Source organism: Chlamydotis macqueenii, chromosome 4 (genome assembly GCF_036417535.1).
Source record: "Chlamydotis macqueenii isolate bChlMac1 chromosome 4, bChlMac1.mat, whole genome shotgun sequence".
Classification (NCBI taxonomy): Eukaryota; Metazoa; Chordata; class Aves; order Otidiformes; family Otididae; genus Chlamydotis; species Chlamydotis macqueenii.
In genome coordinates, this window is record NC_141559.1 from 51,460,398 (window position 1) to 51,532,486 (window position 72,089).

At 37.2% G+C, this 72,089-nt stretch overlaps 3 protein-coding genes across 21 annotated transcripts in view; 2 read left to right on the plus strand and 1 right to left on the minus strand.

Moving 5' to 3' along the window:
- Window positions 1-6,641: 6,641 nt before the first annotated feature.
- LOC104482492 (general transcription factor IIE subunit 1) lies at window positions 6,642-10,233 on the plus strand. The gene is made up of 4 exons (XM_086747253.1): window positions 6,642-7,110; window positions 8,497-8,698; window positions 9,210-9,436; window positions 9,839-10,233. Exons 1-4 carry the CDS (start codon window positions 6,663-6,665, stop codon window positions 10,231-10,233), a joined length of 1,272 nt encoding a protein of 423 aa, XP_086603379.1. The 5' UTR covers window positions 6,642-6,662.
- Window positions 10,234-11,819: 1,586 nt separating this feature from the next.
- Window positions 11,820-55,291, minus strand: PCM1 (pericentriolar material 1). 18 transcript variants are annotated; one of them, XM_086746043.1, is made up of 40 exons: window positions 55,076-55,291; window positions 50,840-50,925; window positions 49,990-50,235; window positions 48,603-48,875; window positions 47,867-48,037; window positions 47,576-47,692; window positions 43,990-44,167; window positions 42,564-42,673; window positions 41,503-41,719; window positions 40,039-40,237; window positions 39,560-39,739; window positions 38,670-38,827; window positions 38,242-38,456; window positions 36,479-36,633; window positions 36,270-36,399; window positions 35,401-35,535; window positions 34,521-34,693; window positions 33,714-33,908; window positions 32,561-32,783; window positions 32,294-32,439; window positions 31,265-31,458; window positions 29,894-30,077; window positions 28,875-29,230; window positions 28,165-28,323; window positions 27,318-27,374; window positions 26,213-26,385; window positions 26,001-26,129; window positions 25,303-25,423; window positions 24,850-24,987; window positions 24,476-24,609; window positions 23,253-23,387; window positions 22,479-22,676; window positions 19,940-19,999; window positions 18,024-18,162; window positions 17,123-17,271; window positions 16,091-16,166; window positions 14,793-15,043; window positions 14,485-14,577; window positions 14,243-14,366; window positions 11,820-13,057 (listed from the first exon to the last, which is right to left on the minus strand). In XM_086746043.1, exons 2-40 carry the CDS (start codon window positions 50,900-50,902, stop codon window positions 13,032-13,034), a joined length of 6,180 nt encoding a protein of 2,059 aa, XP_086602169.1. In that variant the 5' UTR covers window positions 50,903-50,925; window positions 55,076-55,291; the 3' UTR covers window positions 11,820-13,031. The 18 variants fall into 18 exon arrangements, with proteins under 18 accessions (XP_086602169.1, XP_086602168.1, XP_086602166.1 ...); XM_086746042.1 differs by having other exon boundaries at window positions 28,875-29,227; window positions 39,563-39,739; window positions 50,840-50,958; XM_086746040.1 differs by having other exon boundaries at window positions 28,875-29,227; window positions 50,840-50,958.
- Window positions 55,292-64,936: 9,645 nt separating this feature from the next.
- Window positions 64,937-72,089, plus strand: part of FGL1 (fibrinogen like 1) — a 22,931-nt gene continuing 15,778 nt past the window's right edge. The window contains exons 1-2 of one of the 2 annotated variants that reach the window (XM_010126414.2): window positions 64,937-64,990; window positions 70,706-70,781. In XM_010126414.2, the coding sequence (XP_010124716.1) occupies window positions 70,716-70,781 (66 nt within the window). In that variant the 5' untranslated portion in view covers window positions 64,937-64,990; window positions 70,706-70,715. Of the gene's footprint in view, window positions 64,991-66,772; window positions 66,841-70,705; window positions 70,782-72,089 lie in introns of those variants that run through there. The other variant, XM_086747063.1, reaches the window with a different exon arrangement.

Here is a 72,089-nt window from a genome sequence, read left to right on the forward strand (position 1 = left end):
CAGAGACTTTGTGAAAAGGCCAGCATGGGGGAAAAAAGAAGAGAGATGTGATTGTGCAATTCAGAGTCTTGCATGTACAAGGGAGCAGGTTACACACAGGCACTTACGATGATCCTGGTGTTTTCTTATTTTGCAGTGCTTGAATGTGTGAGCTAGACAGCTAGAGACTGTATTTTTTAAACTGAGGGCTAGGTATCAGTTGGTGTGGAGAATAGGATACAGCAGAACATAGCTTCCATATGCTTGTTCGGAGAAAGGAAGCACAGCAGCTATTGGGCCTAAAGAGGATAATAAAGCAACCTAAAACACCTCCCATCTGCCCAAGATGCACATGACAACCTTCCATCAAGCCATCTACACCAACCTCTGCTCTGCCAACAGGTAGAAGATATTGCATTTGCTCTGTGAGGAACCTGATTATACCTTTGCCTCCTAAAGTGGTGAGCCACTAATTTTCTCCTTCAACCTCTGATCAGACTGTATATTTATTTGACCCACCTGAGACTGCTCAGCAGATTATCTGCCTCCTTTTCATCAAGTAGCCTGCGGATGGTGTGCATGCCCATACCATTCAAGATAAATCATAAAATCATAGAATGGTTAGGGTTGGAAGGGACCTTCAAAGGTCATCTATTCCAACCCCCCTGCAAGGAGCAGGGACATCTCCAACCAGATCAGGCTGCTCAGAGCCCTGTCCAACCTGGCCTGCAATGTTTGAAACGAAGCCAGGCCACTTTGCCCGTCCCCATTTCAAGCTCCTACTTTCAGTAATGTCTCTGTTACACAACATTGCAAAAACACACCAACATGAATCCTGCTTCCCACAGCCTTCGGTGCCAGGGCCACCCGCAGTCAGAAATACCTGCTCAAACCACTTTTTTGGTTTTTTTCTTCGTTTTTTTTTTTTTTTTTGCTTGCGATTTTCACTCCTGCTCTGAGTGTGCAGGTCAAAGGCAGCACAGCATGAGCCTGTGCAGAATTGCCTCCCAGCAGCCAAACAGGGAGACATCTGGCTGAGCAGTGTCTTTGCTACACGGAGATTTACATCTGCTACGTGGAGGTTTACTGTCCTTGACAAACAACCCTGGTGTTGTCAGCTGCAGCTTGCACCGATGGTTGTGATTTCCTGTTTCTGAAAGCAGTGTCACCAGCCAGACCATCACTCTCCTTAATTTAGGAAGCTGTTTCATGTTTTCATGTGATCTGGTTCCACACCTCCAGACGCGAGCTGAGGACTGCCACATGAATAACAGTGCTGAGGTTACACGACACTTTCCATGTTCAAAACACTCTGTGAAGAAACCCACAGGTATTATGCATTGTAAACATTTTCCACAGACTAAATCCAGCAGGTACCAGCAAGCAGTCTTGCTCTTTTGCATTTTCTAGTGTAACATGACGACAAAGGAGCATACTCAAGGACCACTATATGGAATGAGGTAACAAAATCACAACACACGCTGCAACATGTACCAAAAAGACGTAAGTCGCAACACTACAAAACACCAGCCTCCACTGTGCACATATAAAAAAAACACATGAAAGACACATAGATTTGAGATGGAATACGATGATTGCAAGCCTAATAGAATTCTGCATTTTAACCCTGGACTGTACAGTGTCTGGCAACCTTATTTCAACATTGATTTAAACACACATGTCTAACCCATAAAAGTAAATAATAGTATCCATAACTTTATCTTCTAGAGAAATATGCTGGAAAATTGCCTTTTTTTTTCTTTTTGAAGACATAAGCTACCTAAAAAGATTCATAAGTAAAACTGCAAAAACTAGTAAACATATAAATTCCATCTTTTTTCATTGCAAGATATTCAAGTTTCCAGGTTTGATTGGTCATGAAAGCTTCTAAACACAAATTATATAAATTACCTATACTAAATATTTGTGTTGCAACAACAAAAAAAAAAGTTAATTACTATGTTACTTTTAGTCTTCCAAAGTCATGCTAATTAAAACATTAATGAAAGACTGCAATCACTTAGCTGTTGTAGGTGGATTTCATTGAGCAATAAGATCTACAACTTTATCATGATGCAATGTATGTAAGGCCGAATTCATTCAGTTACTAATGAAATGTGATTTGGGCACTCGGTTGCTCCAGCTGGGTGATAATTAGGGCTTATCACAGATAGGTCTAGGAAAAGGCTGGGAAATACTTAAGCTTGTTTTGCAGTTACTTTGAGCCCTTAGGAAAGGAGTGATTCTTCTACACGTCAGTCTGCTGTTTTCTGCCTGTACAAGAGAGGTAATGATAAGGTTTTTAATTTATTTGCAAATGATATGGTAATAATAAAGTCTGACAAAAGACTGCTTTAATAAATCTTTCAGGTTTAGTGTGTTTTAAAGCATGAGTTAGGTAGTTTGCCTTCTCACGCAGCTCAAGTAAAATGTTAGTTAAGCAACTGTCTTCAGAGAAACCTTGCAGAACTTGCTCTATATCATGCCTGTTAGCTTGAAATTCTGCTTTTGACAGTTGCCTGCCAACACAACAAACAACTCTATGTAGGTTTCCCAAAGCAAAAAGAGGATCCTAAATGTACTTCCTGCTTATGGGGAAAACAAAGCGCTGCATTCCTCTCTCCTTGATGAGGATTATAATGGCTCCATGTCAACTATAAGTAAAAGGGCCTCTCAGGCATCCAAGTTACTGAATAATCTTTAAAATAATCAATGTAATAAGAAGATAGCTACCCTCTCTTAAAAATAAGTATTTTAAAAGCAGCTAAAGGTAGAAGCTAGACTGTGACTTCTAAGGTATCTTGTCCACACGTGCTATCAGCTAGAAAAAAAAAAATCTACATGAGTAGCAAAATACCTGTCCCCTTAACACAGACTGTAGCTCAGCTGCAAAGCAGATTTCTCTTTAAAGCCCTTCTCTCTCTGCAAGGAGTGGCTCCTTTTCTTCCTCCTTTTCTTGATAAGGGTGGTCTAAAGCTCCTCGTAAAGCAGAACTTCTGCCTATGAACTGAAAACCACACAACAGCTTTTAAAAATCAGCAGTTTTCCTGAATTGCAAGACTTCAGATTTTGCGGTTATAAGATGGAGGCTTTTTTCAAAATGGACTGGAGAAATACAACCTCAAACACGCCAAAGCACTGTAGAGAAGGCTTCCCCTCAATTTTGATTTTATGTAGCTTTTGCTATAAAATACATACAGTTTTGTTTCTTTCATAGCTTAAAGGAACACTTCTCCAGGGGTTTGTATTTTCCGTGAGTGTTCTTTATTCAGGGCAAATTCAGTCATTTTTGTAAAAGAAAGCCATTTTGTTTTACATTGAATCAAAGGTTTGCATATCTAATTTTCCACTGCAAAAGGACAGTGGGTCCTATGGATTTGTTGTTGAAAAAAGCTTGTCACTCTCTCCCGGGATATACTAATGATACTTACATTGTATCTGTATGCATGGTGTGGTTCTGTTCTGTGAGTGTGGTGGGTTTTTTGTGGGTGGTTTTTGGTTGTGGGTTTTTGGTTTGTTGCTTTTGGGTTTGTTTTTTTCTTTCTCGGAATAGTTTACAGGACTCTGGACCTGAAGAGCTTTTAACATCAAGGTGCTCAGAAGAGCTTCACTGCAGTCCAGACTTCCTAGCACTTCAGACTGCTGCCTGCTTTAGAGATGTAAGTACGCAATGCAAGTCTAGGATAAGGAGTCATCCAGAGAACTGATAGGTCAGCAAATCTCAAGCTTACACTTCAGGTCCTACTTCTTGCTTAATGATGTTATCTACTTATCATGCTCCCTTTGAAGTGATTTCCTTCTGCATTTGATTTAGCGTAAGAAAAAAACAGTCATGAGACCTAATGCAAGTCCTTCAAGTGCCAGAGTTCTGCTTCCATTAGCCAAGGAGCAGATGCAGAAGTGTTTGTGTTCTTCTAATAGTGCCACAATCCAACTGGTGTTCATATAAAAATAATCCACACAGAGGGCACCTCAGCCCTTTCTGGGATGCTGTCCCAGACTAATGCCTGTGACTGGTACCATATCCCATACGGATGCTGGGCCTGCACTTAGCATTCCTCAGTGGGGCTGGACCAGGTTACAGAAATACAGATTGGCTGCTTTCCTTTGGGCCGGTAGTGGAAGTTACAGTGCCTCTGTTCTGTGGGCTACTTGCCCACCATGTAGAAGGATAAGGCTTGGTGAGGAGACTAAAGCCATGCTCCTGATCTCTGGAGCTGGCTGAGGACACTGTCCTTCCTTCCTTCCTTCTGAGTATAAGCCACTGCATGGAAACAAATTCCAAATTTGAGAGGCCAGGAAGAGGAAGAAAGAGAAGTCTTTAGCATGTTAGCATATTTTTCTGTGGAAGAAGTCTGATGTTTGTGCTCCAGAAATCTTGTTTTATGCTCAATTTCCTCTGGATGTAGTAGCATGTCTACTAGAGGAGAGTAGACATGGGATTCCAGCCCATAGCCCGGGGTCTAGAGCAGTAAATCTAAGCTGTCCTGCACACTGGTAGCTTCTCTGCTGTCTGAAGCTTCTTGCCTATTCTCAATATAAAGATCATCTCCTCTGCATACCCTTATCCTGACTTCAAAGGAAAGCCTGCTCAGCTGTAAGAGCAAAGAGCCCTTGCTGTGGATGAGGAAAGGAAAGCTGCCTGCTGAGCACAGCTGGGGCATGAACATGGTTGAATGGCTGGAGGACAGCCACCGTGCTCACTAACTTGTTATCCAATAGGTCTGCGTATGGTTTTATCTGGCAGAAAATGCATGGCAACTTTGGGTAGCTCATCTATCAAGATGGAGATGGGGTTGCAGTCAAAAAGACTTTATTAAACTTCTATTCTCTCTTCAGCAGATAGAGTTCCTTACTCTTGACTAGACTACATTCCTGTCCCACCACAGACAGATCCGCACATGTGTACATAGACTGTCATACCCTTGTGAGGGCTTGATGGGAAGCAAGAACTGGATTTAGCTTCTGAGAGACTTGGTTGAACGCAAGGTCCTGTGCTTTCCCACCTGGGGAAGCGAATATTATGTCTAGTCATGCCACCAGCTATGCTGCCCTGCTAACCTGTGACAGTCAGGTGCAGTGTAGTTAAGCTTCTCTTGGGGATGAGGGCAAAGGAGAAGTGAAAGACTAATAATAACTTTTAAAATTGCTTCTTCCTCAAGGCTTCTGGGAAAAGGAAAGAAATGCTGTTATAGTCTGAGGAGGACTGTCAGGGAACTGACTGACATTCCCAAAGCTTTTCTCCTTACTATAGTTTAAATTTAACTCTCTTGGAACAGAACAGAAGAATTTTAGGTTGGACAGGACCTCTGGAGGCTGTCTGGTGCAACCCTCGCTTATGGCACAACTAATCTCAAAGCGAGGTCAGTTTGCTCAGGCTCTTGTCCAGTTGCAGTATGGAGACTCAACCTCCTCCCTGGGCAGCCTGTTCCCATGTTCCCCCGCTCTTCCTGTGGGAAATTTAGGTTGGTGTGGTGCTATTGCCTTTGGAGTTTTGAGCCTCAGACCAGCAAGTTTACATTTGGTTTAGGTTAACCAAAAGGTAGTGCTTCCCCTGTGAAATGGAAATTTAATTATGGCTCAACTACTAGGCTCCTGCAAATAAGTTCTGTTCATTTAATTAGATGAAGGTCACCTGGAAGCTCTGTGTAGCAACACACAACTACCTGGGCTTAAGCAAGCTGCCCCTCAGCCGTGGGTGCCAGTGCTGGCAATGTACCATGCCATAACATGCCATCCCATTACCTGCCGGCCTTCTGATCCACTGGCTACACCAGCACTATTTGGCTGCACATTGCGTTGTTTTTTTTTTTTTCTTATTTTTCCTTTTTTCTTCTTCTTCTTCTCCCTCCACTTCTTACAAAGAAGAAACAGTTAGGACAGTTGGACTGATTAAAACTAGGGATTCCTGGGGTTAGGAACTGGTTATTGCCTGGAGCCCTATTTCTCCAGGAGAGAAGAGTACTAAGGAGGAAAATGTTCTTCTACAAATATTTCCCTGTGACTTAGTGTGGTGGGACAAGCAGGCACAGCCCCAGACACCCTGTGCTGAGTGAGGACAGTGCCAGACAAGATGGAACATCCTGTGCACCAGCTTTCCTAGGCCTTTGGCCAGCAGAAAAATTACAAAGAGCAAGCTCAAAGGTGCTCAAACATCTCTTGTGGTTTTGCCACAAAGGGAAATATAGTCTTATGTATTTCACATATTTTTATGAATTAAGCTAAAGATTTCTTGCCCAGCTTGTGTCTTGAGCTTTACTTTTGGAGGCGTATAGTGTTCACTTCAGATCTTACCTGGCTGGCTGTGAATGAAAACAGATACTTCAGGCAGACCTAGACGTGCACGCTAACTGTGCTGTCCTCTGTAAAAAGAATTGTTACGAACTTTCTGTAACCTGTTTTCCTAGATATCTTCTGTGGGTTTTTACACAAGAGGACATGAATATTTCAGGTGTAATCACTGTACCTGAAGATTAGGTAATCTTTGATATCTATCGATACCTTCCTCAGGTGCAGGTTAAAGATTTTACATTAATCTAGTCAGTGAAGACTCGTGCAGAAATGCAGCACAGCAAATGACCTGCTTTACATCAGCCTGTGAGCTCTAAGAAAGGTTCACTACAGCTCATCTCTCTTCTGCTTGTTGTACAGCATTTCTGTTTTTGACGGTGGTTCAGGTCCTGATGGAAGAGCAAAACGTTATCACAGAGGTCCCGGCAGCCCTAAAGCGCCTGGCCAAATACATAGTGCGTGGTTTCTACGGAGTAGAGTACTCCCTGGCCCTCGATATACTGATCCGCTACCCCTGTGTGAAAGAGGATGACTTGTTACAGCTGCTCAAGTACGAACGTAAACAACTGCGTACTATCCTCAACACGCTCAAGGCAGACAAGTTGGTGAAGCTGCGTATGCGAGTTGAAACAGGGCCTAATGGGAAGAGCACAAGGCACAATTACTATTACATCAATTACAAGGTGCTGGTGGATGTGGTGAAATACAAACTGGATCATGTACGCCGGAAGATAGAAGCGGATGAGCGGGATTCAACTACCAGGTCTTCTTTTAAATGTCCATCTTGCTCCAGCACTTACACAGACCTGGAAGTCAATCAGCTCTTTGACATATTTACAGGTGTGTTGCTTACATATTGCTTGTTTGCTCTTATCTTAAAGAATAACTCTGATTGATAGCACAGAATTGGTTCCTGGGCGAACTTTGCAATAAAATCATGTTTGTTAGGATATACTTCCTGTTTTCTGATGGACAAGGGCCTGGAACAGGAGAAGCTGGGAGGTGAGGGTAAGAGAAAAAGCTGGCTCTGTAGAACAGGCCAAGCAAGAGGAAGAATAATCTTTGATATAAGAGCTGAGGCTGGGAATCAGATTTCAGGCCTCGTCTCTGCTATGAACGAGACACTTAGGCTGGGTTGAGCTTACTTATCCAAATCTTGTGAGTCTCACTTCCTCATACAGAAATGACTTATGACAGTACTTATTTTGCTCCATTTTGAATTTGTTAGTTAATCCATTTGCGTGATCAATTCTTCTGATGGCAGAGTTGGACAAGATGGATAAAGCAGTTTGCAGTCACCTACTGTAATAAGCGTACTACAAGTCAGCAGCAGAGGAGAGGCGTTCTGTCAGTCCTGTGCTGGAAACAGGGAAGGTCAGGCTCCTCCTAGGGCAGTGTGACACATCCATCGCAGAACCGGCATCAGAGCTTGCGAGTTTCTCTTCTCTAAAGTAAAAATAACTAATTAGAGAGTAATCTTTCAAAATGCCTTAAAATGGCACCATATTGGAACACATTAACCGCAGCTACTGTGTTAACATCTGGGTCATGGTACCTGGAAAGGATGCCAGAGCCAGGGAGAATGAACTTTACGTAATTAACTTGAAATATCAATGGTGAAGTTAGCATACTGTTAGTTATGACCCCTTTGCTCTAAATGGAGGGCACTTTGGCAAGTCACTGAAATGCAAACATTGAGGCTGGTGATATACTGTGATACAATATGCTCTATTTTTTTTTTTTTTTTGCTTGAGACATAAATATAGGTTTGTAGCATATGCTTTGACTCATTCAGAATTATGCTTTTTGAACTTCAGAGCTCTGAACAACTAAAACATGCTATTTACGCTTGCAAATGTCTCTTTTTTTTCTTAGATTATGAACTGAGAAAAAGACAGGATCAGAGAACAAAAAAAATAAAGCTTAATATTTGATGATACTCCCTGTCTAGCCAACTTAACTTCCCCCCCTAGTACAGACATTTCCGACTTGCATAGCAAGCATGTGAATACCAGTCCTTCTCAAAAGAAAAAAAAAGAAAGAGAGAGAGAGAAATCTGGCTTACCTTTATAATCTGAGTTCCCCTAGTTAACATGAACAAATGGATAAAGTTTAGTGAATTCAGAACATTTGGGTAATTGTCCAGGCTGTGGATTTATTAACGAGGTACTGCTCATCTTTTGCATCCTATGACCACAAGAATTTCCGATTTGGATAATGTTGCAGAGACTTTCCGCTGCACTTACTGCAACACCGAAGTAGAGGAAGATGCCTCAGCACTTCCTAAGCGCGATGCTCGAACTTTGCTAGCAAAATTTAATGAGCAGATTGAACCTATCTTTGTGCTACTACGTGAGACTGAAGATACTGTTCTGCCATACGACTTGCTGGAGCCTCAGCCAACAGAAATACCAGAATTATCAGAAAGGTATAAACATAACTCTAGAATTTCTGATCAATATGACCTCCCCCCCAATAACTTTCCTGTTGTAAAACCTTTGAAATACTGAACTTGCAGCCTATGTTCTACTCCATTCTGCTTTGTTCAGTACTGTCAGCTGCTTAAAGCCTGTGATATCTAAAGCATTCTAAATTATTGTTCTGCATTTATAGTTTTATTTTTGCTACCTTAAGTAATTAATTTTCCAGACTTCTCCTTCAGCTAATGTTCATAGCCCTTTCTGTGAGAAAGCAACATTTCTCTACCAGTGTGCTTCATCCAGAGATGCACTACTGAAGAAACCATGCAAAAGTCAATGGTTTAGATTCACTTGCCTCTGAGATGGGGTAATGGGGAACGGAAATTGTTTTAATTAGAGCACTTGCTAAAGCTAGCTTGCTGGCAAAACATGTTTTTTGTCGGTTTTCTTTTTAATGGGAACTGGGGGTGGGTTCTTGCCCAAATGTAACCTGTCCAAAATGGTTGACATTTCATTCAGCTTTGATCAGAAGGTGGGTTCAAGTGTGTTGGAATCCTCCAGCCGACCTGAAAAATGGGCCAACAGAAGTTCCTCTTTTGGCAATATGTACACTCAAAACTTAGTTATTGAGGTCCAAGACTCTGAGCCCAAGAAGAAAAGAAGAGAAAAAACAACTAAAGAGCAACCTGTCTGGATGTCACAGAGCACCGTGGAAGGAGAAGCAACAGCCACCAACAACAGTGTTGGTAAGTTTTAAGCATTGTCAAATATTTAAATTCAGCAGCCTCGCTGCATTTAAAAACAGCTTTCCTATTGAAAATGTAGTGATCTTGGTTTACAATATAGAGTAATGCTTCAGTTCTGCACTAGTGTCTATCAAATCTTGCTTTCTAAAAACTAGTCTTTAGACTGATTTAGATGGTATTCCTGAAGCCAGAGGTCAGGTACCATGTCCACAAATTTTTGGCTCTAATCATGCAGTAATATTAGTGGTAATCTTTGAAGTGGGAAGCTCTTGGAAATGCCTGCATTTTCAAGAGAATTCTAAAGTGTGGGTAAAAAAGATCCAGAGCAGAAAAAAAAAACATTCATGTAGGATACCTGTGGTAATGGTATAGATAACTCTAACACTTAACATCATATATTAGGAGTAAATGCTTCTGAAAAAAATGAAGAAAGTGTTAAAGAAACTGTCACTGATAATGAAATCATCAAGACTCTTCTGATCCATGAATCCAAGCCATCATCTAGCAGAGACCAGGCTCCTGCTGTCAAAAGCAAACTACCTGCATCAGGCAGTGATACCAGCGAGTCTGAAGAAGATGCCAAGTACTCAAGAAGAGCAGGAATGAAAGTAGCAGGCAGCAACTTTGAACAAGAGGAGGAACAGGAAACACAAGGTCCTGTCTTAATGGTTGCTGGTCAGCCTCGTTCATATGGTGAAATTAGTGAAAATCCAGAGCTTGTCTCTCTCATGACAAATGAAGAGAGAGAAGCTTATATAAAAGTAGGACAAGAAGTATTCCAGTCTGTCTTTGAATAAATACTACTGTATGAATATGCAAACTTCTCTAGAATGAGTGAAGGCTTCTCTTGAATTAAGATGGTTTATTAGTTTACCTTATGTTCTTCAAAGTTCACTGCTGAAGCGTTAAGTTTTTTTAGTATTCCCTGCTGTTATGCAAGACAGTAATCCTGTAGGAGGTAACTACACTTCAAAATACTAGCCTTGCCAACAAAAGCAACCCAAAATTACTAGGGAGGTTCTACTGTCTTAATACTTAGACTTTGTGAATGCTGTAATTAGTTTTGGAGTATGAATCATTTCAGGTTACAATGGGTAGAATGATCTGAGTAAAATAAGTGTTCTGATCTATTGTAAGAAATCAACCCTCCTACTTTCCTCCCAGAAGTAGCTTATGAAAGTGAGTCAAACTCTACTCCATATCACTGTGTTCCACTGTTTTGTTGGGTCATTCACTATACAACAGTAAACAGGCACATCTTACATAGCAACCTCCTTCTATAGGAAGAGCTGTTACTACATTGTGTTACAGAGGAGAACCACCTATGGCTGCTTAATTATTTTTAAGATGAAAGTTATCTTAATTCTTTGTACTCACTGCTCTACAGAACTGTCTCTCAAGTGATGAATGGTGCAAGGATAGTGGATAGTAAAACACAAAATTTATTTTGGTCCAGAGTGGTAGGAAAGCAAGCAATGCATCAAGCAGAAGACTCTGCTTCTTACATCTCGTTCACAAGCCCCCCTGTGACCATTTTAAGCAAGATCTTCTCTATCATCATTGAAAAACACATTCTGCTTGAACTGAACTATGGATGAGCAGGACAGGCATCAGAATATAAGATAAAGCTTAACTTCTTCAGCAATTCTACTACTTGAGCAACAGATAATCAAAGCAGCCACGAAGAGTACAAATTGAAACACAGAGGCTCCCCTCTGAACATTAGGAAACACTTTTTTTTTTTTTTACTGTAAGGGTGACTGAGCATGGGCACAGACTGCTCAGAGAGGTTGTAGAGCCTCCCATGTTGGAGATTATCAAAAGTGTCCTGGACAACCAGCTCTGTGTGATCCTGCTTGGGCCTTTGGATAAGACAGTTTGTTCTAAGCTGAAGCATTCTGTGATTCTCTGAAGAAAGTATGACTAAAGAAACACCATTCCACTGCATTGTTCATAAATACCTTTCCAGGGCAATAATTCAGGAATGGTGCGTGCTCATGCTATTTCTCAAGCTTAGAGTTTAATGACTTAAAATATAAACTATATTTGTTTCCACTATGCACAAATCTTCTTGTTCTACTTTACTTTATGAAAATGTCCTCTTTTAGGTCTACTGAATAATTCTTATGTCAGGTTAGCAATTAGAAACTTTTATTTAGTTACATTGTAATGGCCAACCTCTAAAAATTAATTTCCTCTGTCCTCAAAACTGTGAAGGTTTTCTGCATGCAGTATGAAAGCCTGCACAGTAACTGAAGTGTCTTTAAACCTTTTAATATAATTTTGCCTTTACAATCATACCTCTCATCTCCAATCTGACCTTTCAAAATTCACTCATGAAACCTGGAGAGACTCCAACTAGGGGAAAAAAAAAAAATCACAGTAGAATCACACTCATTTTATTGAAGCTTCACTGTCACCAGAATGTTTCCCACAGCATACAGCCATATTATTACACTAACCTCAAATTCAGGCTTGTCTTCCTTTGAAGATGACCATTGCTTTTTAACTACTTTGAGAAAAGCCTTTAAGTCTCTATAATGCAGCAGATGTGCTGAATAAGCTATTTCTTAGCTCAATTTTATGACTTACTGTTATTAGCAACTTTGACATGAAAAAGTAAAGAAAATCTCTGTTCTGGTTCAAGTTTTCTAATCTACTTTTCTACAATTCTAATTCCACCTTTGCCATGAGACTTCATTAGGTGCTGACTTTAACTGTTTTGTTTTTTTTTTTTAAACATCAACTTTAATTTTCTAAATTTCTTCCTTTCTACATGAAAACTCTTCACAAAGTCAAATACTTCAGGAACAAATTCTACAGGCTTTCAATTGCAGCAATTTTAAGTAAGTGTTACATGTGAAAAGGTACTAAAATTTTCAGACATGTTTTTCACTTTACACATTGATAGTGCAAAACAGGAAATGCAGAAAAACACAAATGGTTTCTGCAGTTAAATATTAACCAGTGTATTCCCTTCACCTCAGATAAATGTGCTGATAGAAATGAATTCCACAGGTCATGAACAGGAACTTTTTAACGGACCAGCTATACTGAGGCTATAAAGGCAACACATAGGTAGGTATGTACTATGTCTACCCCTTGTATTTGTAGAAGATGGCGAAATGTAGTGGGAGAAGAGTTTCTCATCCCAGGGAAGTTAGCAGTGCTTCACTAAAGAGGAGTAACAAACTGTTACAAGCATGCCAACACTTAAAGTCAGTTAACTTCCAACAATAAACTCATACCATTTTATAAGCCAGAGGAAAATTTTTCAAAAGACAAATTTACAGACAAGTCCAAAGTTTATTTAAAACTACTATTTTGAACAATTTTAAAATGACTAAACAAGTCACAACAAAGAATAAAAAAATATTAAGACAGAAAAAGAATAGTGCAGCAAAACTGAATAAAGAGGATTCAGCTCCAGCTGTTCAAACTGCCACAGGCAGAAGTTAGCATACCTATCCTAAGAGGCAGCATGTCAGAAATTTTACAGTTTTATACACTTCCAGAATTCTGGGAAATTAGTGCTGATCTTCCATACGCATTTGTATACATAGAGTTTATAAATGCAGATATCTTCAGGTTATTCTCATGCATTTTGAGCTCCAAAAGTTTCTGTAAAATAAGAGTATACTCATTATTGTCTAATAGCTACAAGGCATCAAACACAGCTCTTGACCACTTTTCAGCTCCTTATAAGTATCCACCTTGATGAAATATTTCATCCTTACTTTTTCTCCGCTAGCATTTTGAGCCATGGCTTACTTGAACAGCTTCAGTAACCCCCCACAGACAGATGAATAATTGGCTTAGTTGCTAGCCATTAGTTTTGTGTGGCATGGCATTCTTAGCCAGAACCAAAGTGACACAACAGACTTCTGCTAGTATAGCTATGGCAAGCAGAATGGAGATGGGCAGTGAACGGAATTTCTATTCTAGAAAAATCCTATGCTGCCACTGCAGCTGCATTAAAAACAACAAAAAAACAACAAAAAAACCCCAAACATTTTCATCATCTTCTACTGTTTGAGGAATTTGAACTAGCTAAACTAGCAAAAAGCTACTACCATCAGATTACCCAGTTCACATATTTATATATGCCATTATCATACTCTCCACTGGAGAACTACAAGCCTAACAACAGAACAGAAACCTCTAATATCGTAACTTATGTCACAATATGAACATTATATTTAAAAAGTTTCTTTGACCTGCATGACCATGAAGTTTTTGTAGCTGCATAAATACTGTTTCATGAAAGTGAAATATCTTTATTATTGTCATACACAAAGTTTTCTCTACCTCATGGTATGCTTCATATAAAAAATAATTTTATTTTCTCTGAAGAGATATTTTACTATTCTGAAAAGTGTCTTGAACTCTTCTACTACAAAACCACTGAGCAATCTGTCAACAAATTATATTGAGCATTATAAAATCAGGTAATAGAAATGAGAAAATACAATATTATTAAACCCAAGCTTGTGTAACAAGAAACAAAAACACTATTGCCTTTTATATAAGTTTCAAAACCATTAAGTTATAACATGCCTTTTAAATATGTTAATTTTTATGACTTTATTAGCCACAGAATCTAAACAGAAGCATATAGAAGGGACATGGAAGGCAAAATCCCTTCACATCAATACATAATTTTTAAGTGCATGATAACAAAAAAGGATATTATTTTAGCACCACAATAACTGCTTACTTCAATCAGTTGTAACAAGATATTTAAATTCTAGGACATTTCAGAGTGTTTTCCCAATAGGTGTAGAGGACTTAATAAATAATCTTTACCAGGTTCTTTCAAAGTTTGGGCATCTCCTACTAATTCTTGATCTTGAGCTCCACCTCCCTCCAGTAGTTCATCAGACAAACTGTTGGTTTGGGCCTCTGTTGCCATTTTCTTCGTTAAATCTGCCTTTGTAATAGATAAAGCAAAACTCAAAATTCTGGATATTTCTTATTGTTGTCTAGATAATTAAGACATTTGGGGTGTGCACTTCTAAACAACATCACCACAGTCAATAGCAAAATACCTCTGAATATACTGCAAGTTTAAGGGGCAAGTCTTCAACTTTCACAAAGTCATCTTCATCTGATTTTTGACTTACATTTCCAGAACCAGCTTCCTGTTAATACAAATAGTGACATTTTAGAGTATAGTGCTACTTTGTTTTATTTTCACTCCAAAACTAGATTTTGTATTATAATAAAGTACATCAAAAACAATGCCCATATCAAATTTGCAGATGAAAATTGAACAAGACTGGAAACTAGAAATAACACTGAAATAATAAAAAGCTTCTCATTTCTCTTGGACGTATCTTAACTGAAATATACATACATCTTCATTCACTAGCACAGGTGACTCCGTATCAGGGCTGCCAGCCATGGAGCTTTCAGAACTTGCAGCAGATTTGTTTCCTATACACGTTGTATCTAGAGTTTGCGTTTCATTTACTGGTAAAGATGAGCTTGTTTCTTCTGTTTTCATACTGGCTTTTAGAAAGGATTCTGCGGTATTGACTGTTAGAGGTGGTGTATCCTCCATGACATTGAGGTAATGTGGCAAAATTGTAGCCACATCTTGTTCACCTAAAATCACAAAACCACATTTTAACTAGGTAGAGATAGTAAAAGATTCTGAGCATACAAAAAAATGAGATTTTTTTTTTAACAGATTATGATCCAAAGCTACAAATGAGCAATGAAAGTGAATTATAGTTTCTCAGATCGACACAAAGCCGAGAGAAAAAAAAAAAACTTCAGTTATTTGTACTCTCATACACTTAAATATCAGCAACTACCATAAGACAGCATTTGACTTAAAAATTTCTGACTTGATACAGGTTTTTTTTTTGTTTTGTTCTGTTTGGGTTTTTTTGTTTGTTTGTTTGTTTGTTTTTTTAAAAAAACCTTCCAGAACATATTGACCTACAGTAAAATATTAATTCTAGGTATAAGGAGATAAAATACAGAACAATAAATTCCTTAGCATTTTGCCATATTCTTGTGGCAGCACAGGATCTACTCAAATACTGCTTTTAGTCTACGAAAAAAAAGACCAAGAACAAAACCAGTATTTGCAACAGAAAAACACAGGAAAAGAAGGTGGTAACAAAGATCAGAAGTAACATTCATACTATCTAACAGTGTTTCTGTCTTTTGACAGAAAATTATTTCTCAGTTCTTAATCAGTTACAACACAGCATTACTCACAGAAACAAATCTTTAAAATATAAAGTGACTTCAATTGCTAGTAAATGGTAATAGCAGAAAAAGCAAGTACTAGAGAAATCTAAACATCAAAATACTATAACAGACAAATTAACTCTGCTACATTTATGTCCCAAGCGCTGCAGCAATCAACTGGAATTCATGTTATTGTCAAGCATCAAAACCACATCTATATACGTAAGCCTATTTCAGGTTTCCTCTTTAAAAGGTCTGCTGTGTCGATATCAACACAGATATATCTAGTCAACTGATATGCTTCCATGAGAAAACCAGCCCAGTAATCTCTCACAAATTTTATCATCTTCCTCTCATTATATATACCACAGGCACTACCCAAGATAATTTTCACAGTATGCAAAATCATATAGAAGTGTTAATCTCTGAGTTACCGCACATAAGGCTTACCTTTAATGTTAACAGATTCTTGTTCCGATGACAAAATCTCACTGCTTTTCGTCTTACTCAATTCTTGGTTTGAATTCTATTAGGGAAGGTAAAAAAAATATTAAAAGAAATTCTACTAAACAGCTTCATAGTTTATTGGCTAATTTATTCTTCCTTGCTAACTAGAAACACATTGTACATTTGCTCCACGTTTTTGTCTTTTCACTGGTTTGAAATAAAAACAGCAAGTTCTACTCTCTATTCATCAGCTAGTCAACAACAATTTAAGAAACTATTAACACTGATATGTGTTTTATCCGAACATTTAATTTTCTTTTCCCTATAGTAGTTCCCAGGTAAGCTCTCTGGTTCCACTGAAAAGTTTAGCCTTTAAAGTAAAATGTTCCAATTACATCCTTGCCTAAGGTTAATAGCTGCTAAGTAAACCAGAGTTTCAAAAAATACAGAAGGCAATGTTATTTACCAAAACGTAAAGAACTGACAAGTTTCCAGAACCAGGTCACACATTCCAAATGTTTTTAAGGAAACCAACAGTGAAGTGACACCAGCAGCCAATAACATTTCACATTGTTCTAGAAATAAATTATTGTATGATAACAAGGAAACATAAATCAAAGACATGCTAGAATACAAGAGTCAATGGCTCCTGCAAAGGAAAGCCTAATTAGAACTTGATGTCAGCACAGAGGAAGAAACAGTTAACAGTTTAAAACGTTATGCTTTTTTGAAAGTTCATCTTTTCTACTGCAGCTTAATATTTCTCTCTCTCTGACAGTAGTTTTAAACATTAAGTTTTGTCTGTGTCCATTCATCCATTCTGGCATCAGCTATACCAATAATAAATTCAGGTGGGAAATGCTACATTTTGTATACATGAAAGCAATAGCTGCTGTAATTTCTGGTATCATTCTTCTGTGTTCATTAGTATGAAAAAAGTTTAACAAGAAAAACTTGTTGCACTGTACCTACAAACATGTACTGAAAAGCTGTGCACTGGCTTAGGTTGTTCTGCATTTACAATTTCGGCGATACCTGTTCGTTTTCAGTTGCTGTTTCACTGCTAGCTTGTAGTGATGTTTGCACATCAACAGGTCCTTCCTCAAATTCTATTTCTTCATCTTCATTCTCATCTTCTCCACTGCCATAGTTAGTCAGAGCTTGGGTTTCTGCTTTTGATAAACCTGAAGGCAAATCAATGTAAAACAACCTTCATATTTGATTTACATATTGACAGAGTAAGACTCAGGTTGCAAAATCCAAATCCCTTTTGGAAATTTACTGCAATGATCAGTTATAACTCTTATTTCATAACATTATTTGAAATTAAGATACAGTGACGACTTAACTTTCAAAGATCCATATGCTCCACATAAACTATATTACAAGCAACCACCAGTGTGTTGGTGTGAAATACCTAAGTTATTAAACAAGCTGGTGTGAAGAACATAAATACAGGGGAAACCAAGCCATGACTAGTTGGTGTAAGATAACAAATAGGACAAAAAAAAATGTATTAAAAAAATACGCTAGCTTAAGTAGAAGCATATTTTTTTTTAAATCATCATTTAAGTGAAAAACTGCATAGAATTTCAGCAGCTTTCACATCATTCATGTTAAATGTTGAGAAACTTCAAGTCTAGCTGAGACAGGATATGTAACAAACAATGAATCTGATTCTAACGTGTTTTTACAGATCTACTGATTACAAAGAGAAAAAGCTCCTGTAATTGGAATGTTTAACTCTTGACACAGTACTAGTAAATACAATACTGGAAAACTTGAACTGGAAAAGACCTGACTAGGAAATCTGTGAGAGAAGGTGTTACAGAGCAGTACCTCATGCAAGTCCTGTTGTAAAATTAGTTGGTCAAAAGTACAGTGAAAGCACTGAAGAATGAGCTGTATTAAAAAAAAAAAAAAAAAAATCACTCACTTATTGCCACTGGACTGCTTTCACTTTCCTCATCTTCCTCTTGATCAGATGCATCAGACCTAATACTTCTAGGAACTCCATTACCATCATACATTTCTGAGTCCTGTACTTGTTTAACAGTTTCAGTCTCATCCTTATCCTAGAAAAAACAAGGAATACTGTGCAATTTCATGTTTATGTAAGATTAAGTTACGGTTTCTGCATCAGGGAGACACCTTTGCTTCTTAAAAATAAAAAAAATCTACAGACTAAAAATGAATGTTTAAGTAGTCCTTAAGGCCTTGAAATGAATACTGTAAAGCTACTCCTGAAACAGAGCATCTATAAGAGATTATGCATTGTTAAGACATGAAGGACTTCGTAACTGAGTATCTCATTATCTGAAAGGGTTCACGCTGATCAGCATCCTAGCTTTAAAAAAAAATTTCTTTTATATTAGATTTGTCATTATGAAGACGATGACAGACAGATCTGCATTATTACCTCCTAGTGACTTTCCTGTTCCTCCTAAACAATCTCTAGTAAAAATTAGGAATATTCCTAACTGCAGCTTCTCATTTCTTTATCAATAGCTACTCAGCAGTTCCTCTGCTGAATGATTTACTAAATACCTTGAGTGAGAAAATTCTGCTCAGCCTGTATGAACCCAAAGTAAAGCCCTGAGTTTGGCTCCAAATCTTGAAAGGACTCTTCTACACTACAGCAACCATAACAAGTGATATACAACTTCCTGCTTTTACTTCCAAAGCATTTGTGACAGAAGCTCTAAAGCCTAGAGTAAAGTACTCACTCTATGCTCGTATATGCCGACACACACGTCTATGCCCGTTTAGGAAAGCATTCAACATTCTACTTAGTACATTACCTATATCTTTCCCTTGGTTGGAAAAAGCTGAAGATTCCAGCAGAAAATACAAAACTTTTATATATAACTCCTCTCCCAAAATACAATTATTTTACAAGTTTTTTTAAAAACTTAGAGAAAAGGGAGAAATTTTGGGCACTAACATTTAATACTCACACACAGACTTTGACTCTGAGGACCTCAAGTACCATGTGTCCCAAATCAGAATATCTGCCTTCTCCTTAAGATGAAAACAACTTATTCCATACCATTAAAAAAAAAGTTAATTGCTAAAAATAGTTAAACTTTCCTTGTTATTTAATTCTTCAATGAATGACTACATTCTCAATGCTCTAAGCTGAGAATACAGGCATCAGCCCCCAGACAAAACCCCACCATAAACACCTTCCAAACAGGTCTTCTATTTTTTCTTTAAATTACAGAAAATTAACACTAAAAGGAAAAGCAATATCTTACCCTAAGGCTGCTCAGCATGTATCACAGACTATTCAATTTCAGTTCACAGCATTCAACAAACTTTGCTCTTTTAGACTTTCAAACTGTCATCCTAAAGCAAAGCTCATTCTATATAAAGGTCACCAACAATAAACATAAAAGCATCTTTAATAATATATTTGTTGATCTGAATGTACTTTTTGAAAGTTAGTAACATAATGTTTTATAAGAAATGCATCAAACAGTATTTATGCTGGTAACAGCTCTGCAGTAGAAATAGGAATAAAAACAAGAGCATCCAAAGAACTGATATCCAAGTGATCTTTACTGAATGCATATAATACCAGACTTACTCAGGAAAGCAGATTTTTTGGTACTCATTTCCCAGACTATCAACTCAAATTAAAAAGGGAAATTATAAGTTACTTTGTTACTTAGATAAAGTAAACCACCAAAAGTAACAAAAAGGAGATAAACCCCATGATATTTAATAAATTTACAAACACTAGGAAATGGGCGGTATACAGATTCTGGATTTATATGACAGAAAACAGTAAGACTAAGTGATCCGTGAAATTATCTGAGGAATAAAGACAGTTGAGAAGCATAAACATACTTTGTCCTCATCGACATCTTCAGCAGATGAACAAACATCCACCTGGAGACCTTTTTTTGCCTAGAAGAAACACAAACTGTCTTCAATTCTGAACTGAAGCGATTTTGAAACACTGAACCAAACTAGGGCTTCGTGAAAGTCTGGCTGAAACGCCGCTCTTACCAAGAGCTGCTATCTCAAAAGGGCAGTAAGCCTCAGGGACTTCTATACTATGAGAGATTTTACACAGTTGTCTTCAATATTTTAGAGTTGCAAGACATTAAATAACAAGGGCTAGTGCAGTTTTTTTTTGTAAACAATTAGGTTTAGATGGGCTAATTCTCTAATTTGTAGCTGAATCATATTTAACACCTAGAATTAGATATACCAGCTCTGGTGAAAACAGAGTGCTGTGTTTTTCAGTGTGGAATCTAAAACCAGTTAGCTTACTGGCTCAAGACAGCCACAAAATCCAGCAAGATCAGATGTGTCTGCATTAGGCTTCCTGAGTTGAAAACTGTGAGAAGATCTAGATACTTGTGTGAGCCTGTACAAAGCAACCAGGACCTACCAGTTCTGGCTCATCTCTGTCTCTGTTGAATCTGAAATGCTGCCACACCAACAAGGCAAATATTGACCTTAACCCTAATTCTTTGTCTTCCAGGAAAAGAGAAGAAATGCCAGATCTAAGTTAGCTCCATGCATTCTCACAGCAGTGTATAAACCAATCCTTTAAGTAACAAAGACCCAATGAGCAACTTCAGACAAATAGGAAGTCATGTCCAAAACCTTCTGGATTCAGAATGTTTCTCTGGTCTCTTTACAAGGCACTCTGCAGTCTCTCTCATGCTGGCCATATTACTGGTATATTTAAGTTGAACTATCTTGAAATACAGCTGGTGATAGACTTAGAACTATTTACAGGACTTTATAGTTTATGACAGATTCCCAGGATATCTTCTGTTGACATTTTAAAATAAAAATGAATTAAGGCCTTGCTTTGGTATTTGTGTTTCTAAGAGACAGCTGAAAGGACACTGAAATAATGACAAAGCTATACAAGAAGAAATATTGAGGTAGATACCCAACCAATTTAAGTATATGAAAATGAACTGTTTTAGTGTTTGTTTTGTAAACAGTTCATAGAACTAAGAGCAGCTATGTTCCTAAAAACTGCAATAATAAATTAAAAGTAGAGATGCAACATGTTTAATAATGCAAATGGTGTGAAAAAACCACCCAAACTTGCTTTGTTAGAGCAGAATATGTACTACAGTCTCAAATACCTGAGTGAAACACTGGAACAGGTTGCCCAGAGAGGTGGTGGATGCCCCATCCCTGGAAACATTCAAGGCCAGGTTGGACGGGGCTCTGAGCAACCTGATCTGGTTGAAGATGTCCCTGTTCCTTGCAGGGGGAGTTGGACTAGATGACCTTTACAGGTCCCTTCCAACCCAAACTATTCTATGATTCTATTTCTGAAAAGTTTATATACATTTTACACTCCAAGTCTAGAAAGTGATACTTTCTACATATGCCAACAAGCCAACTATTTGATGACTTCATAGAACTATTCAAGTTGGGTAAAGATGGTGCTTAACTAAGCTACTGCAAGGAAGGCTGTAGGCATAAGTGAAGAGATGATGAACTGGGACACCCATATGTCAAAATATTTAGCTGGGATAGAATTAATTTTCTTCATAGTATCTAGTATGGGCTATGTTTTGGATTGGTGCTGTAAACAGTGTTGATAATACAGGAATGTTTTTGTTAACACAGTGCTTACACTGAGTCAAGTGTAAACACCGACTTTTTTGCTTCTCACACCACCCCAGCGAGTAGGCTGGGGGTGCACCAGAAGCTGGGAGGGGACACAGTTGCAACAGCTGACCCCAACCAACCAAAAGGATATCCCATAACACGACCTCATGCTCAGCACATAAAGCTGGGGGAAGAAGGAGGAAGTAGGCCACGTTTGGAGTTATGGTCTTCCCACGTAACTGTTACACATGATGGAACCCTGCTTTCCTGGAGATGATTAAACATCTTCCTGCCAGTGGGAAGTAGTGAATTAATTCCTTGTTTTGCTTTGTGTGCACACAGCTTTTGCTTTACCTGTTCAATGGTCTTTATCTCAACGTTTTCTCACTTTTACCCTTGCAATTCTCTCCCTCATCCCACTGGTGGGGAGTGAGCAAGTGGCTGTGTGGTGCCTAGCTGCCTACTGGGGTTAAACCACAACAACTCATCAATGGCTTCAGATGTTTATACTATATTCCTTCCTATGTGCACATATACCCATTAAAATACATTTCCTATGAATTACTAACAGAGTCTACACAATTAGATATCTGTAACAGACACTTATCTACAATACATCTCCCTTACTGAGGAGAACTAGTTCACGCCTTTACACAAGCAACACTGTGACTACACAGCCCTAATTTGCAAAAAAGTCACATATACAACATACAAACTAAGCTAATCAAAATAGTTTAGGAAATATAGGTATTTAGGAAACTCAGAAAACCTACATGTTTCAAAAATATAATAAACAAACCTCTTTAGCACAAGACTGAATCACTTCGGTAGTTTCTATTTTTCTTTTACATCTCTGCTTTACAGATATACTGTTGTTGTCCAAGTCTTGCATGAGTTTAAAAAAGGCTAATTCATTAAATAGCACTTCAGAGATCTCCACAAGAAGATCCTCCCCACAGTCTTTTAATTTTCTGCCAGCAAATTTTGCCAGGGAATCCTGTGAAGAGAAATAATTCTTCAGTTTTCGAAACAGGCTTTCAAACTTCAAAGACTAGGTATTTGTCATATCGCTAACAACTCAAAATTAGTTAGGTATGTAATAGCTCACACTTTTTACAAAAATACAGCTCAGCATCTTAAATGGATTTTAAGTAGAATCTCTAGTCACATAACACAGAACTTATCAAGTTATTAATTTAAACTCTTGTAGAGAAAAAAAAAAAAAAACAACAACCAAAAAAAAAACCACCAAGAAGAGAGAAGAGCAGCCTAATGATTTTCAGGACTTTACAGAATATGTCTACAACAAGCATCACCAGAACTCTCCTTGAAGACAGTTTACAGGCAGGAGATACACCCCTCACTATCTGGCAATGATGGAAAAGAAGTTCTGTGCATGGTAAAGCTTTAATTTTAGGAAACATGGTAATGCAACACTGCTTTATCAAAGCTGAAGGAGAACAGCAGGTATGCTACCGCAGTTGTAAAACATAACTTCAGGGAAGCTGGTTTAGCTGTTGCTCATTATCCAAGTTGCAATAATGTTGCAAAACAACACCGAAAAGCTACTAACCTGAAGTATGCTGCCAAGCTGCTTATGAAAGAACTTCACAAATTCTTTACTTTCATCATTTTGTTGTGTAAGAGTCAAGACCATACGTCTTACTGATGTCAGTAACTGAGAAGAGCATACTTCATCCATGTGTTCCTAAACAAGTATCACAGAATAAGCTTAGCTACCAGTTAAAAACAAACAACCAAACTAGCAATCAACTCAAATACTGAAATTCATCTAGAAAAAAAGTCACCTGTCCACTGAAGGAACAGCACTCCCCAAACAGGTCCTAACCCATCTCACAAAACAAACTAACTGGAACACAGTTACAGCAGATATCATATTTCATTAATGACTGATTGGCCATGACACACAAAGCTTTATCTCACATTTCCAATGCATGACACCTTTTAACATCTGGACAAACTAAGAATCTTCATATATTATGGCTGTGTACTCAAGTGTATTAAAGCTTATGTCAAGATATCTACTGTTTTAAGCTTCCTTAAAATTGCAAACAAAACAAAAGTCTTCAGGCACTGAGACTGTGGCATGTCAACAGTATACACAGTTTTTAAAACTACTATCAACCAGGTACCTTATTAAACAAATCTAAGCTTATATACTGTGCATACTGTAACAGGGAACAGGGAAATGACTTCAGCATCTTACAACTCAATCTTCTCTGCTCTTAAGTCTTGCAAAAAATGAACTGCGGTTATTTCTCCTTCTTTAAAGTAGTACATTTTACCTCTACATTCACAGAAGTTTACAAGCTCTCAACAACTTTAAAGATAGTTGTAAACAGGAGAAAATAATGCCAAGACTCACAGAGGTATTCTTCAAAAACATGTCAAGTTACATCATAAGTTAACAGTTTTAATCAAAATTGTCTCAGTTGTCTTTGCTAAAAGGCAGCAGAAATTTCAGAAGTACATTCTCAAATGTTTCTATTCGATTTGATCAGCTCCAAAGAAATCTCTTTTTCTTGAAAAAGTCCACCAGCCCTATGCAATCTAGAAACCTTACCATTTCTCCCTCCTATTAAAAATTCCACGAAATCTTTCTGTTAGATTATTTAATCTTTACTTCATCCTCAGCAAGGTCTGAAACTTAACACATATTTATTTGCAGCTGTTGCTAAAATGCAAGTTATCCATTTTAAAGAATGCTACTCTATACAACTATATAGGTCCTTCTCCTATTCTCCTAATTCACATATTATTGAAAAGAGTTCTTACCTTCAGAAAAGGAATGACCTCTTTCATAATTGCTTTAATCTGCCGGTCAAGCTGCTGAGTATCTATACGAGGACATGGAACAGCAGAAACTTCACTTGACTGTGGCACAGGAAGACATTCACTGATACTTGGACCTCAATTGAAAACAAAAGCACATTTAAGTCATTCAACATTACTCTTAAATAGATACTAATTTCAAAAACATTTTCCTTTTGTAAAAATAAATCATATTTACTTAAGTATGTAAAGATCCTTTGAAACTCTGCTGTTTTCAACATAAAGTAAGAGGAAAGTAAGTCAGTCAATTAAACGACTCTTGATATTTAGAATAATTATTTTCTAAAACTAAGCAAAATATGTATATATGTGCATACCTTCTAATTTAGCAGCAGAAGCACCCTGAAAATTACTAGAGCAGCCCTCAGAGTCAAGGGTACTTTCAGCTTCAATTTTCATACGCTCATATTCCCTCATCCTAGCCAAAGCTTGATCTAAGTGAATCACTGTGTTGCCTATATTTAGAATAAAAACACCTTTTAATCTAAAGTTTTCAACTGATGGACAAGTAAACAATGATAAAAATTAATTCAAAGCCATAAGTTTTGAAATCTACATAGAACTGTAGTTGAGTAATAATATTTTACTACACACTTTGATCAACAAAGTTTTTCACGAGTGCATGATTTCTCTCTCACTCTTGTTTTACAAAACATGTAAAACACACTAAAAATCAAATATATTATACTATTTAAGCATACACAACTGAAGGCATTTTATTTTAGGAGGGTGGGAGCAAAACTAAACACTGCAAATCACATCACTCTTACCAAGGTCATCAGTGGCAAAGGGTTCAAAATTTGAAGATGTAGACATACTACTCCCATTGTCTGCATCATTTTGTTCACAATCTTGACATGCTTCTGTAGAAAAGTTCTTGCCAAAAGTTTCCTAAAAACACCAAAGAACTGAATGCAAGGCAAGAATGCACCATCCTCTCCAGATGTGTCAACAAGCGAGCAATTATTTTCAGCCACATGCTGTGGTATCAAGACCTGTCAACAGGCTGGGGAACAACCTTACCTTCAAGACACAAATCCATCAGGTGATTCTACCATGTTTGTTTCAAATACTTCAACTATAAAATATGTAAGAAACTTCTTAAACACACACAAAAAAAAGGCAAAAATTCCTTGAGAATTTTGTGATCAGTACTTGCCCTAACCCTACTCACAAGAGGGTCTTGGCTCTTTTTGAGTATCAGTTTCCAATTTGTGCCCCTCTCCATGTTCTACTCCTCCCTGACACACCACTCATTTCCAGCATGAAGAATCCTACCATGTTTAATCACTTTTGCATTAAGATTCTCTTGCATTTCTTTGTCTAAAAAGTCTGTGTAAATTGATATGAATTTCAGAAAAATTAAATCACTATCGCTAGTACGAATATTTCAGTACACAAGCATACAAGTAAATGGAAAAGACAGGAAAAGCTGACAGTAAGCTAGCTTCTGTACTTAAAAACATACATCATCTGTAGAAGCAAGGCTTTCACTGGGAGTGAGTTCGGAATTTGATGCCATCCATGTTGCAGAATTCAGGGATTTTGTGCACTTCCCTTTTTCATTGTTCTCAGATAAATGTCTGGTCACTATATCCTGGAAAAGATAATAAAGCTATACTGTAAAAAGGGATCTAAGATGTGTTTGATTCACACACAAGATAAAAATTTTGTACATACCTGCAAAGCATAGAGAGCCCTTTGCCTCAGGTAATCTGTATTTAGCAGCTGAAGCTCATGGAAAAGTTCAATAAGAAAGTGGGGACGAGATTCATTTTGAGAAATCAGTGTTGCCACCTCAGAATAAATTGTGTCTCTCAAAGCTTCAAACATGGAAAGATCACTACCAGTTTCTGTAGAAAAAACAGAACTCGTTAAGTCCTTGACATGCATCCAGTTGAAAGAAAACTGCCTATTAGGTATGTAAGTTACAGGTACACAAGCTCTCTCTCAATCATTGTATATAGCTGCTTTCTTATAGCTTACTCATTTCCCGAAGAGATTTAAATATTCTGAAATAATACTTTATGTAATCCTTTACATACAAAATAAAATATAAAGCACTGATAGGAATAATTTTCTTTACAATTCTGAACAACACCTTTAGAAAGTATTATTTATTAATGAGAGTATTGCACACACAATGCTGCTTTCAGAATAGGTATTCAACACTGAAAATGGAGTTTTAAGATATTTCAAATGAGATAGCCAAAGGTCTCAAGTTTACATAAAACAAGTAGTCCACACTTTTGCAAGACAATAACATAAAGAAAGCTCTAGACTGAATTCAGGAAAGCCACTCCTTCCCACACCTCTCACACAAGCATAAATCCTTCATTCTCATACATGTCTAATATAACTTGAGGCTCACATAAAACCTCTTACCTTACACCCTACTATATATGCATGACAAGACAATGTGTTCCCTAATAAATCTCCTTTTCCTTGGAAAATTAAGGATTATCCTTGCATCACAACAGTTATTACATACATATTTCAGCAAGTGTTGAATGAAAAAGTTAAAATTGGAAAACTCAGTTTAGTTTAACAGATGCATCTTTGTTAGTATTCAAGTTAATGAAACTATTAGCAATACAGCAAGTGTTACTGTGCAATTTGACTACCTGCAAATAATTTACCCGTATTTTTACGCATGTTTAAGGAGAAAGTGCTGCAATAGTATTGATTTTGAACATCTGCTAAACAGTCTGAGTTACAGGACCACAGCTAAGAGAAAAAAAAAACGTAACGGGACATTGTTGAAGCTAAGCAGTGAATGCATTACCTGGCGCTTCAATGCATGCATTTCTGTTAGACTGCTGCAGAATTCTCCTAGCATGCGCTGTAGGAAAGTGGGGATAGACAGTGATAAACACAAAAATGTGCACCAGAAATAAAGACAGGGTCTATACAAAACAGCAGGAGGAAAACTGCTTAGTCATCCAAACCACATCAAAGCTGCTTATTGTGAGAACTTGACTAGTAAAAGTTTATCACACACATCAATAAGCAGCTCTTAGTGTGGACACAGTTGCATTGACAAAGCTGTACATTGTGCTACAATGACTAGAATTTCTGCATCTTTCAAACAAAACAAAGGAACTGGCAGAACCTAAAAAGACACAGAAGAGATATTTTTATAATCTAGACAAGAAAAGCAGCACAGATGGCAAAAATGTAAGGGTTTACGTGATGTTATAAGCCTGAATTGGAATGATATTTGATAGAGCTCCTTTAAGCATGAATAGAAAGAAGACACGTATGCAGTATAGGATGTAGTTTAAACGCTGAACAAAGTTTCATCTGTTGTGCAGTTCCTTTCCATAAAAACACCAACAAACGGGTGAAGTTTTTCTTTGGCTAGGTTTTTGTTTGTTTTACAGTAATAGGTTTGTTTCTAAATTCTTTTAATCAAGTACCTAATCTACAGAAAAAACCCAAAAGCAATCAACACCCAACGTTTTACACACTTACGTTTACAGTATCCTTAGAAATTAAAAAGCAAAATTCACATGCTAAATATACAGTATTGTCATCTTGTCACAATACACTGCTTAAATAATACACTAGCAACAAAGGTCCTTTACTCAGAGGAGTTCACAAAATAATTACTGACATTCAGAAAAGAATACCTGAAGACATTTCTGTAGATCTACTGTATTTAATTATTTTTTCCAATTGTTCCCGATTCCTTTTGCTGAACACCTTTGCATGAACAACCTCTTCACAGTGTCTGCTTTTACTGCTCTTGCAGGGTTCACACACACTAGAAGCACTTGCACTTTCATAGCCTAATGGGAAGGAATGAAAAGGATGAACTATAAAAACAGCTTACAAAATGTTTTACTAGTTGTAAAAATTTGCTTGAGGGCAATATTAAAGATGCAAAACATCAACAATGCCTCCTAGCCAAAAATTTTCCTCTGTACACTGAAGCCATACAGCAGCACTAAATGCTCAGTGACTGCAACAGTACTATAGAGGCTGGTACTTCCCCTCTCATCTCACGCGGTATTTTACTGAAGCATGCATTTCAGCAAGTCATCCGGTTTGAACATGAAGATATCAATGAAGAGGAGGATTCTCCTGATGGCTTATTCCAAATATTAGTGTATCTGCATCCACTATCCATTCAAATCATGATGTCCTAATCCGTTATGCTTTTTATTTACCGATATACTAAAACATTCTTATGCAGTTACCTTACGTGAAATGCATTCATATTTCAATAACTTATTTTCATTATTATAAGTATCATTTATGCAGAGTAAGTTCTCTGGAATGTAATGATTATAAAACAAGTTGAGTTTGCCATGGTATCTAAGATTACTTTACAACCTACCAGTATTTTTAATTCTGCCTTTTAGCTGAGAACTCTTCCTCTTATTCTTCAATTTAGGTGTTTTGTCTTTTGATGCCAAGCTTGCTTGTGCTGATGCTTTTCTAGATTTAAATGTCTTTGTCACAGTATTTGGGTCTACTGGATCTGGCATGCTACTAAAACTTGCCAAAGACTCTTCATCAAACTCTCTTGACCTGCTCATATCAGACTGATTTTTATGACTGGAATCAATGTTTTGTACTGAAACTGCAAAACCTGCTTTCAGCTGAGACTGATCATCTTTTCTCACTTCCTGGCTATCATTAGGCCAAGCTGATCTTTTTTCCATCTCCTCTTCAGGATGTTTATGACTCCTTCTGTCAGAAAGACACAGACCAGAATAGATCATGACCTAGTCTCTCAGATGGAAAGTGTGTATTACCAGGCAAATAGCTTTATCCATAATACAAGTTATCTGCCCTAGTTGCTTAGTCATCAACTGAACATTTGGGGGGGGGGGGGAGAGGGGGGAATCTAGTAAGAACCAAATGGAAAACGGAAGACATCTGAAGAAATTCACATTTATCACTGATTTCAATCAGAACGTACTTATGCAGCTACTGCTGTGCTCAAATAGTAGTACAGGACAAAACATTTCTTAAAACAACATTCATTACAGTCTAGTGTAGGCTAAAAAATAAGCATTCATTGAAATTATATTCTCTAGTTATTCAAACAGCTCAGTTTCAAAAAACATGGAAATGAAATCTTCCTCCACTTACAAAACGTATCACAAAACCACTCCAATACTACATTTGATCTTAAAATATTCATGAAATGACACATTAGTCAACATAAGGAAAAGCAGAACACTTTACTGAAAAAAAAGTAAAAAAAAAAAAAGAATTAGAAACTGCAAAAGTAAAGCTCATCTTGTAATTCTATTACAATAAATTCCCTAAAAGAACAATGAATTCCCACAAGCCCCAGAAAAGGGAGGAAAAATTATTACAGGAGAGTTGCACTGTGACCTTAAATACCTTTGTTTTTCTGCTCCATTAGAGGAACTGCTTTCAAAAGGTTTGGGGAATGCCATATACTCAGTTTTCCCAGAAGCATTATGATCTAGAGGATGTTGCTGCTGCTGCTGCTCACTGCTGTGTGGGGAAATATTCTGTGCAAATTCTCCAAAACCAGAGGGGAACACTGGATTATAGTTAATACCTACAAAATGAACAAGACAGTCAGAAGATAATACCTCATTTATCTGTGGGATAAAAGTCAAATTTGAGACATAGACATATTGTGTGGCAACATAAAATTATGAAGCAAAAAAATAATTGGGGAAGTAAGCAAAAACTCTTTTCATCCTTAAAGCAGCGCAATATCCAGAATTTATCTTAAATGCAGGTTTCAAACATTACTGGATACTACACATGCCACGACAATCCCATCAGGAGATGAAGGTACTCCAAGAAACCCAACAGAGCTCCTACAAGCGAAGCTAAAAATGACATCAGTTCCAAAAAAGGCAGAGTTCTGTCTGCATGAAGACTTTATCAATACTTTAACTACCAAACTGACAAGAAAATTCCAATGCTACAAGTCTTCACAAGGCCAAAGAAGTCAGAAGTTCATAATACTTATTTTAACTTCAGAATCTTTACAGTAGTGGCAAATTGAACATAACTATTCTTCTGTGCAGATTCTGTGTAATTTAAAATATATCCTTAAACAGAAAACAGACTTCAGAATCCAAAAACAACATTCTAGGTCTATGCCTGTTTCCTGGTTTCCTGAAAAGAGTGAAATATATTAAGACAGTTTTAACAACTTTTAATGATACAGTAAAATATCTACATTTTCTTCCATTTCAAATTCAACACTAAAAGTAGATTTGGTAGTGAGATTAGGAACACTTGTATCCAAGTCAATATTTACTCTGTCTCTGACCGGAACAAAAATCAGTAACACACTCCACTTGCAGGCATTTCAAACAAAAATGAGTGCTGGAAGTTCTCAGGAAGAGATAAATAATTACCAAGTGCTACCTTAAAATTACAAGGTTCACTTAGAACATTATTAAATGATTGCTGAAGGTCTGTAAAAGCTTCAAACAGATGTTGGGTGAAGAACATTTAAAATATTAACTTTATTAAGTGGTATTTTTGACTATAACTTACTGAGAAAGTCTTGCTTTTCATCCTGAAGTCAAAATATACAATTGTTCAGCAATAGACATTAACAAACTTCTGCTAGGATAATACGGGCTCATTCAAGTACTGTTTAAGACCATTTCAATATAACGGAAAAGTCAGAGTTTCAGCAAGTTCACATTAAGTTTTCAATTAAATGAGGGAATGGCAATTTTTGAAATTCATATTACTTTTCACACCTGTAACAATACTCACCTGGAGCAAAGGAAGAAAAATTAGTAAATCCTGGTACGTTAAACAGGTTCACAGGTTGTGGAGGAAAGCTGAAGGGACAGAACACAGGAGATGGAGGTGGTGGTGCACTACTGCCTCTCTCCTTTCTTGATGGCTTCTCTTGACACTGCTGTTCTTCTTGCTGGCACATAAGATCATTTAACATTTGTTTCAACCTTGAAAACAAGGGAAGAAAAAAACAACTTTTATTTAATCCTGAGTGGCAGACAGGAACAGTTTTAAAATAATCTGCTCTATACTAGTGGTCATGTTTACAGAAGTTAAACAGCCTTGCAAGAACAACATAAAATTGACTAGATACTAAAAAAAAAAAAAAAAAAGCAAGCTGAAAAGGAAACTTACATAGAAACAACTGAAGATACAAAATATTCGCGGAAGTGTCATTAAAACTACTTTAAAGTATTATATCAGAAGCCAGAAACTATATACCACTTACCAAATACAAAACAGATGAAGAGTTTGAACTTCCACGCAATGAATTAAAATTACTATTACATCTTTTTTGAAAAGAGATCATTGTTCAGGAGGTAAAAGTACTACATCCAAATGGAGTGTACGCAAGCATAGATTCTGACTGACAACACTAAGAAAGGATAACAAGCTTTTCCACCATCTTTCCATAACCATTAGAATCCATAATCTTGCCAGGTAGTCTAGCAAAGACTATAGATGAAAAAGCACATTCAAGGAGAGTGAGTTTACACCAAAAAAGCCAGATAAAGCTACTGCAACAGATTTTTGGAAGACATGCCAACTTTTGGTTCTCTTCATTTAAAGATTACTCAAAAAGAACCACCTCAAAGCCATTAAAGTAGTGGTGAAAAAAAACAACAAAAAATGCTGCATACAATTTCAAAAGCTTGCAATCGACTCAAAAGTTCAATAGTCTCATATTTCACCATTATCTGTAATTTTTTATTCACATAACCATGTTCTCCATTACTGAAGCATTTCAAATTCCACAGTCAAACACTAATACAGCCAACAAACCTTTGGACGTTATTCTGTTGCCAAGTCAGTTGAGTGTAACATTGGTTTAACTGATGCATAATAAGATGTACTTGTGAGGATGCAACATTATTGGGCATGATACTGTAAGGGCCTGTAAGCAAAGTCTGTAGAAGACAAGAGAGGGTCTGTGGAAAGAAAATACAAGACAGTGACCAAATTACCGAAACCAGAAGTTATTGCTGATTTGGGCGGGGGCCGAAACAAAAAAAAGTTAAGAACAGCAAAATAACTGCTCTTCATACCTACCTGCTGATCCTGCATCAAAGTTTGACAAACGCTGACACTAAATTCATGCTGTTTTTTCAACTGATTGATCTGCTCTTGCCATTGTTCCTTTTCTTCCACATACGAAAATTCGGGCATCCATCGAAGGTTTTCCTGACGTCGCATACTTATGTTTTGCTGTTGCCTGGCCTTAGACAATGGACGATAATTCCCATCTGCTGAAAGGGGACGGCAATTTTTCCACCTGGATAGGGAAAAAAAGGAAGGATAAGGACAAAAGCTGACATTTCAAACAACTTCTTCTAATGATATTTCCATTGTTCAAATTATGTTTCAGTTGTACAGCAACAACTCACTTGGCACAGGCCATTTCAGTGTGGCATCCAAATCACCCACACAATTTAGTTAATCATTATCCTAAACAAATGGAAAGTAACAGCCACCCAACTGACAAGCACTGTCAAAAAGGAACTGGTAAGGATGTTTCTGGATCTTGTTTTGAGTATTATCCATTACGGACATGTAATATGTACTCAGATGAAAACAGAAGCCACCAACATAATACACTAAGAATTAAGAAGCCCAGCTCCTGACTAGAAGGCCACTATCTACTAAAATTATTTTAGTATCAAAAGCAGAGGAAGTCAACTGAAGAGATATACATTACTTTTAACAGGGTATTTCCATTTAGTCACACAAATGTTATTAAGGAAATCAAGCCGGTAAGCAAGAGTTTAACATATTAATTTTAAGATCTAGTAAGAAACAGTTTTCAAAGCTGCAAAAGCCAACAATTTGAAAGCAAAAATTTCAGAGTTAAATTCTCTGAAATACTTCTTTTGAGGAGAATGATCAATATCACAACAAAAATTTCATATAGGTTATCTTTTAAGCTGATTAAAACAACATCGGAACAACAAGGAGGTATTGCAACACAACTGGAGAACTCAATGGCAGATATTTACTACGACTGAGAACAGAAGAAATAAGCAAATTAGTTATATACACTGCAGCTACAGAGACTCAGACAAGAAAGTACCACCACACACAGCTCCCTAGCAAGCAGAAAGACACTTCACTTTGCTGTAAAAGGATACTTTGTAGTTAATGTAATACTCCCACTCCTTCCAAATACACTCCGATGAGCATCAGATCAACAAGTACTGCCACTAACCTATCCTTGTTTTCTTTAACAAAGCATGCATTTTCTGGTATGTTATTGGGATTAATAGAGAAACTGTCATTCAAACTTGACACATCTTCTTCCTCTTCTTCTGCCTGACCAACTCCATCAGAGAGATAACCATCTTCATCTCCATCCTCTTCATCTAGTGCACACTGTGTAGAACCTCCCCAGGTAGCCATAGTCCTAGTGAAGATTGGAGAGAGAGGGGGGGGGGAAGGGGGGGAAGAGAGAAAAACAAAATTAACGATGTTTGTGAAAGGAGGAGTACTTTTTTAGTTCATGACAAATTATTAGAATCATAGAATGGTTAGGGTTGGAAGGGATCTTCAAAGGTCATCTAGTCCAACAATCTGTTGAAAATTACAAGTCTATCTTCAAGTTGCAGCAAAATTAATTTAAACTTTATCTCACCAATGCAAAATGAAACTCGTATTCTTCTCATACAGGGACAGTTAAATTACTTATTGTTTTGGAAAATTATTACTTTAGTATTGTTATAAGTGGTATAGAGATGAAGAAAAATTACTCTGACCAATTTGCATTTTTCATACGTTCTCCTCTCCTTAGGTGATTTTTCTCCATTTATGGAGCAGAGAAGACTAAATATGCTGAGAGTACCCATAAAACTGGCAAGCTGTCAACTAACAGTCACTTTAGAAGTCAAGAAAATTAACTTACTGCTCTGTTAGATCGCCACATTCAGAGCTCTGATGAAAACAGGAAACTGTCTCAAGACTGATAACTCACTAAACAACAGAAGCACCCACTGATTAACACAGTGACTCGTGCTCTTACTTTTCAGTCCTGCTCTGCTGTGGAGTATGCTGAGCTTCTGATCCTTCAACAGTAGATATCGTTTCTGCAAGCTCTCTCTTCCTCTGATGCTCAGCCATTAAAGCTTCAAGTTGCTTTCTTCTCTGTCGCAATTCTTCTCTTGAAATCTCCTGTCTTCTCATCTCAGACCACACCTGTTTGCAGTAAAATGGAAGACGTTAGAATATAAACAAAACAAATACAATTTGAATTAAAGCACACTGAAATTTCAGTATTTGATACTACACTGATACCTTTTTGTTCAGGCACTAGTATTATACTGTAGTTGACGTTACAGCACAAAAAGCTACGAAATACATCCCGTATTTACTATTTATCACAAATACTGCAAAATCTAAGAAGGTAATTAAACTTTATAGGGCAGAATTTTTAAAGAAAAATAGTGCATGTTTCACTCAATGCTCTTTTTATCGCATAATTTATGCATCATTAGCTCTTTAAGTAGCATGACAGAATACTACACTCTGAAGAAATCTGAAAATTGTGCTAAGTACTTCTTTTATAACAAAGCAGAGGATACAACAAGAAAATTTTCTGCAACCTGCAGAAACTTCAGGTTACAGTGTCTGTTCGAACAGGACTTAAGTAAGCCATGATTTACAAAAAAGAGCACATAAAGGGAAAGGTACAGATATAAAGAGGCCTTCATTACTTTCTGTTAGATACAGGATAGTATAATTGGCAAGATATTTTACAAACACATGAACAGCATCACATAACACATTTTGTTAAAATGGCTACTGCTCTACTCCCTATGCCAACTACTTAAAAATGTGTCCAAGTTTCCTATAACTTTTTTCCTTTTTAAGCCTTAAGTCAAAGAATATCAAGTATGAAGTACCTCATTGCCTACTGGTACAGATTCATCAAATTCAAGTAAAGGCTTGCCAGTGGCATTACATTCATTCATGGCTGGAGTTGAGGTTGCTGGTGAAGTCTGCCTATTTGCTGGGCAGTTACCCAGGCCAGCTGACAACTGAAAGAGAAAGCAGAATGGCAAAATAGAGTAGAGTAGCTTTCTAAAACTTACCTGCTATTAAAACCCAACACAGTTCAAGCTTTATGAGACAGGAGATTTGTATTCAGTGAAAAGGGATTATTCAATCAAGGCTAAATACTTATTTCAGAACTTAACTAGGAATCAACAAAAAAACCCCAAACAAACTTATTTTTATCTAATATATTATTATATAATGCTGTAGATGCAAACTAGTGATAAATTACTGCTCAGTTCATAGGAAAAAAAGTTCATCTTTAAAGAGTACGAGAAACAGTACAGCACTGTGCAGTCCAGCTGGAATAAAACAAACTGTAGATTATGCTTACAAGACTCAATATTGTTTCAAAATATCAGACCCTGCAAATGCCTATTAAGAGGAGTGAAAAAGGATTGACTAGCAGGTACGGACAGACAAATTTCAGGCTAAAATTAAGACAGAAGGTTCTCTGTCTCTGAAGACTTCCAATCAATGCTTCTGAGGACAAACTACTGTGAAATTAGAGCTTGATACAGCAATCACTGAGTGAGAACCTACAGTGGAAGGAGATAACCAGAGCTCTTCTCTACCCTTAGAAATCGAGCTGCTTACGGTATACAAGTATTACCAATTTTAAGTTTTTTTCCAATTTTATCTTAAAAAAATGCTATGAAGAATATTTTATGTTTTGTTGCTCAACAGTTAAGAAAGCAAAGAAATACATTCTACCTACTTGAAGGTCAGGACAAGCTTTCTGTAACACTTGAATTTTTTCTTGAATTTCAATCAGTTTTCTTCTTTCTTCTTGTAACTGCTTAAGCTCCCGTTGCTGCTGTTGAAGTTTAGCTTCATAAAACTTCTCTCTATAAATAAATTATCCACATACTACTTAGCAAGAAGTTGCATAAAGTACTATTCCACCATCCTTTGAGAAAGGCATACCTTGATCTTTCACTTAGTCGTACATCTTTTTGTAGCTTGTTGGTACTAGCTCGGACATTGTTCGGTTGTTGCTTTGTCTCATCCATCTCACTCAGAAACAATTCACCAATATTAGATGCATTTGCAATTGTTGATTGAGGTTCTGGATCATCATCCTGAAAGGATGTCAGAAAGACAGAGTATTTTCAAGTTGATACACAAAATGCAACAAGTTTATATTGTCAAAGTAATTTTTCAAAACTAAACAGTCTGAATAGTTTTGTCTTTAGTTTGGATCATAGGATGAGAAGCCATCATGTTCACTGCATCATGACGTTAAGGTAAGTTAACGAGAGAATTTTAGTTACAAAGCTCATGCTACTGAAACTTCCACTATAAATGCAAGATAACTTGTCTTATTCTGCAAGCATAAACCACTTGAATTGTATTTTATGCCTACAACTGAGCAGACAGAAACACACAAGCATGTCAAGAAACAAAGGGCAAGGCGAAAAGAGGAATAGAAGACTATTGAACAAGACTGCTTAACTACTACAGTAATGATGTTAAATATTACTATTAACAGCTTAAAATAAAAACAAAACTACTCTTGAAAATACAATCTAAAATATTTTAGAACCAGTCTTCTACATGGTTCTCTATTCCACTTATCTTTTTTTTTTTTTGTATTTTCATTTCTCAGCTTCAATTGAAAATATTAAAGCTGTAGCCACTGCTTCTTTTGTTTTCCAAGATGATTGTTCTTAATACAGAACATACTGAACAGGAGAGATCATCATCAGTGACCAAATATGACACAGCTACACAAATCTCTAGTACCTTACTAAGTACCTAGAGATACAATTAATCTAAATACGAACAAAAAATGGAAGATGTGCCATTAACTAGGTTATTTAAGGAAGCTGCTGTATGATCTCTAATTCTGACTTATAACACCGTACAGATAACATCTCTGTAGTGATCATAAAAAACAAGTCAGATCCAGATGCTGGGAAATTTTTGATAGCAGTATAATCCTGAAGTAACAATATAGTGTTTATACTGTTGCCACTGTAAAACATATGTTCTAATTGAGATTGTTTTTAGAGTTCTCACATAAAGCCTTTACATTTCAGATACGTGTATTCAGTATGCAGACATTACATTAGATGGTGCTAAAATGTGAGCATTCTGTAATATCAGATTCAAGAAAAATATGTGTTTAGTAACCATCACTAAATTAGCAGAAGATATTCCAAATGAAAAACAGTTGGCCCTCAACATTCTAAAAATAAATAAATAAATAAATCCAAAAACAAAAACCCCAAAACACCACCCCCAAACCCAAATCAAAACACCCCAACTCAAACAGGTTGCAACATCCAAAGATTTATCAAAAACAAGTAATTTTTCCTCACTGATTGAACAATGTTGCAAAACCTAGGATTCAAGAACTAAAACTGATGAATATTCATTATAAGCTTACAAATGTAGATCAATATTGCTTTAAAAAAGGTTAGACTACTTGGTTCATATTTTGTAATCCAGTGCTAAGTTTAAGTATTAAGACAATTCTACTGTTAGGTTAGCATCCCCCAAGAAAACTTTAAACTTCAGAACTATCAGCCTTTACTTCAGATAAATCAAACATACTTTTTCTCAGCCTAAAAATGCACATTTTAAACATTACACTGAGCAGAGTGTTTTTCCCCTATGAAAAGTTACACATTACACAAAATAATGAATGCTACATTTTTCTGCACAGATTTGTAATCATAAAGTACCTGCACCATAGCAGCAAGGTTTTGTAACTGTCTAAGTTTCTGTTTTGCTGCTATAAGCCTACTGATCTTCTGCTCAAACTCAGCATCTCCAGTAGCATCACCCAGGCTGCTTCTGTGACTAGATATGGAATCTTCACTAACTCTGTCTTCTTCCACTTCATCATCTTCACCTTGGGGTAGGTCAATATCTTTGTCATCCTCCTTATTATGACAGTCTGGAGGTGGCGAGAGGAGGAAACAAAACAGTACCAATGACACACTATTGAACTTCTGAAATCCACTGTAATTACTGGACATCAGAAGAATATCAGCTTAATGACTAGACTCTTAAACATTTCGCTTATTAAACAAGATTCTCCCAAGTTCTGTGCAGCTATCAGAATTACTCGCACTAAGACTTAAAATCATTAGAAAATTTTAGAACATACCTAAAGTAGAAGACATTTTCAGAGTCCTTATATTAGCAGCAGATCGGTTATTTATTTCACAGTCTGTATTAAGATGTCTTCCATCTCTGTTATTAGTTCCACACTGTACATTTGAGTTACTATTTATTTCACTCCAACTACTGATTCCTTGAGGGTTTCTAGGGTAAAATACATTACTCATGTTAACTTTTTAAGAACTGATATCAACGGAATTTTACTCCAGTCATTTTATTAACTGGCTTTTATAGGAATGTGTCCTGACTCTTCAAAAAAAAAAAAAAAAAAAAAAAAACCCAAACAATCCCTATATAAAATTAGTCCAGACATCTGGAATTTCTCAATATCCATCTCTCCAATAAGTTTTTAAATCTTTTTTTAAATAATCAGAAGCAGCTATGAATTATTCCCTGCCAGATCTACAAGAGGCTTTCAAGGTATATTGTCTATATTATAAAAGCTTTATATAATTCATAGCTTAATTAGTATTCATTTCTGCACTATGAAGATCCTTGATGCACACAGTTGCCCTGTTAGACTACAACTCTAAGTGCCTCTCCGAACTCAAGTTTGTTTTTATTCCAATTCTCTACTCTAGGCCTGTTAACTTTCTAGTGGAATTCCATACACATAATTCAGTGCTTAAAACCCAAGTCATTACAGATTTTTGAAGTCTTTTACAGTGATTTTCAAATGTCCAAACTAATCTACATTTGCTATAAGTTACCAAGGACAAGATTAATAATAATCAACTGTATAAGAAAGCTATTTCAAATTTAAAATTTTGGAAAGTTAATGTAATCAAAAAATTAAGTTACTTTTGGTTGACTGAAATCGTGTACTGCTTCAGGAAACCTCTAACAACATAGATTTAGGATAACAAAAAATACAACAACCTAATATTTGTAACAGGCTGTGCATCCTCATGTTCAGAATCACTTTCCGATTCTTCTGTTTCTTCCTCTTCCTTAGTGTTTTCATTCACAGCATCTGTCATCATATCAGATGTTTGCTCATAGTAATGAACTAACTCGCGTAACTCATTCAGCCTCTTACGAACTTCATTTAGCTTCCTGAGAAGAAAAAAAAACAAAACACAAAAATATGCTATGTGTTTCATCATATTAATCAAATCTAGGTATAGCTGAAAAGTATACATATATAATTTACAGTTCTTAAAGTTTGCTGCTGTTTTCCTTGCTGAAAGAACCTTCTGCTTGAAGCTCTGAAGTCATTTAACTGTCTTGGACCATTTAAGAAATGGTCCATAATACTAATTAAGTAGATTAAAATATGGAATAGTTTCTTAACACAGAACTTAAAGCTCTCAAAATCACTAAAGCACATTATGAAAAAAAACAAAGAAATTTACTGAAGCTTTTCTGTTGGATTTAGATTGTCCTCCTCTTCACTCTCATTCTGAGAAACCACGGAATCAGGAAGATATGGAGCAGATGTCAGGCTATTTGATTCACCATTGACAACAGTTACTATGCCTGCAGGACCAGAAGCAGCTGAAGTTGTACTTCTTTGATCAATACTCCTTTGAGGAGAAGCTGAAGCAGGAAAAACTACAGAAAAGAAATATAGCTCATAAGAACAACTTGCAAAAAGGAACCCACTTAACTGAATTATATTAAAATGTAACTACAGAAAATATTACCCACATACAAAACAGCAGTTAATAAATTCTTTTCTTAGAAGAACAAAAGCTTTTGTCATAACTTTCATGGCACAGGTTGCCAATAGGAGTAAAAAACAGCTTTGTAAACAATACTTCAGTCAGTTCCTTTTAGCTTTACCAAACTTCAGAAGTGTTAGCTTCTATGCTCTGGAACCACCCAAAGTTCCTTTAAGGGTTTATTTATGGTTTAATTGCTTTTTTTTTTTTTTTAATTTAACATCCCAATGTATTAAAAAAAAAATCCTGTTTTTTTTTTTTTCCCTTCTGCTAAGCTCTTCCATCCGTATGCTACAGAATGTATATTTGAGATCTGATGTTTGCTTCTTCCAGCTACATTAAATCATATCCAAATATGTTCATATTATACGCATTGAGTACATGCAGAAAGACAGAGGTACAGTAATGTAACTATTAAATCAGTCTGCCCTTCTCCAGGAGTACAATTCAGGTGCCTCATTTCTTAATATTAACCAGAATATGCTGTGATCACCCCTCAAAAGTTTCCAGCTATAGGACAAACCTCAGCAGTACAAATGTATTTCTAGAAACAGGAAGCAAGAGCAGCGAGTAGGCTCCCATAAAGACTTTAAGGAAAGGAAAATGGCTTCTAAGGAACATGCCAAAACTCTAGTCATTCAGACAGTTAAGTTCCTCTGGTATGGCCTATGACTGAAGTCCCTACAACTAGTGCATGACAAAGTCTTCTGACAGCGGACACACAAACCCCGTAACATCACAGAGCTACTAACATCTCAAGTGTCAAGTACATAAGTACTGCCATAAAAACACAGAAAGTTCAAGTTCATATGGTACACTCCACAAGTCAGATGTGTCACAGACAAGTCTGGAAGAAAAAAATCCTGTCATCACATCCTCAGATTACTCAACTTTGATAATGTCACTAACTAAAGTGCTACTGGCAGAAAAAAACCAAAAAAACAAAAAAACACCTCATCATCATTACTTGTAGAGCTCTCCATTAAGCCAGAAACTTACACAGCATTTAGAAAAAAATACATAATATTGCCACAGCACAGCTTTATCACTTACATTTCACTATCCAGTTGTAATTTGAAAGACAACATTACAAACACGCACATTAAAAAAAAGTTTTATTCTTGAAAAGATACAATTCTGCCTATGTTTACTTACAGGAGGAGTTATTTAGATGTTGGTCATGAAGTGTATGAAGTTCTCCTAACAGTTTGTCCATTTTTTGCTTTTTACCCTGCAACATTCGCATCTTGTTAAAAAGTTGCGCCTTCTCATCTGACAGGTGTTCGGACATTGAAGAATTTCTGCTTTGTGAAATCTCTCTGGTAAGTGAAAGACTTTCTGCTTGCCTTCTATTGTCTGGCACAGACTGTGTCTAAAAAAAGTAATTTCATTTTATTTAGAGTGCTATGAAAAAAAGCCAAATAAACTGTAAGAAACAAAAAGCCCTCTTACAGGCTTGTTAGACTCAACACCAGAACAAAGTACATTATAAAGGGAAACTGACACTGAAAACACTCTCATGATAACCCAATTATATATTGAGTTAATATATAATTATATTGCAATACAGAAACAACTACTCTGGACTTTCATGGAGAACAGATAGAAAGTACAGATCATAGAATCAGAATAGTTTGGGCTGGAAGAGACCTTCAAAGGTCATCTAGTCCAAACCCCCTGCAAGGGGTAGGGACATCTTCAATCAGATCAGGTTGCTCAGAGCCTCATCCAACCTGGCCTTGAACATTGCCAGGGATGAAGCATCCACCACCTCTCTGGGTGACTTCTTCCACTGTTCCACCACCTTCACTGTAAACAATTTTTTTCCTTATATCCAGTCTGAATTTGCCGCCTTCTATTTTAAAATCATTACCCCCCATCCTATCGCAACAGGTCCTGTTGAAGAGTTTCTCCTCGTCTTTCCTATAAGCCCTGTTCAGGTACTGGAAGATTGCTATAAGGTCTCCCCAGAGCCTCCTCTTCTCCAGGCTGAACAGCCCCGACTCTCTCAGCCTGCCCTTATAGGAGAGGTGCTCTTATCAACCAGCTAGTAACTCTTAAGAACACAAAGATGCGGAGCTTTCAAGTTTGAGGGAACCATAATTACTCTACTAGCAAACACACACAAATAGGTAAGACAGGTTTAGCTGCACTGCTTAAGAGAATAAGAAAAACAGAAAATGGCAAAACTTACACAGTGCAATCCAAGGACTGACCTGAGAATCATGAAGTTGGTTATGAAAGCGCTGAATTAAGTCATTCAATTCTTCGTTCAGTTCTGATGTAAGGCTTACTCCTGAAACACTACCTGTAGTCTCTGTTACAACTGGACATGCAGAAGAAGGAGGAAAAAATGTAAATACTTTTCCATAGAGATTAAATAAAGGCTCTTCGATGAAAATTTTTCGTTTAACAAGAATATCAATATACTGCACCTCTTAAAATACAGCAATTATTTTCAATGTTGTGTCCTTCCCACCAACTTTACGCTTGAAAGATTACTTCCATTACAGAAATACTACCAAGCCAACTCACAGTTCCTTTGTGAAGGACCATTCAAAAGGACTTTATGTCCATTCTGTGTTTTGCTAAAAACGTCAGAGGAAAATGAAAACAACCAAGTTGTCTAGGGTTGACGGAAACATTTTTCTTGTTAAAAACAAAATTGTTACTACTTAGTATAGCCAAACTAAGAAGACTGCATGTAATTTTACTTCCTTAAAACAACAAACCAAGAGGACACCAAGCTTTCATCTTGGTATAAGTTAGAGTATTTAGAGTCACAGTCTTGATGGTTTGTCCTTCAAAATGCTTTATGAGAGGAATACATTAAAAAGAAAGCTTTTTTTCCCCCTCTCCCTGAAAACTCAGATTCAAATAATACCAAGATATAGAACTTACAGTTGAGAGATCTAAATAACTCTCTCTTTCTCTGTAAATATGAACCAGCACTTCTTAAATATTAGCACTTGATTTTTCTTATTTTCTCCATTTATCGTGACAGTTACCTGCTTTAGTCACAATCACTTTTAGTGTTCTCAAATTTAAAAACATCTATTTTGTCTTATGTTGAATTTCAACCTTTAAACTTTGTGCCCTACAGTTCTGGCACTTACCACATCTTGAAGTAAGTCAACACAAACACCAATAAGAAATTGTTATTAAGAGTAACATAAGCGGATATATGAAACAAATAAAAACAACACCGAAGAATTAAACCCAACTTCTAATTTATCATAAATAATCCTATTTTCTACACACTTCATCGACACACTTCTCATCAAGATGGAGTTTGGTACATTTGAGGAAAAAAGAGAAGGCAGATTCCATCATAGGTCTACTGCTGCAGTGCAGATAGGAGAAAAGCAATTACTAAAAACCAATTGAGAAACAAGGAAACACCTTTTGAAAGCACTTTCCTGCTCCTGCAGCAGCTTTCTAAAAAGCTATCTACCTACCAACTTCTCTGCTTCTCTTCCTACACTAAAATCTAGAGTTTTCTTAACTAGTTCCACCTTCTTTCCTACAGTCTATCAAATCAAAGACAGAAGAAAAAGTAGAAAGAGGAGCTTCCACAACTCCAGCTTTAGTCATTCAAGCAGCATGCTAACATGTTACCAGAGATACTGGTATTCCACATACCAGAATCATCCATGACAGCAATTGCTTGCTCTGCTTTATGCTGCAAAGCAAGAAGAGCTGCCTGTCTTCCTTGCAGAGCCTTCAACTGCTCCTGCTGTTGTAGCATCCTTTTCAATAAATCATGCTGCTTCTTCAAGTTCTCCAACTCCTCTTTAGCTTCCTGTTGAGGATCTCTGGCCTGCAAGATATGGAAGAACATTACCATAATCAGGACAATTTATTTGTTGAGTACTAGTGACAGAAGTGCCAAAACAAGCAGGACTTGAATAGAATCAAACAGCCTGGTTAGTATAAAAAGGTGAAAATGAAACAGCTTCATCTTTCCGGTAGTCCTTTTCAGTCTAAAAACTTTAGACATCCAATAGGGAGAAGCCTTTACCACCAAGACATGCTTACCACTCCTGGGGGTTAAGTTTTCTTGAGAAATATAGTCAGCTGCCCTAACGTGTCGCATAGACTAACCCAAGAATTCCTCTATCCTTTGAATCATAAATTCATAGAAGACTGGTAAAGCTAAGCAAAACAAGGCATACTATCATGGAGCTACATCTAATACAAGATCTAGATTGACTTACTGGCCTACAATCTCAGAATTTTCATCAGAACATTTTGGTCAGTTACTCTTCTCTAATCTACAATGTGTTCAGTTTTACATGGTATATTTATGCCATAGATACTAGATTACACCAGAATTCAGTAAGTGAATTCCAGAACAAAACCATGCACAGAACCTCCCCTATACTGTATTTTCAAACATATGAAAACAGATCTGAAGGAATTAAAGTATGCTGGGCAGTTAAAATATATTGAAACTAAGTTATTTTCCTCATCCTATCCTAACTAAAGCTGGAGATTTGCCTCACAACTTTCATTCAAGGATTGTCAGCAAATTAAGTATTCTAATGAGGCATCCACAATCAACATCCTGATCCTGTTTGAAGTTGCATTATCGCACTATCCAGATGAAGCCATGGAAAAATCTGCCTCCTTTTTGATAGGAGTTGACAAGTATTTAAATAAAAAAAAACATTACTAAAGGAAAAGTATCACCTTCTCTCCACATAGTGCTGAGTTCCTGAAGTACAAAATTCTCAGAGTCCAAAAATCCAGCACCAAAAGTCAGAACAGAAGCAGACATCTTTTTAATTTGGTACCAGTGAATGCTCAAAATTCCAGCAGAGAAAGAGAATATATCCAGAATTATGAACTTCTCTAAGTGTCACTAAAACATGCAATGCAACTGGCACTGATCACTTCTATTAATTTTTTTTATATATGAAGCAGAATAGAGGCAGAATACCGTACACAATTAAATCAACACAAGAAGGAATGAGGGGGAGAAAGGGAGAAAGGGGATGTGTCTCAGTCTCACTCATCTATTAAATAATCCAAGCTTGATCTACAGTATCAGATTTGTTCATTAAAATCAAACAACAATTTTTTCAAGCTCAGTTCTACATTTAGACTAATAAACTTGACAAAACATTTAAGCTTTTAATTTTATTTAATGGAAAAGAAATAATCATTTTACGGAAAAATAGAATCAAATTTAGACTTTTGGGGTTTTTTTTATATCAGAGACAAAGCCATAGCAAAGCTGGTAACAGGTAAAAAGGAATTTTTAGATTCCAAGCCCCTTAATCTTCCCCTTTCCAAACAAATATTTACACAACAGCTATACAAAAACATTTGTGGAACAATTCAAGGCTACTATTCTAATTTATTTTCTCTATATGGTATTATCTTAAATTTGCATTGGCAGACTACTGGCGTAAACACGACAAGTGACTGAAAGCCACATTTACAATATGTTTTCCCAGAAAAAGAACAGCAGAACTGGAAGGATCATCTACATAAAATCAGAACATCTGCTGTACAGTTACATGTAGTACTTTCTGTGTCAATGTTGACACTTCAGAAGAGAAAGTTGTCAAACATCTCTAAAGAAAAAAACTCCAGGCAAAGAAGACTCATTCAGTGAAAAGACAGCTGGATACAGATAAGCAGGCCAAATGGGAATATGCACTGTAAGTAACAAATACATTTAAAGTGGTTAACAGGAGAAAAAGAAAAGAGAAAATAAAATCAGCACGTATAAACCCTATTTGAGGCTAAAATAATATTTTGAAGTGTACCTTTGAAGGCAATTCGTGTTCTTGGCTATTAATCCTACAAGGCCAGATTGCCCTGTCATTCAGAGTAGCTCTGTCACTTTTCCCTTGAGGGCTTGCTGTAACATCAATGTCTGAAACCTGTTCTTGTGAAGCTGAATTCCCTAGTTTGTCCTCAATGCGGGGCCGAAAGCTCAAACCAAAAGGTATCTCCTTTATTAAATAGTTTAGTATGTTAGATTTTGAACATGTACTACAACTCAGCATGCATTTTTAAATTGCAAATTTGCTCCCTTGTATCTTGTCAAATAATTAAAACTAATATAAAATAAAATCTACTAAAGAGCAAAGACATTTTTAGTCATTCTTAGAATTTTCATAACAATAAAGCTCCATATAGCAGTCAACTTTGTAAAACCAGAAGTGTTCATACTGCATGTAATATATTCAAGTTGCATGTAAAGAGAAATTAGATGCAAAATGAAGAGTCAAACATAAAACTAAACCCCATTTTGCAAAGATAAAGAAAAGCTCAAGTTTACACGCATATTTCTTAAAAACTGTACTGGTCTTTTCTTCCATTTTTCACTTATTTTTTTAAAGTTAGAAGTACATCTTCCACATCTATAACTTATTTTTTTAAAAGGATAGAAAGAGTTCTTACAAAGATAAAAATAATTTTTAAAATTTCTTAATGTTTTACCTGCTGTTTTACTTCCAAGCACGTAAATTCTCATCTGTAGAATATTCAGAGTACTAACTGCCTAAAGGGCAGTACCATGCCTAAAGAAGTACCAGCTCTCTAGTACTTCTACTCAGTGTAGTAGTATTGGAAGATGTAAAACATAAGTCGTTATTAAAATGCTTTCCTATTTACTACAAGAATTGCTTACCATTTTAATATAAAAGCTTTTATAAATAGAAAGGAAGACTCTGTATCTCAGAATTAAATTCAGAAAACATTTTTTAAAAAGTGCTCATCTCTCAAAAAAAGGAGAGAAACTTCTGTTTTAGGTCAACACTGTCATATCACTAGAAAGATGCTTGGGCAATGGCCCACTAATGACTCATTTCTACCCCTCTCCTTACCTAACAGCAGCACGGTTTCCCCGCTAACATTAACAAACTTATAGATAAAAAATTGTACCGGAAAACAAAAAAAATAAATCAATCCAGTGCATGGTCTGTCAAAGTAAACATTTAACCTTTCATCCTACTTTGAAGAAAGACTAAAGATTTTTTTAAAACCTAATCAACATACATTGTTGTGACAGAATCATTTTATTTTTTTTCCCCATATCACAAAAAAAAAAAAAATTCCACACATGCATGAACATCTCCTGAACAAACTGTCTGGGGATTTACTATTTTTTCAATTGAACTGCAGATTATGACACTATCACAACCATGAAGATAAAACCAAAACAAAACAAAGTCTTCATTTCTAGCACCTTAATTACTAAAAGGCAGCTTACCGTGGTATCTGAAGCCTCAGACTGCACATCAATGTTTAGCAATGTGCTCTCACCTACAGAATCACATCCCATAGCTGAATCTATAGTCCGAACATCATCCTCCTCATTTTCTCTAGCCTGAAATATTCATTGGTGTAAATCAAAAGCTATATAAAGGGGGCAGTAAAAATTAATTATGGAACGTACTACATATCAAAACCAACACCCCCAGTTGCACCATCAAAACATCAATGGCCAACTCCTAAAAAAGCTTACAGTGCAGAAACAAATATATTATGTTCTCAAACTTACAAGCATCTTTTGCAAAAATTTCAGATAGGATTTCTCCTGCTCTTTAAGGTGATCTATAAGGTGGGATAAACGCTCAACATTGGCCGATCTTTCATTTTTCTCTACAAGATCATCCCGCATGGAGCTGGCCTTAGCAATATAGTTGCGAATTTGAACTAGTCTGCTCACAATCTGTAAAGACACCGAAATTACTGAATGCAATCAGCTATATCTTTAATGTATTTAAAGGACAAGACATGGTGATAGCAACAGCAAAGCAGTAATTACAAAGGGTGACATACTAATACTTTAAATCCTATAAGCACACTTTTGCAAGTGGTTAAATATCAACAGCCTTTATAAGGATAGATTTATGCATGCGTGAAATTGCAAGGCTGAAGCTTGGGGCTTCTTGTTGACATTGGCTAAAACAGAGTTGAGCTCTTTAACACAGGAAAATATTAAACTGTGAAAGCACTTTCTGGAACTGTATAACAAAGCCAACAACTAAGATGAAAATTAATACTGCTTCTGTACCAATAAACAGATTTCTAAAGAACAATACATTATTAAGTTTAGTTTCACATCTCCTCAAGTTGCCTTTTAGAACAGTGGGAAGATAAGGATAAGTATTTCCAATAAAGATTCAACAGTTATACTTTTCAGAAATGAAAAAAAGATGCACTGAAAGTTAACAAGGTAATTAAAACCTTTCTGAGAGTCAATGTTCTGTAGACTTTACAGGCTATGTAAATACCTGGCTACTATCCATAGCTGGTTCTCCCCTTCCACCTTCTTGAGCAGAGACTTGACAATTTTGCAAGAAATCCTTGCTTAAAGCAGCTCCAAACAACTCTTTACATTGCACTGATACCCCACTTTCCTTTTTTTGGGAACCTGAGGCAGGATCTTTACTTTTGTTAGTGTTTATCTGCAGTGACAGGAAGTTGAAGGGTTTTTTGTTTTCATTAAGTTGACGTTTGTTGTTAGCAGCCGTTGCCCTGCCTTGAGAATCACTTCCAATGCTTCTCTATAAACAAACAAACAAACAAACAAACAAGAACAATTGCTTTATTTTTTCCTCCAATATATTCTCAACACCAATTAGTTTAATTGCTTGGATTACCAGTTCTGCAGTATCATTTGACTAATTTTAAAGTTACCTTATTAGTCACAGACTTGCCCAAAAGCTAGGTAAAGACAGTGCCAGTGATTTTTGCCAGTTTTCAGAAAGCAAGCCCATCCTCCCAGAACAGCTAAGAAAAACAGTCCTGCAGTTCCTCAGAGCTTAGTTCTCAATCCTTGCTGCGGCCTCCACTTTTGCTATAGTGAAAGGCGTCCTACTTCTCCAGGTACATTTGAGAGAATAACAGTAATAAGAGCAACATATTCACTTGCAGAATATGATACTTCAGCTTTTCTTCAGAACCTCCTGAATAGCAATCGTTTCCATAAAATACATTTGGGGAGGAAGTTATGCTTGGCCTTTATATTCTAAGTCAAAGTAAGAAATCACATTTGTAAGAATTTTCTCAACCCAAACAAGTTAACTACAAACTTTGGCAAACATTAACAAGCCTCTATACTGAAACTGTTAGCACAAACTTATGCCTTGTTAGCAAAGAATTAACCTCTCATACTTTTCATTGTTTTGCACACGGGATGGATTAACTGGCCATATTCTCAAAGAAGCAAATGGCTCAAGAGTTCACACCATACATTTCTCTATAACCTACTAAGGAGCAGTCTTTAGTGCTGGTCTTCTGCTTAATTGACAAGGATAACAATGTTCAGAATCACAAACCGGCACTTCAAGAACAGACTTTTAAATTAAGGTAACAGATATTTTCGAGTGGCAGACAGGTATGGCAAGTAAGAGATACTAAGGACACAGGAATTTGTTAACGACTAAGAGGAAGAAAGTGAAGACAGCCAGCATACTTTCAAACATAGGAAAGCCCTGGTCCTGAACAATTTTCTCAAGCTCAAGCCAGAATTTTGATTTGGCTCCCGTGGTGCCTATAAGCTTTTTAAAATCTTATGAAGCTTATGAAAGCTTTCTTTATTCATCTGTCAAATTACTAAGAGATAGCGGAATAAAATTTGTAGTCACATTTACAGTGGGAACTAGTATTCACACAAACCTGATCCAGATCACTGAAATTTATTCTTTGTTTAAGCTTTTCTAGCTCAGCCTGCTCTGGAACAGACATCTGGCTCATGTATCGAGTATGAGGAAAACTATGAGGAGTTCTGGTCTTCCGTCGTGCCATTCCAGGTGAAGATTCTGGAGATATATCATTAGTAAGCCTCGTTTCAGCTTCCCCACCAAGTTTTTTCTTGTTTTTTTCTGAAGATCTGTTTGCTTTCTTCTGTTGACTTCCCCAGTCCTTAACGGGAAGGAGAGGGAAGAAAAATAAGTCATATTTGTTATCCACATAGATAAAAAGTAAGTGTTTTAAACTGGAGAAAGAGAGTTTACTTCCATTTTAAAAGTAAAACAAAAAAGCAGTATCAAAATATGTACTAAGTTTTCCAGAGGAAATATCACATTACAAAACATAATCTTCTCCACTGTACAAATTAAAAATAAGTTTTTAAATTTCAAATGCATTTAATCCTACAATGCACTAATTTAATTTCAAACAAAGCTAAAATTGTATTTTTCTTCTTTGCTGAAGACTCTTTAGCAGTTTAGAACTTTTAAAATTAGAGTTTTCATCTTCATGACACCTAAAATGCTTTTTTGTCTAGCTACTTTATTTACCCAAAACACTTCCCGTAAATACATCTACAAACTTCGCCACCTCTGAGTTACACTCATTGCTTACTTACATCTACCTCAATTATTTTTATTGGTTTTGTGGATACTTACCTGCAAAGTTGTATTGATAGGGCTCAAGGTTTTCCATTGTTACCTGTCATTAACATAATCTACCTGGTAATTTTAACATACAGCTTAAAATGACAACTGAAAGATAAGATCAATTATACCGTGTTGTTCAGTCGGTCATCGAGGCTCTCATTGCTCCAGTTAGGCAAGTCCTGATCATTCATGCCTTCTTCAAAGGGACCTCCTCCTGTTGCCATCGCAAGCAATCAATAAAAATAATCTAAAAGAAACAGCTGAAAAAAAAAGTGCTGTATTTATATCAGTTTATTAGCTTACGTTTAAAGATTTATAATCTGAGATGATAACTACATATTCATTACAAAATGCAAACACAAGGCTGTTTTAGGAAACTAAACCCCCTGTTTACTAAACCACATAACTAAAAATGTTATAGTGCGAAGAACACAAACAGTGGCACTAAAAATTAAACAAGAAGTAGTTGTGGGTTTGAGAGTTTTTTCATCTTTTTTAATCCTTGCTCTTAGAAAGCAAAGATTTCCTTTTTTTTTCAGGCTCTCAATTTTCCTGACTTTAAAGCACACTATACAGTGCTTGGAAAGACTGCTTTCCGATTCATAAAGCCTGCACTTTCAGGTTCAGGGTGACATCTATCTGATACAGTAAGTGACTTTGGAGATATAGTACGTCAAATTTTTGCATTTATTTCAATATCAAGATGTTGACAACAAAGCAGTAGATACTTGATACAATACACAGAAAACAGATATCAATAAAAGGATTTTTACTTTAATACATTTTAAGTTTTCAAAGTAATGAATGCTGTGTCAATTACAGTATAGTTTCTAGCAAAACCGAACACAATAATTAGTCTTCTAGAACTCTGCTGCTCTCTAATAGTGTCATTCTGTGCAGTATAAACTAATCTGTATGTTAAAAGTTTTCACTTTCACTTCTAGTTTTAACACTAGTAATAAAAAGTTGTTAAAGCTGAAAGATCATGAAGTATTCCCTCATAGCAGTAAAATTAGACTAGCCAGTTAAAAAAGATGAAGAATACAGAACCGTATATACTCTTAGGCTGTAATAAAAACTGTGTACCCTAAGTGCTGCTGGCACAGTTCCACTGCACAAAGCTACAAACTTGTCCTTTATAACAGCTATGAAGGTCTGTTACAGATGTAGAAGAAACAGTTTTGCAGAGAATTACTTTTTCCGGTTAGTTTTAACTGCTATATTAGGACACGATCCTAGCTTTATCTTTAAAAATAAATAAATAAATAAATAAGGATATTTTATTTGTGAACATTTCACTGCGATCTATCTACTATTAATTTTCACACCAAGATTTCACACAGTCCAGGTGAAGCAATTACCTAAAACTCAAGATTAACAAGTATCTAAGTACATTTTTTTTTTTATAATCAGTTCCAGAAAAAAAAAATTACAAATCCTGAACTAAGTTTAAAAGCTGTACTAGTACACCTATCTTGCTTAGGTATAGCCTTCAATCAAAATCACACAGTACAGCCCTCTCAGTAGGTGCACTCGCATAATGCAGCATTTTTATGCAAACACTTCCTATTACTGTACCATTAAGGAAATGGAATCTACCAGGTATGCTCATACATAACCACATCTCCATTCACCAGTGTACCAACCTACATCACTCTAACGCAGTCAGGAGTAGTTCAGCTTCTACATCTCACGATCAGAATCATAACATGGGTATAATTAAGTGCCTACTGCTTTGGGAACTGGCAGATCTGTGCCCTACTGTCCTTGCACATTCATTCACACTCCCTTCTTTGTCCCAACAGAAGGGTCCGCTAGGCCATGCAATCAGAAGGTACGATCTATAAACTAGCTAGCCAACAAACAAAACTGAAATTAAAAAACCAAAACCAACCAGATGAGTTCTCAATTGGACAAGCTCCCTGATCTGGCTAACCTGATGACTATATAAGAACTATCTGTAGGCTCAAAGAAGGCAAATAAAAGCCATGTCACCAGGAGGATCAAAACCCAGATAGATCAACTGTAAAACCACACCTTCTGTGCAACTTTCACTCAGGTGAACTGTCAGATTTATTTAGAAAATAAGAACACAATGCCCTTTCATATGCTCTATTTTCTTTGTTTTCATGTAGAAGCACAAGCATCCTATGAAAAGTTAGCAGGGAAGCTCTTCTGCCAACTCAAGGTAAATTTGACAAGCATTCAAAACAAATGCACAGTTATCAGTTTAGCTTGTTTTAGAGAACAGCTGTGTTTTGTAAGAGCTTTCTTCAGTTACAGATAAACTGTTCAGCTTTGTAAATGTGCAAGAACCAAGATTTCAACTGGCACTCTATCGTGACCTGGGCCACTAAGTATGACAAGTTCATCTTGACAAGATTAGAGGCCATCTGGATTTACAGTCCAATTTAGTAAGCCGTTTCCTCATCATCATGTTATATAATTCTACCGAAACTGCGGCAAAATAAGGTTTTCCCTACCTTTCACTGTAAAAACAAGTGGCAGCAGTCTTCATCTTCATGTAATAAAAATAATTATTCACATTTATTTAATTTAAAACTTTAACAAAAGCAATCTTCAACTACCTTTGCTGTAGGAGTCTCTAATTACCTCTGAAGTTCACTGCCACAGCTGGAATATTGTGGGTAATATTCTCAAACAAGGACACCAGGCATATGCCAATGCACCCTACTAAACACAGTTCAAAAGTAACAGTATCTCTATTATGTCCAGCAAGTGGATTCTAAAGTGCTCTAACAGAATTGTGTCCTTCCCAAAGAGCAAGGCTCTAAACATTGATATTATAGTATTTGGTATTTTCAAATGAGTTATATTCAAGTGAGCTTAAGATCACAGAGCAATGCTGATTTTATCCCTTCAACTCAGTTAAAAAGACAAATAGGTTCAGACTGCTTTTTACTTAGAGATGAAACTCTCTTTCAAAGCTGTGTTTTCCACCTCCCCACACACACTTCAGTAACTCGTATTTTTTCTTACTTTTCATTTTACCAGCTATTTCCAGAAGAAATCATGTTACAAAAGCTTTGGTATCTTCCCATTATGCCATTTCGGCATCCAGCAACCCATTAACAATCTCAGCTTCTTGCTGAGAATACTCTGTATAAACTGGATAATCTATATAAAAGTTCTATTTGAGCATGTGCATACTGCCTTACAACATTTACTAGGGACTTGGGAAAAAAAAAATAATCAAGAGACTTTCAAGTATATTTTCTACAGAAATAATAACTTAAGATAACACACAAGATTAGAATCAAAATATGTAAGACTGTAGTCAAAACATATTTTGTATATGTAACAACAGTATGCAAATTGCTCAAGAGTATAATTACAAAATATGCTAACAAATCAAAGACATATATTTTAAACTTTCTTTTTTTCCTACGGTAGAATTGGTTTTGACATTTTTTCCCTGCATAAGAATCCTACAGCAAGAACTCTGAAGAGCACGCAATTCTGCATACAGAAACTTTTGAAAATTAAATGGAAAGCAAAAAGTTGTAGAAAGCCATCAAGACTGAAAATGGGATGAAACATTTCTTTAGTTTTTTAAGATACCTGCTCCTCACTGAGCATTAATTTAGCATTAACTCATTACATGCCTAAAGAATATTGCCAACCATACAATATCAAAAGACAGAAAGAGACAACGGAGCAAGCCCTCTCTTGTTGCACTGGACAGCCCTCACTCGAGCAAGGCGCTAAGAGAACTCCAAACTGAAACAACCGGACCAAGGGAAGGATGCCCAGCACCACCAGCCTGCAGAGCCGGAGCCGAGCCGCGCACCTCAGCCCCTCCCGGGACCCCGCAGGCTGCCGTCCCGACCCCACTTACATGGCCGGGCGCTGAGCTCAGGCCCGGCGGGTCTCGTCGCCGTCAAGGGGGCCGAAGGATCGGGTGATCCCCGGCGGCTCTGCCCAACAAGCCGCTGTGTGAGGCAGGCGAAGCGCTCCCCGGGAAAGCCCGCTCCTTCACGGCGCCAAACACCCGGGGCGCGGGGAAGGCGGGCGCTCGAAACGCCTCAGGCGAAAGCGCGGCCGTTGCCACTGCTCCGCCGCCGTCTCCTTGGAGAGGGTGTAACGCACCCCCGCCCGACCTGCTGGCACCGGCAGGCTTCCCTGGGCCTGTTGGTCCCGGCTCGCCCAGCCCCGCCGCGGCGAGCAGCGAGCCCAATACCCTCTCCTCGCTCGCCGGGGGCCCACCCACGCGGGCCCGCGAAGGCCGGGCCGGGCGGCCAGGCCCCGCCAGCAGCAGCCCCCGCCTCTCTCTCCCCGCGCTCCGCCGCCAGCGAGAGAATGGGCGCAGCCGCCGCGCCAGGGGTGGGGAGAGGGCGGCTCACCTCGCGGCGGAGGGGAGGTCAGCCAGGCCCGGTTTTTCCAGCACCGCCTTTCACTACCCGCGGGGCGCTTGGCTGCCCGGCCGAGCGTTTCGCCGCCTGGCAACGGAAGAGAGCAGCGGCCTCACTTCGCTCAAGGCCGCGAAACAGGGCTTGGCGGAGAGACTCGGAGCCCTGCCTCAACGGCGACCGCCGCCATCTTGGCCGGCGCTCTGCGAGGAAAACGGAAGGCGCCCCCCAGCGGGCGGATACACACCGTTACCTGGTAACGCCCGCCCAGCCGTCCCCTCCAGCGCCGCGTAAGCGCCGCACGCCCCGCGACCACGTGACGGCAGGGCTGCGGGGCCGGCCCTTCCCGCGCTTCCAGGAGCCCGCGGGCGGAGGCGGCCCAAACTCCAAGTCCCAGCGTGCACTGCGCTAGGAGTGGGCCTCGCGCCTCCCCGACAGGCGGGCAGTGCCTCCTGGGACTGGTAGTTTTCCACTCGGCACCGCCCAGCCCCGTGAGAGGATTGGCGCGTGTCCGGTGGTGGGCCTAGTGGGGCTGTGAAGCGTCGGGGTCGTTTTGGTTGTGCAATAAAATACGAAAATGATGATGGACTCTATAAATGACTTTCCCTGGCTGGAAGACTAGTAAAATCACATCAAAACCCTGAGCGTCGACGAGGACCAGGCCGTGTCCTCGTTTGGGGCAGTATCAACTGGCAGAGCCTATTTCTGTCTGCGTTTGGTCTTGTTAGAAGTCGCAGCAGAAAATGCAGCAGTGAAAAGGTGGAAATCATTGTAGTCTGTTCTCCCTTTTTTTCCTTTTTTCTGTAATGCCATTATTCGTGTCTTGCTACTTGCTTAAAGGCTTGGAGTTTGCGGATCTGGGTTCTTTAAACTTTCCTTGGGAAAAAAAAAATAGGAAAAATAGAAGGATTTGGCGTTTAAAAAAATAGTTGTGGGTAAGTCGTGCTATGCTTTACCGTTACACTCCGATCACCCAGTTGTTCCAAGATAAACCTGTATTTAGCAGAAGTTCTTGTACTTAGTCTTCAGGAGGCTGGACTTGCATAAAAATGCAGGATTTTCAATTTATGTTTTGGTAAAGCTGATATAATTTATATTTCTCTCATTTGAGGGGCTTGTCTCTCATCAGAATGGGAAAAACAAGTTACCGTTTTCAGCATTTCCATTACATTGAGTTTCTAAAGCAGAAGCATTAAATGTTTACACAGGCCTCACAATTCATCCTAGGGGAGAAACATTCTACTGGGCACATAGAAATGTAGTCAACCTCCCATCTCTCCTGTGTTGCTACTTATACGGATGTACTTTGCTCCACCAAAAAATAAATGACACATGAATCTATCCATAATTTAGAAAAGGAACTAAATGATTGTAAAACATGTGAAATAAAAATATTTCAGTAAAAAGATTTTCTCCAGCAGATGCCCCCATATCAAAGGAATAGTTCTGGACAATATGTTGTGTGTGAAAGAGGTGAGCGTAAGGCTGCTGGTTATAGCAGCATTTTTCTCCCATTTCTACCATGGGCTACATCACTGTATATCCATAACTGAAAACGCTTTAAAAAGAATCTGCAGCAACTTGATGGAAGCTCTCTATGTAATGAACATGTATTATTCATCCTTATTGCAATTCTGCAGCTAATAAAGAAGTTCATTTATCAACTTTTTAAATTATACTTTTAACTAATATCTTTTTATCCTTGCCTCAGGTATCGTGTCTGGATATTCAGCACAATATTGGCAATGTTGCTGTTGGCAAGACGCTTTCTATTGTCACAGTGGCATACCTCCCACTCCCCGGCAGGTGGAGGCAGAATTTAAGAGAAAACAGTGCCTTAATACAATGACTATCATTATTTTTGTTGCTGTGGTTTATTCTTAAAATACAGCTCCCTCATTCCTATCGTTTCCTGCAGGAAAAAAAAAATCTTACATAAAAATATAGTACACTGTTAAGGAAAAACAATAAATTAAATAGATTTTTATATGTTTTAGTAACAATGTCTTTACTGCAGTCCCCTGTATGTCATAACTGCATATTTTCCTTACTACAGGATGTCATGTGTTGGTATTGTGTCTCTCCTAGGAGTTTATAGCCTAATTACTCTGAATCATGCTTGACATTTGCAGGATGATTTTTCTCTGCTTATTTTCTTTCCCTCTTCTAGAATTGGCTGCAAACTGGTTTTTTTTTTCTGTTAAAAAAAAAAAAAAAAAAAGGTATTCCAAAGAAATAAAACAGTACCAGCTCCTCAGAGCCATTTATCATTGAGGAGAGAGACTGAAAAAAAGATACAGTAAGCACTAAGGAATCATGGATTGCACTGCAAGAAGCATTATTTCCAGTAGGTGGTTCTCCATTCCTGTTCTAAAATAACATCTCAGGATTTGGGAATGTCTGTGAGCCAAAACTCATATGGCTTAAAGAGTGTCTTGTTATTAAAAAAAAAAAAAAAAATTGGGAGGAAGTCCTGTATCAACGCTAATGAGCCTCTAGATTGACAGTAACTAATTTCTCCTACAAAGATCTCTGTTATAAGTACTTCCATCAGCAGACATGCTAATTATGCACCCTCACAGAAACTGAATGGATTATCTTTGAGATAGCCCAGTTTAATTAGGATTGAGAGCTGTTAGAGGCATGTGATGATTTTTTACTTGCTCATCTGCTGGCTGTATCTTGTTAATTTTACTTATTATTCCAGAGTCAAAGGAAAGAAAGCAAATAAAATGCAGGCCTGTAAGGACTAGAGACAAGAAGTGAAGGATTAAAGTTTTACTGAGACAAAGGAGATGTGAGGAGTAGCTGGGGAGGGAGATTTTAAAGGCCCTGAAATAAAGGCAGTAATTAACAGGGCATTTCGTTCAAATAGTACTTGTCCACATTTTTGCTGATTTTGTGACAAACCTTTTTGCTGCAAAAACAAAACTGGCCAAAAATTATTTGTCCACCGTATTATGGCTACACAGTGGCTATCAGGCTATTTAGGAGCACCACTGTTGCCCTGTCTAGAAGCCCTAGGACCATGTTTTTCTCATAGTCCAGTTTGAAGTCAGGCTCTGCTAAAGCCTATTTTGAAAACCATTTTAAAAGACAGCACAGAAGTTAACAAGATTATAAGTACTATTTCACTCTTAAGAAATTAAAATCCAGTTTCACAACCAGCCCACAGATACAGTGCTTAATCTGGATGCCCCTCTCTCTTTGTTGTTTAGTTCAACATTATATTTGACACACTCTACTCTTCGTTGTGTAGTCTCATCTGTTTCATGGTTTTATATTTCCAGTCCAGTAACATCTTCAGTTTATTCCTTGGGTAAAAAAAAGTAATCCAAGAAGAAACAAAATGCTTTGGTTGTTCTGAAATGACAGATTTTACTTAAACAGGCATATCTGCAGATTCCTCAGAAAAGCTAGTAGAACCAGCCTTTAATTCATAGTATCTTGCATGGTCATTATATATCATGATATTGTCTAGCCGCTTCCACATTATTTAAATTTCTGGAGTCACAACCTAAATATGTGCCACATTGAAACAAAAAAAAAAAAATTAAAAGTGAGCAAGACAAAGAGAAAATTATTACATCGCTTAGAAATACCACATAAATTTCTCCCTCTGAACTGAATCAAAGGACAAGAATATGAAAGAAATAAGCAAGCCCACCACACATTACAAAGAAATGTTTGTACCAAAGAATTCTCATGCCTTTCTGCCTAGCCCCGGATTTTTTTTTTCCATTTTGCAATTAAATAAATTATTTTTTTTTCTTTTCCTTGGTTCTGAGTGTACAGAATGAAAGATACTGTACAACTATTTGAGACACTAAGTTGATAAATACTGAGGAAGAGAGATTTGTTGGTGCACCTTTGCAAAGAGATTACATACTTTTCACAAAGTAGAATATAGGAGAAGGATGTGTTTCGAGAGAACAAAAGGAAACTGGAGCCAGCGGGAAGCCTCATGGGTAAAGGAAGCAGTCAGGAGAAGGCAGGGTATGTAAGCCGTCCTTTTGAGTAAGGCAGAAGATTATGGACCACGGCTTCTTGGCTTTTGCAGTAAGATCTTGAGCAAGTCACTTGTCTGCCATATAGATCTCCTCACAACATAGCTTAATTCATGTTTGTTATGATCTTAAGGTTAATGAAGAGAAGTCAAACACCAGCAGTGGAAATTATTCTGATAATTAAAAAAAAAAATTACTCTGGGCTTTCACCAAATCCACCATTTTCTATACTCTGCAAAGGAGATGTGTACAGGTCTAGATGCTTGTTAGATCTTAACTGCTGTGATGTGTTCCATCTATGCTATAATACTGTCTTTGCTACTGTCTATTGAAAAAGGTGGAAGGGATCACTCATTTTATATTTCTAATAAGAATTAGGAAGTGTTGCCTTATTTGGAGTGTGATAAATAATGTCTAAATATGTTGAATTTGCTGATCTTATAATCCATGATAATGAAGGTGTGTTGGTGATTTCTGTATTGTGTATCTGAAATGACAGATTATTAGATGACTAACTTATGCATCTGTTTCTCAGAATACTGAGAAAATGAGGTGAACACACAAAAATGAGGTAAATTATTTTAAAACTGGATTTTATTGTTGCATATTACATCCATACACCAAAAAAATAAAGTGCATTCATTTTGTCATTTCAGAATATGTAAGAAGCTCTTTCCTGCTTATATCTTGGCCTCATCAGAGAATTACATTTGCTGCCCTAACATTTCAAACTCATCATGCAATTATGCAAGTTTTAGAGATCTGTTTTTCATACACTTCAGGTTGCAATCAGAGGCCCTGGCTGCTCTGTGCAATGTATTTATACAGTAGGTAAAGTCTTCATAAGTTTACGGATGGACTTTGTATTTTTGGCATAGTTTATTTCTACCCATGGTTTCATTAGGATCATGGCAAGCCTTTTGAAGACAGCATGTTAAAAGAATCAAGAGCTTTGAAATATTCTGAAGTTTCTTTTTTGTCCAAAAGTATGCAAAGTATTGGGTTGTAGTACTGTCACTCATCTGACATTGCGAAATATTACTAATAAATCATATGAGAGAGATGGGTAACTGTCACACATAAGCAAGTGCACAGTATTCCTCAAAGGAATAGGCAAGTGAAACATTAATGGCCACTATCTGCTTCAAAGACTGAAGCCTGTGGTGGATCATGTACACTGAGGTAGCTTGCCTGAAGCCTACTGCCATGACACTGGATATTACCTCATGGAAATATGCATGTCAGTGGAATTAAAGAAGCAGAAAACTGAAGTACAGGAAGAAGGCAACAATGTCATAGAGAGAGACAAGAAAATCAGTAACCCTCAGAAAAGTGTAGTACTGAGTAAGTGGAGAATTGAAACAGCAAATAGTGATGCTGTGTCCTTTTGTTGATTTCTCTTGTGTTCGGTACAACAGGACTTTTTCATATACTTCCCTGTGAATAACCAGAATTGCATCAAGGATGTCCATCATCAACATCTCATGAACTTTAGGGATTTGTACTGGCAAGAGCATGTCACTTTAATTTGGTTTTTTAAACTATTTTAATACTTTGGTGCAAGCTTCTTGGATATGTATGAAAGTGCATGAAAGAGACTTACTGTCATTTGACTAAGTAGGACTCTTGTTAAACCCGAATAGATTATTCCAAAGGAATCATGAAATGCTATATTGCTTTAGTAAGAAGGAACCTGGAAAACCTGTAAATGCAGAAGTAAGTACAATATACCCTGTTTTTTTGATGTATGTCTCCAAATAAACATAAAATACTAACAGCTAATAACTAAATTTAACTTTCAAAAGCTTAGTGGATATAATTTTTTTTTCTACAGCAGTCTAAACTGTTGACTAAATCCAGTGTAACTTTTTGATAGTTTTATTTATGTATATATAGTTAAAGTAAACTGTTGAACAACCCAAAGCAACTCTACTCAAGTAGGTAGAGTTGTAGTTGTTTCCATCAGTAGTCTGCCCTGGAATGCTGGAAACCATTTAACATAGTCAGCTGTGGAAACACCCACAGCATTATTTGTGTGAAGCTCTTACGCAATGCTTTTATTTGTGGAATACACTTAGAACAGGAAGATATAACAGTGTTTTGGTAACTGGCACATCATCAGTTACAATAACTACTTAATCAGATTTTCTTGTAAATGCATCATGCAATTCTTAAGTCTATTAAAAAAATATACACTTTTTGAAAAGAGGTTACCTTTAAAAACGTGGACATACAGAGATGTTCAGTCATAAAGCTGAGTTTGGCTTATATTTGATGTCAGCTCTGTTCTGTTTCAGTAACAGAATATTATCATGGAAGTAACACATTGCTACTACGTTATACACTGGATATACGATGCTGAATGCACATTTTTCAAATATGTGATTTCAGCCAACCCTAGAATGGAGTCCATTACATGTTTTCTATTTTATCCTTAGCATTACACAAACTAAAACAATGCAGAGAAGAGCATAAACAAATTAATTTGTAACAGATGGTATGGAAGTACATTTTGACAGACAGAGTTACCTTGTGTAGTAGTTTAGCCCTGCTTGGGACCAGGCTACGGCAGTCTTTCGCTCAGTCCCCCCCACCCTCCAGTGGGACAGGAAGGAGAATTGGTAAAGAAAAGAGGACAAAACTCATAGACTGAGATAGGAAAAAAGTTTGAGAGAACAACAGAAGAAAACAAAACAGAGATAGAAAACAAACAAAAAAAACCCTAATAACAGAAAATTCTTAAGTATGCAATTTACAGTAAAATAACTCCCAGTGGAACACAATGCCCAACTTCCTCCCAGATAGGAGGAGGCTCCTCTTAACCCTCTCCTCACTTACATACTGAGCATGACATCACATAGTGTGGAACAGTCCATTGGCCAATTTGGGTAAACTATCCCAGCTGTTGGCTAATTAGTAACCTATCCCAGCTGTGTCCCCAGCCACAGGTGCCAACAGGTCCAGTTTCTCTCCCAGCTCAGGTGAAAATTAACTCTATCCTAGCCAGAACCAGGACACCTTGTCAGAGTTGTACAATCTTCCATATTTGTATGTGACAGCTGAAGGTGATTTAAAACTTTCGTGGATAAAAATCATACACATGAGAAAAAGTAAAGCTTTTTGTTTTATAAATGGTGCTTAACACCATTACAGCTTACCAGGGAAAAAATGGTGGTTCCTTGTACCATGAAAGCTTGTGTTCTTGCAACTTCTTTTGAGTCTGAATGATGAAAGGATTATATTATGAACATTTGCTGATTTTAGAATCATAGAGTGGTTTGTGTTGGAGGGACCTTAAAGATCATCTAGTTCCAACCCCCCTGCCATGAAACCTTCCACTAGTCCAGCTCACTCAAAACCCTGTCCAACCTGGCCTTGAACACTTCCAGGGATGGGACATCTGCAGCTTCCCTGAGCAACCTGTTCCAGTGTCTCACCACTCACACAGTAAAGAATTTCTTCCTAATATCTAGTCTCAACCTACCCTCTTCCAGTTTAAAACCAATACCTATCACCTTGTCCTATCACTGTGCTCCTTGATAAAGAGTCCCTCCTCATCTTTCCTGTGGGTTGCCCTTAGGATCTGAAAGGTTGCAACAAGGTCTCTCAGGAGCCTTCTCTTCTCCAGGCAGAACAGCCCCAACTCTCTCAGCCTGTCCTTACAGGAGAGGTGCTTCAGCCCCCTGATCATCTTTGTGGCCCTCCTCTGGCCTCGCTCCAACAGCTCCACATCCTTCTTATATTGGGTGCCCCAGACCTGGAGGCAGTAATCCAGGTAGGATCTCAAGAGAGAAGAGGGGGAAAATCACCTCCATTGACCTGCTGGCTGTGGTTCTTTTCATGCAGCTCAGGATAGAGTTGGCTTTCTGGGCTGCAAGCACACATTGCTGGCTTATGTTGAACTCAACCAACACCCCCAAGTCCTTCTTCTCAGAGCTGCTCTCAATCCACTCATCACTTAGCCTATATCCATGTTTGAGATTGCCCAAAGCTGTTAAACTTCTGGCAGATAAAATACCCGGGGAGGTACTTAGCTGACAGTGGTAACAGAATGGGAACAAAACCACTGATTTCTTGTGCTAACTATTACTTTTAATCATCCACAAAAGATATAAGATGGATTTAATACAACTGACTGTTACCTTTTATAGGAAGTAATAAACATGTTGATTTAGTGTAGAAGTGAGGAACAGCATTTTATTATTTATATATGTACTTCTATTTAAAAAAAAAAACTGATAAAAGAGTAATTAATGATCCTCGCCATATTTTGTTTCACTTCTGTGCAACCTCTCCCAAGAGCAGCAAATCTGAATAAAATTTGTGTGAACAGCCAGGTCTTTACTGGCAAATGTCTGTGACATTTGCCAGTTTTCAGTATTGGATGTATCTAACAGGTCTAAGACAGACCTTTCTCTCTTACTTTTGTGTTTATGTGACTTCCACTTGTATATTCTTTGAAAGACTTCTGTTTAATGTGTTTATTCTTGCAAAATCATTCTGAGGATGGGTAGCCTATAGACTTCTTGAATAACACAAATCTGACTTGATTAACAACCACAGCCATACATTTTAGCCACCTAGTCTTTATTTAAATACTTCAAGTGATGGAGAATCTACTCAATACATTGTTTAAATGGTTAATAAATCAGAGTTTAAAATGCCATGCCTTTTTTTTTTACATTATAAATTCAGAGCCCACCCACCCAGTAATAATCAGTTAAGTTAAGAATTAAGAGCCACACTATGAACAGGTATCTCCCTCCTTGTAAAAGTCATTAGCGTTGTAAGATTCCCAGTAAAAATGACTTGCTGAATGATTTTGAATTTTTGACTGATTCTTAGTGTAGGCTACTCATGAAAAAGATATTGCAATTATTAAGTATTTGAAATTCAGAATATGAAGTTACTGAGTTGATGTAATGTAATTAGTAAAGATAAATACTTCCAGGTAAACAGATTCCAAATAATACACCAGAAATTACACAGAGGAAGTGTGCAACAAGTATTAGTTTTCAAAAGGAAGTTGATGGTGTGAATATTTATATTGTGGAATGTAAAACTCCTTTTACTGCTTTTCTTCAATATTTCCTTAAGAGCTCACTTCTTCCAGAAGCATTCCTTTAAGCATACTCATTTATTGAACTTTTTAGGAAGAGACAACATAGAAGAAGGACAAACACTCAAAACAAATTGCATTTTAAAACATTATTTGATGTATTCATCTTGTTCTAAAGAGCTTATATGGAAAGTGATTTTTTTCTAACCAAGTCACTGAGATCATGTGCTTCTGAGTGCCATCCAATTTAGCTAAAATATACTGGCTTACATCAAGTAAGATTCTTGACCTTTTTTTCCTGTTCTCTCTGACTTTGTGTGTAGTATGTTTGTTACTTTGGGGTGGTTTTTTAGCAGATTTCTTTTTATTTTATCACCTCTGACATGTAACTTCTAGTCTGAGTTATTATGTCTGATTTTTAAATCAGTTGAGTCAGTTATGCTCTCTATATACCTCTGAAGCCTAAGAGATTTAGGCTTTAATTCAGGAAAGCATTGGAGTATATATAGCTGAACATGATGCTGAGAGCAATTTCCTGGATCATGGAAGTGAAAGGGAATGGATGATCCTTTGTTAGTTTTTGTCTGTTTTTATTTCAGACGTTTTTATTTCAGACGTGTTGTGTTAGGCACAGAATTCCCGTCTTCTCCTTCTTATGTTGCAATTTAGTCTTGATAACTGCAACTTCTCAGTAACATTCCTGCCCAGTGACTCATAGCAGATGTAAGCCTCAACTCTACAGAATTTAATAGCAAAAACAATTGCAGCCTGGGAAGGGCTCTGGAATTCTTTGCATCAGCTTAAGAAGATTTAACAACTTTGAGTTCTGTCCAGAGGGTAAAGGTAAACATTTTAGGTACCTACGAGGGAGGAAGGAAGAATTTGGGGTAATTGCTATAGTTACGTTTTAAAGTAATGTTTTTGAAGGCCATGTAACTGGTGCAATGTTGCTAACAATGTATGAATGTTGTAGCAGGATCTAGCTATTTTGCTACTGTATCTAGTTAATTAATAAACCTCATATTCAAATCTATAGTTTCTAAATTTATAATAATGTATGGCTGTATGAAGAGGTCTGCTTTTTAAGCCTAAAAGTAGATCAACTCATGAATTATTGTCTGTTTTGCAGATGAGGAAAATGGGGCAATTTTTGCAACACTACCTAATTAAAATACAGCACCATTTGTGCATGAGTTTAGTCATTAAACCCAGTTTGAATTTTAAGAAAGCAAACAAAAATCTTTTCAGTCATTATCTGTCCTTTTGGCAGATTCTCTCTTATTATTATTGTATTTATTAGCAATGCAATTCTTATTGACACTGTACAAACAGAAATAGGCATCTGAATTCCGTCTAGTTTGCTGTCTCCAGAAAACGAAAACAAACTAGGAAGTAAAAATTTTCTTAGCAAAGTTTCTCTAATGCCATCAAATCTATTTAGTAAGTTGTTATTGCAAGACTTGGAAAAACATCAAATTTAGGGGAAATTTGAACATAGGATTGATTGTTTGAGTAGCCTATAGAGAAAGCCCAGGCACAGAGAAGGAAAAAGGTACCTTTCTAGAACTTTCATTCCATAGCTTTGGAGAAATCTTTCTGCACGGCTGGCAAGTGCACATTCCAGGTGTAATCTTTGAGTAGTAAATCAGTAATCTCATACGGATAAAATTTCGACGTTTCACAAGAGTTACCCTTAAACTTCAATTTTATTAAAACAGAAAGAGATTCTTTTTTTTTTTCAGCTAACTGTTAAGGGCTTGTTTTTTCAACTTGAAAGTAGTACACTAAGTTTTACTCACTCTGTCATGATGTGTGATTATTAATCCATATGTCTACTGTCTGAGATTAAGATTTTCCTGGAAAGGGATCTCCCCTGCACAAATTTGGTTTTCAGTTTCTGTTAAACCAACACAAGTGTTATAACAAAAGTCTTGGAAGTCTCTCAGCTCATATTAACTCTCTATATTCACTAGTATCAACAATACAGAAATACTTGCTAAGTTATGCAATTGTTTTAATCTGTGACATGTATTAAGATTTGTATTTTTTTGCAGTTTTTTGAATGAATGTTTTTATTGCATTATGTGTGAATATTTATTAGTGGATGTGTTCTCTCCCTACACTTTAAATTATTTTACCCTCCACATACATTTCTGGATAATGCACCTTAAATAGCTATATAGGAACCAAGGTTAATATTTAAATGAGTGGAGAAATTAGTTTAAGAAACTGACTTTCAAAGCAGTATTCCTAGAACAAGATTTTAAGCTTCCCTTGAACGGAGCTTTAGCTTTACATATTACCAAAGAGCATGGATATAGGCTTTCAGAGAACTGTTACTAATACAACCTTTTCTGAAACTTTTTTTAGAAATCTGGAAAACTGAGTAAACAATTAGCCACATTAATTCAAAGACTGAACCTGTTGATTCAGTTAGGGTGAGCAAAGCGCTTTGAACATATATGGGGCTTGACCCTATTTACCACTTTTCTTACCACTGTAGGTTTGACCACTCAGTGAATCGCATGTGACTGCAACTGTGGGATCAGATAAACTACGGGAGTCTATACCTGCTGAGAAGCTGGCTCAGAGGTACAAGGTACTGTTACGTCCAGGATCAGCACTGCTCACCGTCATCTACCTTGTCTGGGTCTCCTTGCTGGGCAGCAATAGAAGCAGAGAAACAACACCTGGTCAGCCATTTCCTTTCAGAGCTTGAGTTTTCATGTCTCTTCCCAGTGGTCTTGACTTTTCTCCTTTTTTTGGGAGGACAACGGCACAAAGCCTTTGGTCCCCTCAGCCCTTTTTCCTACTTCAGGTCCACTCTGTTTTTTCTCCTGTGTCCTATCTGTTTCAGTGTCTTCCCTGTTTCTGATTGACAGGCCTGCCAAATAGAGTTCTTAGTTACTGTGGCTACAGACCAATGATCCATCTTGAGTTTACTGTCCAAATTCCTTTCTTAAAAATTAAACTCCACAAATAAAGTATATTGAGCAATATATTTAAATAATCACTTTTAGAATTTTATTTATGAGACTATTCTTATATATCAGTATCTTTTGGGCATATCTTAGTTCAGTGCTAAAGCTGATACAGGCAAAGTTGTCTTCCAAGTGCAGCCTTTATGAAGTTCCCTGCAACAGGAACGTGCTTTAGGAAGAGGCACCCTTTAAATAGAAAGGTGACTTCATCTGAAGATAAGAGACCAAACCAACTGCACGGACTTTATACTCCTCAGTTCTTCCTTCCTTTTGTGCAGCTTGCTCGTAGCAGCTCACACATGCTGTAAGGGACATGATCTGCTTTGATTGTGCCTGATAGTCTTCTGTTTTGTTTTGGTTTTTTTTTTTACTAATACAAATTTCTCTGAACAGTATGCAAGATTTGCTTGCTAGTCTTTATAAAAAAAAATAAGAAGACTGTAGTCGTAAAGCTGTACAATCCTTTTAAGACTGATTGCAGTATTCAGACATTCACAGTCAGTGAAATCATGACAGAACAGTTTGAATATTAAGATTAATGTGAGGGAGAACAGTGTGCTTTTATAATGAAAATAGCAGAGAATGAAACAGAACAGTTAAGTGTGACTTTTCCAGAGAAAAAAAAAAATGTAGTCACTTCTCTCCTAGAAATCATATTTAAGATATGCATTGAGTTGGGACAGCAGTTATCAGAGATAGATCATTTGCGAGTTGTCCAGATAGCTAACGTATTCTTTGGTCACTCCTGTCACAGACGGTGTCATTGCAACAGATGGCAACAGCTGCTTTCAGAACAGTAGTGGCTGGAATAGCTGTAATTACTACTGTCATAAGGTGAAAGTGCATGCTTTATTATGTCAGAAACCTCTGAAATCCAAGTTAGTAACAGAATTAAGTGCCACACAACACTTGCAGATTTCTCTCCCACCTCCTCCTTTTTAAGCTTGAAATCCATAGGATTCACCACTTCAAACAGTAGCAGAACTTGTTGCATTGAATTATGGTAAAGTTTCTAATTCAAATGATAGAACATTTATTTGGTTAGCATGAAGAAGAAATTACAACTTAAAATTCTGAAATTTTATGGCGTAGAAATAAGTTAGCCTAAGATTTTTAGTTCACACTTTCTACTCAAGAAACATTTAATAGGTAAATTTTGATGGATTCCTTTGAAATCCTTAGAGATAGACATCAGCTTAGAATAGTGCTTTGCAGCTTAATGGTAGATGTTGCGTATGTCCAAAATGCGTAAAAAAAAAAACCTTCTGAGCTGTCTGTAACATGAGTCAATGGGTACACAGTACCCTCAACACCTTGTGTCAGCATGAGTCCAGTGCAAGACAAGGTATAACAAGCTTTATTCAGATATCCTTGGGCCTGACAACTCTATGCTTTCAAATATGATGCTTTCAAACCATCAAAACTCAGAATTAAAAATAAAAAAAATATGTTGCTTACTTAAACTGTAATTTTAAATTTTAAGTATTTTATATGTATGTGTTGAAAACTTGAAATTTGGCTGGGCTGTGATTTCCTAGAATCATAGAATCATAGAACTGTTTGGGTTGGAAGGGACCTTCAAAGGTCATCTAGTCCAACCCCTCTGCAAGGACCAGGCACATCCCTGACTAGATCAGGTTGCTCAGAGCCTCATCCAGCCTGGCCTTGAACGTTTCCAGGGATGGGGCATCCACCACCTCTCTGGGCAACCTGTTCCAGTGTTCTACAATCCTCAGTGTAAAAAAATTTTTCCTAATATCTAATCTAAATCTAGTTTCCCCTATTTTGAAACCATTACCCCTAATTCTGTCACAACAGGCCCTACTGAAGAGTCTTTCCCCACCTTTCCTGTAAGCCCCCTTGAGGTACTGGAAGACTGCTATAAGGTGTCCCCGGAGCCTCCTCTTCTCCAGGCTGAACAGCCCCAACTCTCTCAGCCTGTCCTCACAGGAGAGGTGCTCCAGCTCTCTGATCATCTTCGTGGCCCTCCTCTGGACCCTCTCCAACTGGTCCATGTCCTTCCTATGTTTCAGTACTCCAGGTGGGGTCTCACCAGGGCAGAGTAGAGGGGGAGAATCACCTCCCTCAACCTGCTGACCACGCTCCTCTTGCTGCAGCCCAGGATGCGGTTGGCCTTCTGGGTTGCAAGGGCGCATTGCTGGCTCTTGTTGAGCTTCTCATCTACCAGCACTCCCAAGTCCTCCTCAGGGCTGGTCTCAATCCATTCTCCACTCAGCCCGTGTTTGTGCCTGGGATTGCCCCAACCCACATGCAGGACCTTGCACTTGGCCTGGTTGAACTTCATGAGGTTTGCATGGGCCCACCTCTCCAGCCTGTCAAGGTCATTTGTATTCTTGTATGAGGTTTTCAGAGATTGGTGAAAATAAAGTTGGACATGTCCAATTTTACAAGCACTTAAAAATATACTTCACGTAAGCACCTTGCTTATCTTTGTACAGTAAAAAGCACAGTCTGCCAAAGTTCCACTGGTGTTTTATATTAATTCCTATAGAAACATGAGTGGAAATTTCCATAAAGTTGGTGATTCAATAAACACATGCTGACATTGAATCATTAATCTCTATTAAGGGTCTTATAACTGTCTAACCGCAAATGTTTTAACATGTAGTTAGCTGATTTAGTTTAATAACTAGAAAAAGCAGAGTGGACACATATTTTGGTTTAAACAGGTGCTAGCATATGCAAAATGAAAATCTTTTAATTAAAAAAAAAAGAAGCATTCCTCAGTTAATAGCTTGCAGCAGTTTAACTAATCAATTTGGAATTGGTTCATGTATAATCTATGTAAATATTTTAGTAATTGGAGGCCTTGGTCTCTCATCTGTGAGCTGAAAAGCATACATCTACCTTACAGAAAACTGTGAAATTATATCAGCTAATGTTTGCAAGGCAGTAAGATACAATGGTGATTGTTTTGGCATATAAAATAATTTTCATATGAAATAATAGGATTTTAAAAGCTGTGGGTCATGCAATATAAAATCTGCATAGCCATCAGTTGAAAGATGTCCTTCTTGTCACCATTAGAATAAAAGATGATAACTATTAGGCATTTTTCCCCCAAATGACTCTATACCAGTAGAATTATCTCCATCCTCTCCTGGCACACAGAAGTTGCACAAATCTTTAATTCAAGGACAACTAGCTCAATTCAGATTTTAATTATTTGAATATAACAGAGGGCTTTCTCCCTACTTTAAAGGGCCAACAAGGAATATTGCCCTGCTTTTCAGAGCATTTTAAAATGCTACTTTGCTTTTGTCTTGTTTCATAGTAAAATGTGCGCTTGAATCTTGAATAGCTGTCCTAAAATATATGGACAGGTCTGATACAATGTAGCCTAAAAGGATAATTTCTGGTTTTACTGAATTTTGGAGTTGTGTTTGATCAAACTGTTTTAGACATCTGTAATGAAGTCTAAATATACATTATATTTACAATTTGTAAGAAAATAATTCTAGGTTAAATATATTATTTTGAATAAAATTTAAAATGTCAAGTGTAAATATTTAATGTTTAAGTTAACTAGTATTTCATTTATTCCTTTACTTCACAGTTTCCAAAGAATGAAGATTTTGATATTGATTGATTTTGTCCTTGCAGCTAGCTTGATGGATGCCACTGGCAGCTCTGTAAGTTCTAGTAATTAAATTTGCCTGTAGAGTTTCTTCTAAATATTTCATACCTTGTCCTCCATACTGCTTATAGTGTATCTCAGCTACATGGGATGCCAGAACCTTTGATGGAAAATATCAGAATTCAGAATAAAACTGAAAGACTGGGGAAATAACCTCACATGATGTTCAGTGGGGACAAGTTTCTGGTAAGGAAAGAGAAAACATGCATAAATATACAATGAAAGATAAATGACTGGGCAATAGCATTGCAGAAAGTAATCCAGTCAGTTTGTTACTGGATCCAACATGAAATAGGAAGCGATAGAATATCTTTACTAAAAAAAGTATCATATGATGTATTAACAGGCACATTGTACAGAAAGCACGCAAGACAGTTATGCTACCATTCAGGGGTAATGCTAACTCAGAATAACACCTTTTGTTTTGAGCAGCATACTTAGAGAAAGGCAAAACCCAGGAACTCCTAAAGCAGTGGCTGCAGCGGTAGTGTTTCTGGTCATTGACACTCAGGATGAAGAATGTTTCTATCCTTTTCTGCCTTGTCTGCTTGCCATACAACTTTTTCTCAAATAAGATCCACAGCTTCATATTCTTAACTTGTTTTCATGTTACTATGTTATAATTCACATTCAGAAACAACGATCAAAGCCCCTTCACTTCTAGCTCCCAAAACCTTCTACTATGTATTCTGCCTCTCCAATAAAAACCCTACACACACACACAGACACTTACTCCACTGCTTAAAATACTTCTAACCTCACCAGTCCTGTATCGCCTGTCTTGGCTGTCCTTCCCAGTTTGATATTCAGGTCCTAACTAGCAGGGACCTGGGAGATTGAATTGTTGGTTCATAATGGCCTAGGTGGAAGTGGTCGCTGAATTTACAACTAGGTGGGCATCATTGTTTGTGGCTTACATTATCTTACGGAAGCCTTTTGATCAGATAAGCAGCTCTGTAGGGGCAGAATAGGAAGCATCTGTCTCTGTAATCACTTCTGCTCAGTGGAGAAGAATATAACTTAATTTTTTAGAAGCCTGTTGAGAAAAAGGCATTACAATGCAATGCGTTTTGTTTTCTTTTGATTTTTTATCTGGAGTATTATGGTCTTTAGCTGACCCTGTGACTAAAACCTGGGAACATTCTGAAAATTATCTCTAAGTTTTTTACATTTTAATCTCATTAAAACTGTAATCTCAGTAGAGATTTTCTGGAGCTAATTTAAATTATAAAAATATAGGAAATAACACCTCAAGTAAAAATCTTGTATTTTTGTAGTTTTCATAAAGTATTCTGAGTCTAAT

Excerpts from the sequence above, each read along its gene's own strand:
- PCM1 (XM_086746037.1), bottom strand. The coding sequence starts at position 50,935 with ATGGCAACAGGAGGAGGTCCCTTTGAAGAAGGCATGAATGATCAGGAC. Across the intron at positions 44,168-47,575 it reads CTGAGGCTTCAGATACCACG|GCCAGAGATCCTCAACAGGA; the intron begins GTAAGCTGCCTT and ends CATATCTTGCAG. Across the intron at positions 34,694-35,400 it reads CTGTACCAGTAGGCAATGAG|GTGTGGTCTGAGATGAGAAG; the intron begins GTACTTCATACT and ends TACTGCAAACAG.
- LOC104482492 (XM_086747253.1), top strand. The coding sequence starts at position 6,663 with ATGGAAGAGCAAAACGTTATCACAGAGGTCCCGGCAGCCCTAAAGCGC. Across the intron at positions 7,111-8,496 it reads GCTCTTTGACATATTTACAG|AGACTTTCCGCTGCACTTAC; the intron begins GTGTGTTGCTTA and ends ATAATGTTGCAG. Across the intron at positions 8,699-9,209 it reads ATACCAGAATTATCAGAAAG|CTTTGATCAGAAGGTGGGTT; the intron begins GTATAAACATAA and ends CATTTCATTCAG.